Genomic DNA, 72,089 nt, shown 5'->3' with positions numbered 1-72,089 from the left:
ATTTAGCCCTGTAGAGGTCCAAAAGACCCCCCACAGGTCTTTTCCCCAATCTAACAGCAAAGTTAAAAATTGCGTCAGTCTACCTATTGAGGTCGTTTCTCTTGCGTGTAAGTTGAGGCCCCCAATTCAATTTATCATCCAGGAGTACTCCCAGATAGGAGAACACGGACGTTTTTGGAATCACGGTAAGCCCTACCTTGAAAGTGTAAGGTCTACTAGCCTGCATCCCTACCTGCATAATATATGATCTGGTGTTATTATTTCTTAAATCCAGATCTCCTAGAAACTGTGCAAATGTGGATAAACGAGATTGCAAGCCCCTCTCAGTCTTTCCCATCAAGACGGCATCATCTGCATATAGCAGAACCAGGAGACCTCGCCGTCCTACCTAAGGGTAATCGGCCTTTGTCTCCAGAAGAATTTTGTCTAAATTATTAATATAAATGTTAAAAAGAAACAGGGTAAAAATACATCCTTGGCGGACACCCCTCCTAACGGGGAATGAACGTGATACATTCAGGCTAGCCGAGTAACGCACAACAGCCTTGGTGTCACGGTGGAGGTCATATAAAAAGGAAACTATCTCCCTGTCCACCCCTAGGGAGGAAAGGATCTGCCATGATTTTCCTCTATTCACGCAATCAAATGTGGAAGACAGATCCATGAAGGCCATGAAAATGGTACCCCAGCGGGCTACAGTATATTTACTTGTTATCAGGAATAGGTTCAAAGATTGGTCAATTGTGGAATGACCAGGGCGAAAACCATATTGAGCCTCCGACAAGATGTTATTTTCAGTAGCCAAAGTCGATAACCCACCCAACAATATCCTCCCAACCACCAAACCTAACGGGTCTATAGCAGATGGTTCTGTCCCTATCCCCTTTTTTAAACACTGGCACGATGATAGAGGTCACCCATGAAACAGGGGTACCAAGCCTAGCGACTGCATTAATTACATAAGCAAGCACTGGTGCCCAGAGTACCACATCGAACAGGGGGAATTCCATCGGGCCCGGTGCCTTATTAGATGTCATACAAATAATACCTCGCTGTTAGACCTGGCACCAACGGCGTGGGTCTCCCTTCCATTTTTTGCTGTTGCCTCTTTTGTTTTTGCTATGTTTTTGTTAGTCTAGATGCTTTGGGCACTTTGCCACTGCTAATCAGTACCAAAGTGCAAGTGCTCACTATTGTAAATTGTTGTAATGGATTTGTGACTCTATGATTGGCTGTATGATTTACTTGTCAGACCCTAGTATAGTGCACTATGTGTGCCCAGTGACTGTAAATCAAATGCTGGTGGTGGGCTTGCAGCATTCGTTGTGCCACCCACAAAAGCAGCTTGTAAAATATGGCTATGGCCTGTCATTGCAGAGCCTGTTTGCAGTCCGGGACTGCCATGTCGACTTGGCAAGTGCACACACTTGCCAGTCCCTAAACCTTCCCTTTTCTACATGTTAGTCAACCCTAAGGTAGGCCCAAGGTACCCCCATGGGCAGGGTGCAGTATATGTAAAAGGTAGGACATGCCCTGATGTGTATGGCATGTTCTGATAGTGAATTACAGCCAATTTCATTTTTCACTTTTGCAAGGCTACCTGTTCCCATAGGCCAGAATTGGCAGTTTGAATATAACATCTTATAATCCTAACTGACCCAGGGAGCAAAGTAAAAATTCAAGTTTATTATGCCTGAACTCAGAATGTTAAAATACATTTTTTAGTGAAAGTGATTTTTACATTCTGTGTTTGAAAATACCACTTTTAGAAAGTAGGTATTTCATCCAGTATGTCTCTGCTGGGTTTGTGTATACCATGTCTGGTTTGTGAGTGACAGGGGACTGGAGAGGGCCTTGACTCCAGCAGTCTGATGGGTCAAGGCTGGGCTGAATAGGACCTGCATTGAATAGAGAGTAGGGGAAGGAAATTTCCTTTCACTGTCCTGAGCCCTCATAGAATAGAGAGTAGGAGGCAGAGATTTCCTTTCACTGACCTGAGCCCTCATAGAATAGAGAGTAGGGGGAGGAGATTTCTTTTCAGCTACCTAGGCCAGGTCTGCTCTCAAACAATGCTGTCTCAACCTCCTGCCAGGAAGCTGCACCCAGGGGGAAATAACTGGTTTTGACTAGGTACAGACACTCTCTGCCTTCAGAGAATGAAGGATTTTGCAGTATAAATATTGGGGCCCTGACCCCAGAGCTTTAGACCACTTCTGGGAATAAAGACAAACCTTTGCTGAGAGAAACCGAGGAAACTGAAGGAGGAGACTGCCCCATTGCTGGTTGCTGTTGGGGTTGGCTTTCAGGGGTTACTTTTAAATGATTAGTTTTATTTCGCAGTACAAGCTCCTGCCAGGGCCAGACTAGAAACCCAAAGCAGCCCTGGTAAATGTTGTCAGACCATTCCCCATACAGTGCACACCAAGTGCAGTGAGTGAGCCTGACCATTATAAAGGGGGCTTTGGGAGGCTCTCCCCCCAAGAAAATTTAGGAAACAATGGTGCATTCTACAAAAATGTATCATTATATATTGAATTGTATCAGCTTTTAAAGAATAGTAAATGATGACCTTACTATGCACCAGGATACGACAATCTTTGTTGGGGTTCTTCAATGATTCCCTTATTATCACCCTCCAACAGTGCCTCTCTTCTCTCTCATAGCCCCTCTGTCACATGTATTCCATTTGTTTTATATTATCTCTCATACCATTGTAGGATGTCGGAGCACTTTACATCACACACACATAGGGTCAGATTTACAAGCCCCTTGAGCCACTGGTCCGTCACAAAAAGTGACGCAACGGTGGCGCATTTTAGTGCCCCATATTTCCAAGGCAGGAAAAGCCACCCTGCGTGACTTTTCCTGGTCTTGTAAATATGACCCATTTGCACACAGCACTTTGCGTGAAATGGGCGTTCCATGGGTGTTGCTGTGGGTGTTCCCACGCAACACCGATGAAACCAGACACATTTCCAGTTTTACTGGAAATCGTAAATCTGGAATTGTGTCTGAATGCTATGCCTCCACAGGGGAGGCTTAGAGAGGCGCAACGAGGAAAAATGTATTCATTTCTCCTTGTTTTTTCCCTCTTTCTATGCGTGTTGCATTTTGCAGCACGCATAGAAAGAGGAAATCACCTCTGGTGATTGTTTATGTTCAGTAAGGTGTCCCTTTCTGCACATAAACAATCAGTAAAACAATTAAGTTTTGCAAGTTCTATGTGTGCTAATGCAGCACACTTAGAAGTTGAAAAACGCCATTTCTGATTGTTTATGTGCAGGAACGGAGCCTTTCCTGCACATAAACAATCTCCCCACGATGCAGGAATCCTTGCACCCAGGTGCAAGGGTGCCTTTGCAGGCGCATGGCCGCAGTTTTTGCGCCAGCGCAGGGGGAAGCACAGAGATGCAACATATTGTTGTAAATATGTTGCATCCCTGTGTTTTGAAAGTGACACCGCGTCACTTTCCTTGTAAATCTGCCCCATAGAGACAATGATTCATAAGTGTAAATCAATATATAGAAAATGGAACATAAGGAAAATGTGACTACAAGGTGTAGGATTCACATGTCATTCATACTGGTAGGCATTTTTAAAGAGTGCTTGATCTGGAGAAGCACAAACTCAGGATTCAGAGCATAACACAGTGGTTAGTATTGACTTTAACAATAAAAATGTATTTCCACCCAAATAAACCTTTTTAGCAGCATCAGGATAATGAAAGACTTGGAAAAACATATGTTTCTAACTCGTACCATGCAGTTTGCAAGCAGCTCTTTGATGACAGGTTAAAGGTCACTGTGCTAGATTACGATTGTCACTTATGAACTGCACAGTAACAAAAGAATCTCTGTGACAAAAGCAGCAACCCACTAACCTATGCACATAGAACACAGTCTTTTCAAATGCATGGTACACGTTCTTTGCAGTAGGCATATTAACCATCTGTGCTCCATTAGATAAGTCAAGCTGCCACTGGACAAAACTCTCATCTCTCTCCAGCAGGTACATTAATCACTGACGTTATCTTGACACTTTTATTGTTGCTGGAAAACTGCTAATTCTACAAGGAACTTAGCTGTGCATTTAAAATTGCTGCTTGAGGACCCCTGGGAATGTGTTGCGGACCCCTGGGGGTCCGCGGACCACAGTTTGGGAAACACTGACATAGGGCATTCCTAGCTCTTCATAGGCAATACAATAGGGGGTGCCCTGGGGAACGGATAACAGTTGTCTCAGGAAATTATTTTCCGCTATTTGTATGTCCTTTGTGTCGACATATCCCCAGATGTTGCTGCCAAAAAGGTGCCTCTGACCTACATTTAGCCCTGTAGAGCTCCAAAAGACCCCCCACAGGTCTTTTCCCCAATCTAACAGCAAAGTTAAAAATTGCGTCAGTCTACCTATTGAGGTCGTTTCTCTTGCGTGTAAGTTGAGGCCCCCAATTCAATTTATCATCCAGGAGTACTCCCAGATAGGAGAACACGGACGTTTTTGGAATCAGGGTAAGCCCTACCTTGAAAGTGTAAGGTCTACTAGCCTGCATCCCTACCTGCATAATATATGATCTGGTGTTATTATTTCTTAAATCCAGATCTCCTAGGAACTGTGCAAATGTGGATAAACGAGATTGCAAGCCCCTCTCAGTCTTTCCCATCAAGACGGCATCATCTGCATATAGCAGAACCAGGAGACCTCGCCGTCCTACCTAAGGGTAATCGGCCTTTGTCTCCAGAAGAATTTTCTCTAAATTATTAATATAAATGTTAAAAAGAAACAGGGCAAAAATACATCCTTGGCGGACACCCCTCCTAACGGGGAATGAACGTGATACATTCAGGCTAGCCGAGTAACGCACAACAGCCTTGGTGTCACGGTGGAGGTAATATAAAAAGGAAACTATCTCCCTGTCCACCCCTAGGGAGGAAAGGATCTGCCATGATTTGCCTCTATTCACGCAATCAAATGTGGAAGACAGATCCATGAAGGCCATGAAAATGGTACCCCAGCGGGCTACAGTATATTTACTTGTTATCAGGAATAGGTTCAAAGATTGGTCAATTGTGGAATGACCAGGGCGAAAACCATATTGAGCCTCCGACAAGATGTTATTTTCAGTAGCCAAAGTCGATAACCCACCCAACAATATCCTCCCAACCACTTTTACCACCAAACCTAACGGGTCTATAGCAGATGGTTCTGTCCCTATCCCCTTTTTTAAACACTGGCACGATGATAGAGGTCACCCATGAAACAGGGGTACCAAGCCTAGCGACTGCATTAATTACATAAGCAAGCACTGGTGCCCAGAGTACCACATCGAACAGGGGGAATTCCATCGGGCCCGGTGCCTTATTAGATGTCATACAAATAATACCTCGCTGTTAGACCTGGCACCAACGGCGTGGGTCTCCCTTGCATTTTTTGCTGTTGCCTCTTTTGTTTTTGCTATGTTTTTGTTAGTCTAGATGCTTTGGGCACTTTGCCACTGCTATTCAGTACCAAAGTGCAAGTGCTCACTATTGTAAATTGTTGTAATGGATTTGTGACTCTATGATTGGCTGTATGATTTACTTGTCAGACCCTAGTATAGTGCATTATGTGTGCCCAGTGACTGTAAATCAAATGCTGGTGGTGGGCTTGCAGCCTTCGTTGTGCCACCCACAAAAGCAGCTTGTAAAATATGGCTATGGCCTGTCATTGCAGAGCCTGTTTGCAGTCCGGGACTGCCATGTCGACTTGGCAAGTGCACACACTTGCCAGTCCCTAAACCTTCCCTTTTCTACATGTTAGTCAACCCTAAGGTAGGCCCAAGGTACCCCCATGGGCAGGGTGCAGTATATGTAAAAGGTAGGACATGCCCTGATGTGTATGGCATGTTCTGATAGTGAATTACAGCCAATTTCATTTTTCACTTTTGCAAGGCTACCTGTTCCCATAGGCCAGAATTGGCAGTTTGATTATAACATCTTATAATCCTAACTGACCCAGGGAGCAAAGTAAAAATTCAAGTTTATTATGCCTGAACTCAGAATGTTAAAATACATTTTTTAGTGAAAGTGATTTTTACATTCTGTGTTTGAAAATACCACTTTTAGAAAGTAGGTATTTCATCCAGTATGTCTCTGCTGGGTTTGTGTATACCATGTCTGGTTTGTGAGTGACAGGGGACTGGAGAGGGCCTTGACTCCAGCAGTCTGATGGGTCAAGGTTGGGCTGAATAGGACCTGCATTGAATAGAGAGTAGGGGGAGGAAATTTCCTTTCACTGCCCTGAGCCCTCATAGAATAGAGAGTAGGAGGCAGAGATTTCCTTTCACTGACCTGAGCCCTCATAGAATAGAGAGTAGGGGGAGGAGATTTCCTTTCAGCTACCTAGGCCAGGTCTGCTCTCAAACAATGCTGTCTCCACCTCCTGCCAGGAAGCTGCACCCAGGGGGAAATAACTGGTTTTGACTAGGTACAGACACTCTCTGCCTTCAGAGAATGAAGGATTTTGCAGTATAAATATTGGGGCCCTGACCCCAGAGCTTTAGACCACTTCTGGGAATAAAGACAAACCTTTGCTGAGAGAAACCGAGGAAACTGAAGGAGGAGACTGCCCCATTGCTGGTTGCTGTTGGGGTTGGCTTTCAGGGGTTACTTTTTGCCAAAGAAAGGAGAAAAGGAACTTTGGGGCAGATTTATGAGGCCCTTGCGCCACGTGTATGCCGCTGTTGCGGCACGCAAGGCGGCGTAAACGTGCCGCATCCCTACGACCGATTTACAACGTGACGCATCTAGGCAGATGCGTCACGTTGTAAAGCCCTGCGCCGCTTGTGGGCGTTCCGGCGCAGGGTGGGCGTTTCGGGGCAGGTGCGCCTCGCAAAAGTGGCTGAGTGAAATCTACAAGATTTCACTCAGTCACTTTCAGGCCAATGCTGCGTCAAAACCCTGCGCCTGCTTGAAGCAGGCGTAGGTCTTGACGCAGCATTGCAAAGATGGGGCACCCCCGAGCGTTGCTGGAGCTGCGTCGTGCTTGCAACGCAACTCCAACAATGCGCCACCTTAACGGCACAGATGCGTCACGCATCTGTGCCGTTTTTGCCCCATGGTGCGCCGCATTGTAAATGCGGCGCACCATGGGTGGCGGAGCAGCGGCGCAAGATAACTGGCGCATCCCTGGGGATGCGCCAGTTATCATAAATCTGCCCCTTTGTGTGTACTTTTACTATCTTGAGGAAGATCTCCAAGGGCTTGAAGCTGAGCATGCTCCTGTTCTGAAGTTCCAGGGACACAAAGACTTCACCACCAGCTCCCTCTGAATTCCCTGGCTGGGAGTTCTACATGCATTGAGGTGCCTGCTGTCGTTTTGGCCCTCTGAGAGCCTGCGTGTCGCTGTGATCTGGAAGCACAACTCAACAAGGAGAAAGGTGTTGCTGCCGCAGCAGTTGCTGTCGCATCGCTGAAGAAGCACGCCGCTGCTTGCCGTTGCATCGCAGACTAAGCATGTCACATCACCGGAGAAGGGTGCCGTCGCCGCAGAGGTCGCCGTTGCATCACCGGAGAACCGTGTCGCAGGCTGATGTGGCTCCAATGTTCATCGATTTTGCCGCACGGCCGTAGTGCGGGCACGCATCGCATCCATGTTGTTGCATCGCATCCAAGACACCATTTTGTTGTATCGCACCAGACCGTCGCATTGCTTCGAGGCGCCATCTTGACGCATCGCACCGGATCACGGTAAGAAACCGACGCCTCGTCTTCTCTCCGGTGAGGAACAATCGCATCACCTCCCCTGCGCTGCAGTAAGGAACCGATGCATCGCCTCCCCCGAAGCAAGGAACTGATGCATCACCTTTCCTGCAACCCTTTTGTTTGTTGTGTGTGATGCATACAAGGTTCTTTGAGAGCAAAGTGTTGCATTTACCATCTACATTTAACTAAGCTATTCCTACCATTCGAAAGTCACATTTTTTAATACTGTATTGTGGATTTTTGTCGTTTGGTCTTGTGTTAAGTCTAGATAAAGATTACTTATTTTTCTAAACTGGTGTGGTATCCATTTGTAGTGTTTTCACTGTATTACTGTATTTGTTCACAAATGCTTTACACACTGCCTCTGAGATAAGCCTGTCTGCTTGTGCCAAGCGACCAAGGGGGTGAGCAGAGGTTATTCAGGATTGTATCCCCCTTTCCCTGACTAGAAGCAAGGGTCCCTATTTTGACAAAGGTGTACACCATTGCCAACTAGAGACCCCCATTTCTAACACTCGCCTCACCTTATCCACCATTACTGTTAAAGTTTTGGGTGTGCCGCAAAAATCGGGTAAAGGCGGCAGGGCCGGAGGTCCCTTGAACATACCCTCAAAATGGCATTTTCAGAATTGTAGCAAAATCTGACTTAACAATTAAATACAGTTTTATGTTACAATTCCTTAGACACCAAACTCGAAATGCATATCTGCTCCTAAAATTTACTGTAATTAAGACAAATTTTGTTGTTTTTCACTAGGGCAACTTATAAAACATAAAAATAATATCTAACGTATACACTGCGCCCCGCCCTGTAGGTTGTTTAAGGCCTAATCTTGGGGTGACGTATATGAATTAAAAATGAAGGTTTTGGCTTGGCAAAATATTCTATTGACCAGGTCAAAATGGCAGCTTAACATTATACACACAGGCTGCAATGGCAAGTCATGAGGCATGTTTAAAGGGCTACTTAAGTGGGTAACACAATCAGAACTGCAGGTCCTGGATACAGGTAGCACCACTTTACTAGGCACTTACAAAGTGCAATATGCCAATCGGGTATCAGACAATTTTACCATGTTTAGAAGCGAGAGCACAAGCATGTTAACACTGGTAAAGTGTGCAAAGTCCTAAAAGCCAACAAAAAAGGGTGAGAAAACAGGAGCATAAAGGCAAAAAGTTTGTTGATGACCCTGCAAAAGTCCAACACCAGTTATTAGCTTACTACTGGTTAGAGATCGGACTAAGAATTTAAGATTTGTACTAATTTCACACAGTTTTCCTTTAGGATTCCATAGCAAGTGAAATTATTATTATTAGCATTATTATTATTATTATCATCATTATTATTATTCATAATAGTACCCAGCTGAACTTGTATCCAGTTTGAGAAATATAACAGTTTTAATATACCCATACATTTAATGAAAGTTTCTGGGGACTTAGGGCCAGATGTACAACCCTTTCATTTAGCGCCTCACAATTTGCGGCTCATTGTGTGTCGCTAATTGTGAGGCGCTAAATGAAATGTACAACAGTGTTATTATACTGTTTTGTGATTCCCAATGGGGTCGCAAATTGCGAGGCCCATTAATATTAATGAGCGTCTCACAATTTGCGAGCCCATTGGAAATGCCTGCCCTCCCAGGGATGGTGGCCCACTGGGGTCAGCAGACCACCATGTCTGGGACTGCATTTTATTAAAGCAGTTTATTTTTTTTACATGTAGCCTGTTTTTCTTAAAGGAAAACAGGATGCATTTAAAAAAGAAAAATACAACTTTTCAGTTTTATTTTTTTAAGGGCAGGCAGTGGTCTCTGGGACCACTGCCTGCTCTTAAAAAGTATTTTCCCATATACTTACAAAGGGGGAGGATCACATCCCAGTCATGGTAGTTGAAGTTTTTGTGATGATAGTGTGAGGAGAAGCCACTGTCTTGGGTGGGGGCACCGGGGCCTTGTGCACCCTCTCGACTGAGGAATTTCTTGACAGTCTTTTGGGCCGTAGTAAGTTCAGTATGAGGTCCTCCAATAAGAGGTCTGTGCTGTGGCCCTCCCCGACTCCGGTACCCCCACAACCTCGATATTATTCCTTCTCACCCTTCCTTCTTAGTTTTCAAGCTTTGTCGCCATGGATGTCCCCTGTTGAGTTAAGGTTACGACTTGTGCTTCCAGATGTTTTGTCATGAACTGTGGCTGGGCTATTTGTGTCTCAGCTGTTGTGACTTTTTCACTCAGCTTTTGAAGATCTGCCCTGATCAAGTTGACCTTAATAGTCACGGTATCTATTTTGGGCTCTACAGTGCATTTCCCATCTTTTATCGCTGCCATGATCGCTCTTAGGGAGGGCGCCGCCGCTGCTTCTCCCTCCACTACAAAGGAGGGTTTCGGGACCAGGTAGTTGTCCATTTTGTTGGTCTGGGGCACTCCCATCATTTTAGGCTTCACCATTTTTACACAGTCTGCCCACTTGGGCACATCAGGTTTGACTCTCCTAGCTAGTTTGGAGGAGAATGGGAAATAGGGGTGTAGTCTGCTTTTCCTGCCCCTCAGGAGATTTCAACCTCATGGGTCTCCCACTTTTGCCCAGGAGCTGCCCCTGTGTGCCTGGGCTTGCTCGATCACTCTGTGGGAGGTTCTACTGCCTTCCTCCCACCCCTCAATTACAATCCAGGCTGCAGGCTGGTCCCTACCTCCAGTCAGGCCCAATGCTCAGCCACTCTTCAGGCCTGACTCCACCTCTCCCTCTCTGGGGCTCCTCCAGAGATTTCACAAAGTGTGGTTCTGCAATAGGATGTATATCCGACCTAATTTTCTCCTTTGCTTTGGGATGGCGTTGTCTGCCATCTGCCACGCAGATCAGTTCAGTGACTCTTTGGGTTTTAGTGTTGTCAGGCCCACACCTGGCTGGGCCAGCTCAGTCACTTCCCGGGGGGCGGGGGTCCACTGCCTTCTTCCTGCCACTTGACAATAAATCAGACTACACTCCCAGCCAGACCCGCGCTCAGCTGCCCGTTGGGCTCGACTACACCTCTCCCTATCCTGGGCTTCTTAAGAACTTCTCTACATGTGGGTCTGCCTGCAATAGGATGCAGGCCCGAGCCCCACCCGACGCTGCTGTCTCCTCCGCTTCAGGACAGCTGGATCTGCCCTTCTCCCACGCCGATCTGTTGAGTGCCTCTTTGGCCCTCAGTGTTATGAGGTTCACGTCTGGCTCTTACTCAGGGGTTCTCACTGAGGAGGAGCAATGCCTAGATACCACCCGGGTGGTTTGGACATGTCCGTCCTGCTCCTCCGCTTCTCTGCTCGGCTTTCATGGCCCTACCATGCTCAGCATCCTTGTGCTGCCAGGCCTCGACTCAGTCCTTCTTCTGTGCTTGCGGCAAGGATCGGGTGGTGCCTCACTTTTCTTGCTTAGGGCAGTCCTTCGGGTCTGTCACCCTCTGTTACTGCCTCACCTGCCACAGTCGCTGCGGGTCTCCTAGGCCAGAGCACTTCAGATCCATCATTGGTGTTTTCTCTTTTACCAGGTTTGCATCAGGCTGGTCCGCGCCACGGTGGGCTGGCCTCCTTGTTTTCCCCTCACTCACCGCAGTCCTGGACCCTCAATTACTGGTGGGTGCCGACCTGGCATCAGTCAGCTAGTCGTTTACTGTGGCGTTGTTGGACCTCGGCTCATCGCCATTATGTCATCTTGTAGTGTTTTATCTAGGACCATGAATCGATATTCCTATTTTATGCCCTTGTCCGGTTATAATCAATACTATCCATACAACGGCATAATAAACATATCTATAATTCAGTCATAGCAAAAGCTGTCACATTAAGCAATACAAAAGGGGGTGGTGATGGACAGAGCATCTGAACCAATCAAACACTCACACCCAGTCAAAAGATCTGGGTTTGATCCATCACCATTCTTTAGCCCACTCTGTCACCCCAGTTCAGACATGGCTATATGCAAATCAGTCTGACCCTGTGCCTCATGGGAACAGTCCAGCCCGAACTGCCAAGCCATGCCTTCCCTGGACCGGAAACAAGCTTCCGAGGACCGGTTTCTGGCATTATAGCCGTCTTCAGCCCGGCTTGCTTGAATCCAGTGGCAAAGTGAGCAAGGGACTCACGTCTGAGCATACCCTGCCACACTTATGGCGGCCAAAAGCGGTACAAAAGGGGGTGGTGATGGACGGAGCATCTGAACCAATCAAACACTCACACCCAGTCAAAAGATCTGGGTTTTATCCATCACCATTCTTTAGCCCACTCTGCCACCCCAGTTCAGACATGGCTATATGCAAATCAGTCTGACCCTGTGCCTCATGGGAACAGTCCAGCCCGAACTGCCAAGCCATGCCTTCCCTGGACCGGAAACAAACTTCCGAGGACCGGTTTCTAGCATTACAGCCGTCTTCAGCCCGGCTTGCTTGAATCCAGTGGCAAAGTGAGCAAGGGACTCACGTCTGAGCATACCGTGCCACACTTATGGCGGCCAAAAGCGGTACAAAAGGGGGTGGTGATGGACGGAGCATCTGAACCAATCAAACACTCACACCCAGTCAAAAGATCTGGGTTTGATCCATCACCATTCTTTAGCCCACTCTGCCACCCCAGTTCAGACATGGCTATATGCAAATCAGTCTGACCCTGTGCCTCATGGGAACAGTCCAGCCCGAACTGCCAAGCCATGCCTTCCCTGGACCGGAAACAAGCTTCCGAGGACCGGTTTCTGGCATTACAGCCGTCTTCAGCCAGGCTTGCTTGAATCCAGTGGCAAAGTGAGCAAGGGACTCACGTGTGAGCATACCCTGCCACATCAACATGATGTTCTGATTGTCAACCAGCATTTCAGGCTAAGAACAACTGCACTGCCGACACGAAATTCTGATCAAGTCTTAGGACTTTAGAAACCTGTTGTCAATGACCCCCCTCTCTTTATCCAACTTGCACCCTGACTGCTGATAACTTTGTTGATGACTGCTTCTCATGTAAAAAATGGACTAAGAATGTAAAACCTTCCACCTGGACAAACCTGGCCCCTGTATCTGACCTGCATCAAGGTCAGCCTTGAGTTTTGTCTTTGACCCGGTCAGCGAGACCAAATAATTACAATTTGTGCTTTGTGCAGCTATTGGTACAGAAAACCTTCAGATTCTTACTCCGGTTCTTCTTACTGGATTTTTGTCATTTTATGATTTACATGTTGCCCCTTTTTTGTAAATTGGTTTGGGATTTTTCGTGTGTTGTGTTTTCACTAATCTTTGTCAGTGCTGCTTAAATACGTTACATATTGCCTCTAAGTTAAGCCTGACTGCTTTTCTGCCAAGCTACCATTGGTGAACCAGAGGTTTATTTAGTGACTTTTGTGGTTCACCGTGACAAGGAGTGCATTTATTATTTGATTGGGGCTCCCTCCACAACTTCTTAAAATATGTATAATCATTTACATAACAGATCTGATGTGTCTCCTTTAAATGCAAAAACAACAATTGATGGATGGAATGTTGCACAATGGCAAAACATTCACCCCCAGTCACAGATCTGGGTTTAACCCATCGTTATTTTGCTCACCATACCACCTCAGTTCAGACATGGCCGTATGCAAATCATTCTTGACCCTGTGCCTCTTGGGAACAGTCCAGCCCGAACTGCCAAGCCATGTCTTCCCTGGACCGGAATCAAGCATCCTAGCACCGGTTTCTGGCTATCAGCCAGGATAGCTTGAGTCCAGTGGCATGGAGAGCACAGGACTCACGTCTGAGCATACCCCTACCACTCAGGGTGACAAATGCAAAAACAACAATTGATAGAGGCACCTTCCTGCACAAAAATGATCACTTGAGGTGATTTCCTCTTCCAATGTGTGCCTTAGAACGGAGCACGCATTAAAGAGGAAAAAAACAGAAGAAAACACAACATTTCTCATCTTTGTGCCTCCCTACACCACCCCTGGCGGTGGTGTAGCATCCTGACACATTTCCAGATTTACGATTGCTCGCAAATCTGGGAATGCATCAGTGACATGGGTATTGCATGGGAACAACCACAGCAACACACGTCACGCCCCTAACATGCAGTGTGTTACATGGAATGGGGCTAGATTTATGAGCACACGTAAGGCCACACAGGGTGGCTTTACTTGTGCTTGTAAATTTCAAGCAGCAGGTTGCACCGTCAGTGCGTCTCGCAATGTGACGCGCCAATGGCGCAAGGGGCTCATAAATATGCCCCATAGTTGTGAGGGTAAGACTAATAAATCTATACGAACCTACCTATACCTACCTTCATTAAATAATGGTAGTCAATATTTTGGTCACAATATTTTGGCAGGGCCATATTTAAAATTCGACACATTACATTCGTATTTTTAACATGTTTTTCATAAGTTTGTAGGATTCTTTGCGCAATCTGAAAATGACTTTCAGAAGTAGGTCAATAACATAAAGTTTTTTCGTTTGTAAAGCGTAATTTGCATTTAGTGTTTGCATCTAGAGCATTTTCTTGAGAGTGGAACTGACTCTGTAATGATAAACTATGACTGTGCTAAAGAATGCCTTACTTCTATAATAATCGCCATGTTATACACAGTACACACACTATTGGGCTGAGAGTTTAGCTCATTGTTGCAGTTGGTAAATCTCAATTTGCTAAGGAAGAAGCATTTTGATTTCAAAGAATGCATCCACTCTCCCCCTAGCAGGCCAATTACAGTAAATCCTCCAAGTGATAACCATGCATAATTCAAATCAAGCAGAGCACAATTGTTCAAGAGAGTCATTTAAAGTGTATTTTCTGTCACAGAAGCGACTATAATATGCACTCCTCATAGCCACATTAAATGATGGGACACTAAAACTGTAGTGTCTGAAGAGTCTCCCTGTTGCTGCATTGAGTTGTTATTCAATTATTAGGGGTTTATAACGATTCTGCAGAGTATCTAATGCTGGAATTCTATGCATATGAGTTTGTTAAATACTAATCAGAATAAATGGAAGCACCATTCTCATTTTATTCACTCGTCATCTCACGCTCTACAATGGAATTAAATGATAAAGTACCATGCCTTATATGCAAATATTAGCAAAGTATATTATAGAAAATAAAATAGATAATATTAAAGAAATGTCCAACAAAACTATAAGATATTCTAAATAAATTTAGTTTTGGACTGTTAAATAGAAACAGAACTTGGAAAACACAAGGTCGTTTATTGTTGCACATTAATTTAAATGTCACATCACTCACAACTGGCTGCACTCAGCAGGAAAATAAATGTGTAAAGCCGTGGGCTAGTATTTTGCATAAACTCTCTTAATGGCACTGCAGAGCATCGTGTTCTTAACCCTAGAAACACGTACAGCAGAACCTTGCAATGGCGGGGTACATTCCAAAATGTATTGCTTTTCTTTATGGCTCCGCAGGGATCTATAAGGTTTTGTATTTTTATGCATTCATTTCCAGTGTGTTTATTTTCTGGTGTTAATTTGGCTTCAGTATATGGGATTGTGCTTTGCTCTTCTGTCTTGCAAGTTGTGGTCCGTGTGGTTTCTTTGCTAGGAATGGTAGGAAGTAGCTAGTGTTGTCCCTTTAGGGGATTAGTTTCCCTTGTAATGTCTATGTGTGATGCCCTGTTAATGTGTTGTGTCATTCCTGGCTCTCATTTGGCCTATAAGTGTTTTGTGAAATGGAGATGTGGAGAGCAAATGTGAGGTGTCTGTTGTCTCAAGGAAGGTCTCCAGTGATTACGGGGCCTGCAGTGCACTTGCTTCCCCTCCAGTGGGTTGGGAAACCGTTGAAATATGGCATATTTTCATGATATGAATACAGAAAAAACAGCAGACTCTCAAACAATGTAGGCAGCCATTTTGGTAGGTCTGCCTATTTAGGTGGTTCCCTTGGAAAGCAGGTTCTGATCCATTGAGTAACATTTGCAGGCATTTATGTAAACCATATTATGTGTTAATTAGGTTAAGGCTGCCATCTTCCTCTGTGTACTTTTCTTTAGATTGCAATACTTAATCTGGGTTCTTAGAAACAAAGGGGTATATGTTCAAGGAAGTGGCGGAGTGAGGCGTTAGCCGTCATGGCTTAACATCTCCCTCACCACTTCTGAAATGCAAGGCTGCACCATATTTACAAGGATATGATGCAGCCAAGCGTTTCCCCCTGTGCTGCCACTACACTTAGCAGTGTAGCGCCAATCCAGGCATCCTTGCACCATAGTGCAAGGGTGTCTGCATGCAAGGGAAAGATTGCAGGGGAAAGATTGCTTATGTACAGGAAGGTTCTCCTTCCTGTATTTAAACAATCTTTAAATGCCATTTTGTCACTTCGATGTGTGCTGCTGCCATGTAAATAAGGCTAAGCCCCTATTGCCACCACAACATCGTTGAAAGTGACGTGTTGGCAATAGGGTCTTGTACACATGCCCCAAAGTCTTTTCTTCTTTGTGGCATATATGCAACATAACTCCATAACCGCAAACTCAGCTTGAATATGGTAAATTACGAACATGTATGTATGGCAGAGGTTGGTGCAGGACCATTATGAGTTCCATACAAGCTTGAAGAGAGTCACTGGGACATGCTGGGGATGCGGGTCTGGTATCTTCTACTTCTGCTTCTGGGAAAGAGATAAAGATTATTCATATGTGTGACCCTCAGGGCAGTGCTTTTAATGGGCAGTTATTGTGAGATGATGAGTACATGCACTTCTTTAATTTGAGAGGGAGAGTACCTGCACTTCTCAGGACTGGTGTGAAGCATTTAATGGGAGAGTACCAGCACTTCCCAGGAGCAAACAGGTCCCCTAAAAATTGAGTACCTGCACATCTCTATTTCCATTCAAAAAACTACCTCAAGGAAAGAAGCTGTTTAGTTTACTAGATATACAGCATCCTAAAATATCATAGTGAAGTACTGTAAATCACTGCATGTGGTAAATGAAAACAAATATTTCTACAGTTTAGCATCCTAAATGGTAAGGCACAAGTTTAACCAAATCTGTTGGTGCGTTATTTTTCCCATCCTGAAAACAAATTTACAGATCTCTGAACATTTTGATGATGTAGACCATTTAATATGTTTGTTTTGCACGCAAATGAGTGTTTGCGTATTTTGATTATATTATGGGTTACAGATGTGAACAGCCCTGCGCTAGGCTACTAGCCACTATATCAGTAGCGCAATAAACAGATACGTTGCAAGGAAACATATTTATTCATCGGTGGGGAGCCATTATCATCCAGCTACATATTAATTAACAATACACCTTCACTCTTTTAGCGTTTTCTTTTATTGAAAAACTGTTTTCCTTTAAAAACCTTTTACTTTGTATACCAGTACATTTAATCCCAAATTTGTTTACAGTGATAACTTTGTAATAACATTTTAAACATAGTACAAGTCCCATGAATAGTTCTTGATACTCTGATACAGTCATAGCCTAAACTTGTTTTGTGGCTTACCAACCACCTATTCAGGGCTGTGAAAAATCACCATACAAAGTACAACATATATCACTTACAATTTACAGCATTCAAATATTTATAAAAAAAATACCACATAACAGACAAAGAAATCATTTTGCAGCTAACTACAATTCATGCTCAGAATTTTTCTGATGAGTGATTAGTGGGAAGCAGTACCAAAAGCTGTGGAATGGTCGAGGAGGATGAGTGCTGCCATTTCTCCTTGGTCGAAGATGCTTCTGATGTCATTGGTTCAAGAGGAAAAAATGCTTAAAACATACAGTATACAAACATTTATAAATCAAAAAAATCAAAGAGTCAGATAGAAAAGAGAGGGAGAAGAAAAAGAAGCCCCAAAGTCAAAGAAATCATCTATCAAAAGTTATCATTTATAACATATAATAATAGCAACTAGAACAGTTACGCTCAAGACAAAGTGCTGGTATACAAACAAAACATATCACAAACCAGACAAGTGGCAAAAAAGAAATACATATCACTATAAAGGAACAACATAAACAAAAATAATGTGCCCTTCTATATTTTTGGCCACATAGGCGTTGACGGCGTTTCGACCACTGTATAATTACACGGTCATCTTCAGGACTCTCACTTGAGCGTTACAAACAATTCTGTATGGTAAAAAGATGCATATATGGTACAATTACTAGAAGTAGACTTCTTTGAAAGAAAAGGCTTTAAAAAACGAAAAAAGCGAAAAAATTTAAAAGAAAACACCATGTGACAAGGCAACAACCAAAGACCCAGACTGAGAAACTCATAAACTCCTTCTCATTGGAGTACTAGTGCATAAATTCCTAATTTGAAAAAGAAAGGGAAAGATGCTGTGTAATTATTTATACAGCAGTTACTATCAGCAAAATTATGCGAGACCTACAAAGTGGCTTACGCTAATTTTAAAATGAGGGGGAGAAATACTGTGCAATTATTTGTACATCAGTTACTGTCAGCTGGAATTAGGTGAGACTTACAAAGCGACCTACGCAGTAACAGTATATTAATATGTTGCAGCAATGGCACACATATCTAAAGGTCCAAGTTTGTCAAACTATCGCAAAGGTCATAACGGATGCAAACCATTTCTAAAAATTATCCGGCGAGCCCAACTGTCCAAAGAAGGGCTTAGCAGTCATGTCTACCACTTAGAAAACTGCCTGCCTTAGCCATTGCAGTCATATGGTGCCCGCATTTCCCGTAGCATTAAGCACTAGGAATTACGTGGAGTTGATAAAACATTATGCGCTAGGGAATTTCTTCAAGCCGGAAAAGGTTTCTAAGTGTCTGCTTACCGACTCAGTGTGTGGTCCCGCTCATATTTCCAAGGAAGTCGGTTACAAATACGATTATGCCGCCATGTGTTTAACTGGCAGGAAGTCAGAATCAGGGATCATAGACATAGTAGAAGTACTCTAACTTGCCTGTGTGATGTTGAGAACAAAACCGATGAGCGTCATCTTAAAATAAAAAGGCAAACATAATCAAACTATTTAAAAGAAGCAGACAAAAAAGCCCTAATCTCTGCAGCGTCTATTTTCTGTAGAAAAAAGAGTACCCATCAAGGGGGCATCTCCAACATCCACAATTTTATAAAGTGGAGAAAATTGGATGGAATAAAAATTGTCCATCAGCTACTGATCACAAGGTGAACAATTCAGCATTAGTATATTACCAGAGTTGTTTCTACAAGAGTGATATAGGCGATGCTATAAATCAAGTCAGTGTCTCAACACGGCAGTGGACAAAGAATTCTTTCTGTCGCAAAACTTTATTCGTATCTTTCAACTTAGCATTACTTATCCATAGCCTTATTGAATTCGGCATTTGTGTGTGGCAACAGTGACTTCTATGAGGAAGTAGAAGTGAAATACAACCATTTTTTTTTTTCGCAGCTTCTTCAGGGGGGAGTGGGAATGTGCTGAATCCTGCTCAGAGCATGGATCTAAGTCTGGTCAGTGTGAAAGAGTCCATGAAGGTACGGTCAGTAAAGCGCTGGTCTTCCGTTACGGAGAAAACATGTCCCTCCGGGAAAAGATCCCCAATAGTGTCTAAGTGGAATTTGGATAGTGTGCGCTGCACCACCTTTTCGTTGGTGATAGGAAGCCAGTAAGAATTGGGCAGAGGAAGGGCGGGAGAGTAGAGTGTGTCAATGTGTAGCAATCTGCGTAATTTATCCCAAGCCCAGTACGTGGTGGACACAGTTTGTATGTCTAGCGGGTCCCGGGGAAAGCCTTTGGGGAGGAGTGCCCTAAGAGGTACTGGCAGCACAAGGTCCGCCTCTGGCTTTAAATGTATAAGTCTGGCATCGGGATGGAACCATTAATAGGCATATGAGGCCTGTGCGACTAAATAATACAGGTAAAAATCGGGCACGCCGAATCCACCACGCTCATAAGGGAGCGTCAAGGCGTGGCATGATACCCGAGGGTTCCTGCCGCCCCATACCAACTTCAACAACAGTGTTCGAAGTTGCGTGAAAAAAATCTTGGTAAGGGGTATCGGGATATTGTTGAATAAGTACAAAAACCGTGGAAGCACGATCATCCTTATTGTGGTGATCCGGCCCACCATAGATAGAGGGAGGCGAAGCCATCACTCCATGTGATCTTCTAAGAAATCAAGAGCGCGCCCATAGTTCAAGCGGACAATTGACACAGTGTCGAGGTGAACATGAATACCTAAATATTTAACAGAGTCCGTATTCCATTCCAAAGGAAAGGCGCAAGTCCATTCGGAGGTGGAGGGAGTGAGCGGGAAAATGACCGATTTGTGCCAATTTATGCGGTGGCCCGAATATTCTCCAAAACGGGCGATCTCCAACAACAGTGGCTCCAGATTTGTCTGTGGCATACGGACATACAGGATCGTGTCGTCTGCATAAAGCGAGACGAGGAGAGGACCAGTTCAAAACTGAAGCCCTCTGTGCAAATCGTTCTCCTGAAAATGCCGCGCCAAAGGGTCCATCGCTAGGATGAACAGCAGCGGTGATAATGGGCATCCTTGATGGGTGCCTCGCGAGAGAGAAAAACTGTCCGTGATGGTGCCATTCAGATGTATTCGTGCGGTAGGTGCAGTATATAATAACTCAACCGTAGCCACAAACATCTCAGGCATCCCCATTCGCCTCATGATCGACATAAAAAAGGGCCACTCCAGAGTGTCAAACGCTTTTTCTGCGTCAAGAAACACAGCTGCAGCAGGGAGAGATGGATCCATCCTGTGTATCACAGAGAACAACGTCCTCAAATTAAAAGAGGTGGATCTATGAGGGACAAATCCGGACTGCGCCGGGGAAATAATGGACTCCATCAGGAGCGATAAGCGTATCGCAAGAACCTTGGCAAGAATCTTATAGTCCAGATTCAGTAGGGACAGTGGCCTGTAGGAGCCACAAGAAGAAGGGTCGCGCCCTGGTTTTGGGAGAAGCACAATTACCGCCTCTCTAAGCGTGGGAGGCAGCATGCCGGCCTCTATGGCCTCCGTATTGACCTCGACCAGTTTTGGCACCAGTTCCTCCTTATACTCCTTGTAAAAGTCAGCGGAAAAACCATCTAGTCCCGGCGCCGAAGAGCCCCTCAAGGAATCAATGGCTTCCACTATAGAGTCAGGGGTAATTGGAGAAGCAAGAAATTCCTGCATATACTTCTCAAGATACACCATGGCAATCGCGTTTAAGTAGGAGCCGGAGTTGCGTTGTTCGCCTGTAAGTGTCGACGTCTAAAGAGTTTGGTAGTACGACAAATAGGTGCTGCATACAGCAGGAGTGGAGTGATGTCGGGAGCCTTGAGGGGCAGATTTATGTTAACTGGCGCATCCCCAGGGATGCGCCAGTTAATGTGCGCCACAGTGCGCACAGCTCCGCCACCCATGGTGCGCCGCATTTACAATGCGGCGCACCATGGGGCAAAAACGGCACAGATGCGTGACGCATCTGTGCCGTTAAGGTGGCGCATTGCTGGAGTTGCGTCGCAAGCGCGACGCAGCTCCAGCAAGGCTCGGGGGTGCCCCATCTTAACAATGCTGCGTCAAGACCTACGCCTGCTTCAAGCAGGCGCAGGCTTTTGACGCAGGCATTGCCTGAAAGTGACTGAGTGAAATCTTATAGATTTCACTCAGCCACTTTTGCGAGGCGCACCTGCCCCGGAACGCCCCCCCTGCGCCGGAACGCCCACAAGCGGCGCAGGGCTTTACAACGTGACGCATCTGCCTAGATGCGTCACATTGTAAATCGTTCGTAGGGATGCGCCACGTTTACGCCGCCTTGCGTGACGCAACAGCGGCGTAAACGTGGTGCAAGGGCCTCATAAATCTGCCCCTCAGTGTCTACTATGTCTATGATGTAATCCGCCTGTCGAGGGGGGCGGAGCAGTTGCGCAAGAAGCTTCCCTGGTCTGTCTCCCTCCCCGTACTGACGCGCCATGTGATATTTACCCATGAATTTCAGCTCTCTGTCAGCGGTATCCCTGAATTCCAACAGCAACTCCAGCCGCTTGGCCTCTGTCGACCCGGACGGGCCCCTAGATACCTCCCCATCAATCCTAGCAATGTCTTTTTCAAGACGGGTTAGAGTGGCCCGAATCTCTCTTAGGGAACCCACATGTTTATCAATACACAGCCCGTGAATGGTGGCTTTGAATCCCTCCCACAGCGTGGCCCAGGTGCTCACAGAACCGGTATTTATGTCAAAGTACTCCTCAATAGCGCTGCGGATCTCTTCTTTAAAAACCGGGTCTAGCAGGGCCCTTCCTGGAAATCGCCACTGTCTCTCATATACACCCTGTCTGGGAATGAGCAAGTTCAGTACAATGGGGGAGTGGTCCGAAAAAGTTCGCGGTAGAGTGGAAAGGGTATCCACCCATCCCGCGACTCCAGGGGAAAGCAGCCAATAATCTATTCTAGTGCTAGTTCCGTGGAACCCAGAATGGTGTGTAAACTCTGGCGCATTGGGGTGTATCCTGGCCTCTATGTCTTTCAGGGAGAAGTGAGAGCAAATATCCGCGAGCACATGTCTGGATCGGGCTTTGGAGTCCGGGGAGGTGGAAGTACTATCCCTGTCTGGGTTCAGCACCACATTAAAATCGCCCCCCATCACTAACAGTTCTATGTCAGAATTAAGCAGCATCAGTTGAAGCTCCTGAAAAAAGGCGGGGGAATCAACATTAGGCCCGTAAACTCCCACCATGGCGATCTTGTACCCCATCAACACCCCAGTTAGTAACACGTATCTACCTTCCCTGTCAGTGACACTTCCAGTTAGCACAAATGGAACATGTTTATGTATAAAAATTGCAACGCCCCTAGCATAACTGCTAAAATTTGAAAAATTCTGTGTGTACCCCAACTCCTAGCCACCGAGCCGTCAGCCAACGGCGCCAAGTGCGTCTCCTGAAGAAAAAGGACATCCACCCTGTGTCGTGCGGCATAGTTCAATATTTGTTTGCGTTTCCGTGTGGTATTCAAGCCCCGAACATTCCAAGACATCAATGTAAGTCTGGACGGGCCAGACTGCCTACCTATCCTGGCCATCGCACAAAACCAATAACACTTTCCAGTAGCAATGGTCCCAGCATCTCGCTCCCAACCTCCCCGCAATCACTCAAACAAAAAAATGTCCCATAAAGCATTACATTCCCCGCCCCCCGCCCACCACCCAGCCTCCCAACAGCCCAGGAGAGGCAATAACCATATCATGAAGCAATAACATTTCCAACAAAAGAAGACCCCAATAAAGTAAGACAATAAGGCATGAGCCATAGGGGTGAGCAATGCCAGCCCATGCGGGTAACCCTATTAGGCGGCCCGATTGGTATCGGCCAGTTAACTATCCACTGGTAAACAACATCAATTGTGAAACAACATCAGCAAAGTCAAGCCATTAAGCATGCGAAGGTTGTCAGCCCTGACCGGTTTCTGCAAAAAGGTCCACACAGTTCTGCTTGTCAACTCGAGGAGGGGAGTGTGGTGCATTATTGGAGGCCGAAGGCGAGCCCTGTTTTTTGTAGTCTTGGCAAAAGTCCTGTGCCTCTGCGGGGGATTCAAAAATGCGGTATCTGCCATTCACATCCACTTTCAGTCTTGCGGGATACAGCATTCCATATTTTAAACCAAGATTACGCAGAGTCGCCTTGACGCCGTTGTACTTGCGTCTTGCGTCTTGCACCATCATCGTAAAGTCTGAGAAGAAGGACAGAGTGCCACCCTGCCATCTCACTTCTCCAGCCTCACGCGCGGAGCACGGCATCACGGTCGCGGAAGTTCATGATCCTGGCAATTATGGGGCGCGGGGCTTGTCCGGGACGAGGTCTAGGCCCCAGTGACCTGTGGGCATGCTCCACTACAAAGCCATCCGTGAATGTTTCTCTACCGAACAATTCAATGAGCAAGTGTTCAACAAAAGTGTCAAAACGCCCTGTCGCGATAGTCTCCGCCACGCCAATTATGCGTAGATTGTTGCGTCGGCTGCGCGCTTCCAAATCCTCATTTTTTATGGCCACATCTTTAAGAATTTTCTCAACATGTTCCAGCCTCTTAAGCGTTTTGGCCGCGCCGTCTTCAATGTCCGAAACCCTGGATTCCACCACATCCAGGCGTCTGTCATGGGCCTGCACCCTGGAGCCCATATCCGCAAGTTTTACTCGAGGGTGTCGAAGCGCGTGTCGAGGGCCTTGAAGCACACGCATTTCACCCATCATGGTGGCAACCATAGTAGCGGCATCTCCCCCCTCCGGCGTGCATGCCGCCCCGGCAGTGGTACTGGGCGGAGGGTCCGCCACCAATAGAGAAGTTTTATCAAAACTCAGTTTCCTCTGGCTTGGATCTCTTTTCCCCATGGCAGAGCCCAAGGAAAGCGCAGTACTATGAAAAGCGCGAGGCGAGTATATATCTCGTGTGTGGCAGGCAACCAGGTGGAGTACAGCCAGGATTCAAGCCCAGACATTTGTGTGTGAGCGTAGGACCAGATTGTTATAGCGCGCAGTTTTATACCAGGCCACGCAGTTCAATAATAGGGTAAGGAGCGTTTCCGACCACGCGTCCATCTGCAGAGTACCACTTGCTGCGTTCACCCGTCAGGGACCAGGTATGAAGGGGGCAGCCGTCCGAGAAGCAGGTCACCAGTAGGGAGCACACCCCTTCAACAAGAAATGGCAGTGTGTAACGTAGGCATCACCATAGCCTGAACAGTCACCAACATTGCAGGAGCACAGGGGGGAAATACACAGTCCCCCCGTGTTTCGCTAGGGCGGGCCGCCAACAATCCCAGAGAGGCCCCCCGGGAGCCCCACCACCAACACCCACAGCCCCCTCCCACCGCCAAGCGAGCACCCCCGTCTGCCGCGCCAGCCCCACCGCGAGCCTCCAAAACAAGGCCCCGGCTCCAGAGCGCGCCCAGGCCCGAAAAGCCCTGACTTCGCCCCAGAGCCAGGAACCCCCACCCGAAAGCCCACAGAGCACCAACAGCGAACGCGAGAGCCCGCAGGCGGAGCAACGAGGGCCCGCAGGGTCAGCGGCGCAGCCCAGAGTGGCACTCACCCGAAATCCGGCGCAGAAAAGGAAAGATGGCGCCAAGGCCCGCCGGCCTCAGCTCCCCTCCGCCGAAGCGTCCACACCAGACCGTCCCCGCTTCGCAGGAGCCACCCAGAACGGCAGGGCGGCTCTACTTGCCGGATGTAATGCCGATGTGGGGCCGAGGAGCGGTGTTCACAGCATTTCAGCCGCCCACGGGAGCCCGCATGGAGGAGCTTCACAGCGAAGCAGCCATTTCGGTCGCCGCAGTGGCCACGCCCCCAAGTGAAATACAACCTTAATAGGTAATACTTAAAAATAGAATCAGTGTCTTAACTCGATGCTGAACAGGAAACAAAGTAACAAAACTGTGTCAATGTCTATTTAGTCAAACCAGTATCCTGAAGGAAAATGTATCCTAAACAAGAAACAACACATGTATTTCAAAGATGGAGAGAGGAGAAAAAAAGGCATTTTCATTTGAAGAGGTCTAGTAACAGCATATAAATGTAATGCCTATACAAATGTATGCCTTGGTGAAACACATTAATTGATATTGCCACAATATTGTCAGTGTTCAAATGTATTTTTGCGATTTGCACCGTTTGCGATCGCAAAATGCTTTGATGCATGTGCCTAAATATGTTTTGATATTAAAAACCTGATAAAATGTTCACAATAATAAACAACAAGAAAGAACACATATATGAACGGGAGACCCTTTTTTGCACAGTTCTGAATGAGCTGTTGCGTAAACTGATCCAACGCTGTACATCAAGTTTGCATAATGGCAAGTATTCAAATTTAAAACCTCCCAAATAGCCATGTGGTTGGATTTAGAAGTGCTCTGCATTGACACGTTTCGGTGGTAAATCACTTTATTTAAAAGCCACCTTCCTCAGGACAAAAAAATATAAGGGGCTTGTATCTCCTTCCTTGGAGTGCTAACAATATATGAAATCTATAGACGGAGGAAAACATTAAAAAAAGGGATTTTAATTTCTTTATTTTCTATTTCACTATCCTGTCTTCCAATCAAGAGATATTCTGCTCATCTAAACAAGAGGCTAAGACCCGCACTCTAAATTCATGATATTTTTCCCTACTTTTTAAACAATCCCATTGCACATGATCTCTTTCAATGGTTACTAAAAGCCCCGAAAAGATTTTTTAATTAGAAACACGATGACATTCCCCTTGCAGTCAAACTCAACACACATACAGATTAATCAGATTTTTATTCAAAAAAAGGTTACACTCACCACTCTTAGCGAAGTGTTTCCATCAATTTGGAAATAGTTGGTGGAGTATATCCACTAAATAAAAAGTGGTTATCTGTGGCATAGGAGTTTCTCAATGCTACCACAGTAAAACCAAATCTCGAGAGAGTGTTGTGTCTAAAATAAAGGGAGGAGAGTTGTTTTAAATAGGTTTCTGTTATTTCATTATCTCTAAATCTAGGCTGCTTCTCATTTAAATAGATTTCAGAAATCTTACCTCCCAAATATTGCCTTTCTGTATGGGTGAACGTATTGTTCTATCTTACTACACAAAACTGGCTCTCCTGTTTTGCTTTTATTGTAACCCTGCTGCCACCTGGAGGGGGGAATCTCCACTTACATTGGAAAAAGGCAGTGTCCTGTCTACTCTAAAAGGCTTCATACACCCTGTAGTTAGTCTGGAACCAGGACCAGGAAAGCAGGGCACTGGTTCTTCAAAAATGTGCTGAATTGCTGCCCACTGCCCTCTTACGAGTGTGAGAAGAAATGGACCTGCATCATATGGACCCAAAACCCAAAGTGACTCCAAGGGTAGTTGGCTGGCCTCCTGATCTAAAGCCTCAGGGACATAACAAGCTTTCAACAACCTTGCACCTGCTTCTGGACTCTGCTGTCTGGAAGTTTACCCTGCAAAGTGGTGCCGCCCTACTCCTGAACTCTTGGAAGTGGGCGTAAGGGGCTTTGCCAGCCTCTGTGGACCAGCAGAACCGTTGCAGCTCCTCCTTGACTCAGGGACCACCACTTCTGTGGGGCATGTCATATTAACAATAATGTGAGGGACCCACACCACCCCCTGCAGGCTGGTGACGACCACCTCCCCAGGGCAATTTATTGTATTTAAGTAGAGGCCGGCATAGCACCCCCACATCCCTGGGGACTGCCACCTCCTTGGGTCTGAAATATATGAATGTAGGGGATCCGTCGTGGACCCCTAGTGTCGGGGACCCCCACCTTCCCAGGGCGAAGATTTACATGAAGGGGGGCATGTGGCCCTCCTCCTGGAGCCATAGATGGTCCTTGGGACCACCTCCTCCCAGGGCTGGCTCCTGCTATTTCTCGGAGTGCCCACCCTCAGGACATACCTGTTTGCTGTGGCTTGGCAGGAGCTTAAACCATTTCCACAAAGACAAAGCAAACACACTACTTTTCAGAAAGTGCAAGCGGAGAAAAACTCTTGCTTGCTGGAAGCAGATCATTTGTCTGTTTCCCTGCCCACTGTCAAGCGAGCAGAGAAAGAGACAAATTGCTCTCAGATACAGGGAGCTGCATGTTTAGCATCTCCCTGAATCTGAGATAAGGCTTGCTTTCACAGGAGATGGGAAGCCAGCAGGGACATATGGAGCTTCGAGGCTATGACCATGGTCCCAATACAAACTGGTTACCCAGGGAAAACCCAGGACTAATAGACAGCCCCAAGAGCATGGGGGCACAGAGCTGAAATCGACCCAGTGAACGATGAGGAGCAGCCCCCAATTGTAAATGGCCAGGCCTGTGGGGGATGAGGTCCCCGGACAAAAATTGACCCGAGGGGGCACTTGGCTCCCTTTCCCTAACAAATTATTTTTTAAAAGGCCAGCCCCGAGGGAAGTAACCAGAGGCCCTGCCCCATTTCTCTACCACTCTGCAAATGAGGTTCCTGGTGCACAACTTGATCGGGGATGATCTCCACTTCGCTGGTGAGGGTGCTTGGAGGCCACAGACCCTCTTATTACCTCCAGTAAGTCTCACAGAGTGGGATTGCTGAAAGGTGATCCAAAGCCCCACCTCCTTTCTCCATCACTATGCAAATGTACCTCCCGGTGCTCTACTGGTTGACCCTTTAGATACTGAGGGTCCTTAGAGGCCAACAACCCCTCCTGTTACCTCCAGTAAGTTCCACACTGCGTAATAGCTGCGAGCTTTTCGGAGGCCTGCCCCCTTTCTCCACCATTCTGTAAGTGCTTCTCCTAGCACAGTTTTGGATGGGAGATTAAGTCCTCTTGGCTGCTGAAGGTCCTGGGGGCCAACAACCCCTCCTGTTAACTCCAGTAAGTCCCACACAATGGAATTGCAGAGAGATCGTTGGTGGTCCTGTCTCCTTTCTCCACAACTCTGAAAATGTGCCTTCTGATGAACAACTTGTTCGGGGATGAAGTCCCATTAAATGCTGATGGCCCTTGGGGGCTAAGAAGCCCTCCTGTTACCAGCAGTAAGTCCCAAAATGCAGGTTTGCTGAGAGCTGGTCAGAGGCCCCCTCCCCTTTCTCCACAACTCTGCAAAGGCTACTAGTAGTCAAAATACCATAGAAATTCACTTAAAAAACCAAAGATTACAGGGAATTTATAGCTAGGAAATAGAATGTAAAAAACCTTAGAAGTTCCATTAAAAAACAAAGGTTACAGGGACTTTATAGTTAGGAGATAGATTTTAAAAACCATAGAAATTCACTGACAAAGCAAATGGTGTAGGGACTTTACAGTTAGAAAAAATGCACTATAAAAACCATAACAATTCACTGAAAAAACAAAGGTTTCTAGGACTTTCATGTTAGGCTCGGATACCACTTGTACAAAACCATTGAAATTCATCAGTTATAGTTACCTAAGCTAACTATAACATACACTCCCACATTGCACTGCTTATGACCTTAAGCATATTACATCACTCATGACATGGTCAGTGACATCACTGATTACATCATCCACTGAACCACTCACAAACCCACTCGTATGCCCACTCATAAACCCACACAACCACTCATATGCGTTCACAGACCCATGCCAGCACTCACACACCCACTCACTCTTCCATAGAGCAACACACACACTAATTCTCTCTCTCACTCATGGATCACTGACATTATATCGACCACAAAAATATCGAGATACAAAAATATCGAGGAGAAAATATCGAGGGACAAAATATCGACTGCCTATCTTCAGACAGGTAAGTACTAAAATATCGACTCCAAAATATCGAGTTACAAAAATATAGACTGTCAAAATATAATTTTTTTTAAATGTCTTTAAATTAAGTTAAAGCTAATATAATAATAAATATATTTAATATACACTTAGTAAAAATTATTAAATAAATGTAATATTAATAAATAATTAATATAAATAAAAAAAAATATATCAAAAAAATAATACATATATATATATATATATATATATATAAAAACATAATATTAAATAAACATATATAATATTTTTACCGTAGCATAGCAAAATGGTTAAAATGTATTGTTACAACTCTAGTGAGTTCAACTGTAGCAAAAGCGTTGGATAGTGTAGGGGTAAAATTTACTATTCCCACTCCAGTGGGTGCAACAGTAGGGAAAGCGCTGGATAGCGTAGGGGTTAAAATTACTATTCCCACTCCAGTGGGTGCAACAGTAGGGAAAGCGTTGGATAGCGTAGGGGTAAAAATTACTATTCCAACTCCAATGAGTGCAACAGTAGGGAAAGCGTTGGATAGCGTAGGGGTAAGAATTACTATTCCCACTCCAGTGTGAGCAACAGTAGGGAAAGCGTTGGATAGCGTAGGGATAAAAATTACTATTCCCACTCCAGTGTGTGCAACAGTAGGGAAAGCGTTGGATAGCGTAGGGGTTAAAATTACTATTCCCACTCCAGTGGGTGCAACAGTAGGGAAAGCGCTGGATAGCATAGGGGTTAAAATTACTATTCCCACTCCAGTGGGTGCAACAGTAGGGAAAGCGCTGGATAGCGTAGGGGTTTTTATTACTATTCCCACTCCAGTGGGTGCAACAGTAGGGAAAGCGTTGGATAGCATAGGGGTTAAAATTACTATTCCCACTCCAGTGGGTGCAACAGTAGGGAAAGCGCTGGATAGCGTAGGGGTTAAAATTACTATTCCCACTCCAGTGGGTGCAACAGTAGGGAAAGCGCTGGATAGCGTAGGGGTAAAATTACTATTCCCACTCCAGTGGGTACAACAGTAGGGAAAGCGCTGGATAGCGTAGGGGTAATGATTACTATTCCCACTCCAGTGGGTGCAACAGTAGGGAAAGCGCTGGATAGCGTAGGGGTTAAAATTACTATTCCCACTCCAGTGGGTGCAACAGTAGGGAAAGCGCTGGATAGCGTAGGGGTAAAGATTACTATTCCCACTCCAGTGGGTGCAAAAGTAGGGAAAACGCTGGATAGTGTACGGTTTAAAATTACTATCCCCACTCTAGTGGGTGCAACAGTAGACAAAGCGCTGGATAGCGTAGGGGTAAAAATTACTATTCCCAGTCCAGTGGGTGCAACAGTAGGGAAAGCGCTGGATAGCGTAGGGGTTAAAATTACTATCCCCACTCCAGTGGGAGCAACAGTAGAGAAAGCGTTGGATAGCGTAGGGGTAAAAATTACTATTCCCACTCCAGTGGGTGCAACAGTAGGGAAAGCGCTGGATAGCGTAGGGGTTAAAATTACTATTCCCACTCCAGTAAGCGCAACAGTAGCAAAAGGAAAAAAATCATAAATAAATATAATTAATAGAAATATGATTACCAATTAAATTTAATTTCCAATACCAATTACTTTTATTTACCAAATAAATTTTATATAATGGACAATTATTAATTAATTAACAATTTTAATTAATTAACATAATTAATTAATTATTATTAAATTACTTACCACCCTATCCCCCTATAAACTCACAACCCACTACAGAAATTAATTTACTAAATATTAATTATTAATCAATTAAATATTCATAATTAATTACCAATTATATTTTAATTAATTACCAATTGATAATTAATTAACAATTATTATTAATTTACATAATTAATTCAAATTAAATTACTTCCCACCCGATTCCCCTATAAACCCACAACCCGCTACAAAAAATAATTTAGTAGAAAATAATGATTTATCAATTATTCAATGATAATTATTTACCAATTAAATTTTAATTATTTACCAATTAATAATTAATTAACAATTATAATTATTTTACATATTTAATTAATTATATTTAAATTACTTCCCACCCTATTCCCCTATAAACCCACTACCCGCTACAGAAAATATTGTATGAAAAATTAATTATTTATCAATTAATCAATTATTATTAATTACCAATTATATTTTAATTAATTAACAATTAATAATTAATTAACAATTACTATTATATTACAGATTTAATTAATTATATTTAAATTACTTCCCACCCTGTTCCCCTTTAAACCCACAACCCGCTACAGATTTATATTACACAATTATTACAAATTATTAAAAACGTACCTTATTTTCAATATTTTTGTTGTCTATATTCTATCTAGTCGATATTATGTCTAGTCTATATTTTTGATTCGATATTTTGGCTATTAATATTGATAGTAATCGATATTTTTGTAGTCTATATTATGTCTGGTCGATATTTTGTCTAGTCTATATTTTTGCCTCAATATTATGTCCAGTCGATATTTTTGCATCGATATTATGTCTGTTTACCCTCACTCATACAGCCACTCACACAACCATTCACTCACCCATACAGCCATTCATACAATCAGCCACTCACCCACACATCCTCTCAACACAGCCACTCACTCACCCATACAAGCACTCACAGCCTCACTCACACATCAACACAGCCACTTGCATACCCATTCACAGATTCATACAAGCACTCCCATATCTGCTCACTCAACTATACAGTCATTCACACAGGTACTTACTCTCCAATAGAGCCATTTACACACCAACTCACTTTACCAAGCACTCACTCTAACAGCCACTCACTCACCCATACAGCGATGTACACACCCAGTCACTCACTCATTGAGCCATTGAGACAGAAAATTGCTCACCTATACAGTCACTCACATAGCCACTCACTCATGTATACAGCCACTGACACACCCACTCACTCAGCGATATAGTTGCTCACACATGCACTCACTTACCCATACAGCTACTCAGATATCTACATATACACTCATACCGCCATTCACATATCCACTCAAACATCTATACAGACACTCACTCACCCAAAAAAACACTCATTCACATTATTCAGATACCCACTCACACACCCATATAACCACTGATACAGCCACTCACACACCTACAGACCTAGTCAGAAGTCCACTCACTCATCCATACAGTCACTCATGCATCCACTCACACACTCATACAGCCAATCACACACCCACTGATACAGACAGTCACATACTTACTCAGATAACACGTTAGAGATGGTATCACTCATTAGAGTATAACTGGTATACTAATCTAACTTTTGTAGTATGTTAATATATATGTTTAGCACCCATGCACTCTTAAAAATACTTTCACTCACTTGATGATGTCAACAGTGATATCCTTTGACATTTTATCAGTGATGTCATGAGTGATATCACTGACCATTTCATGAGAGATGTAATATGGGTGGTCATTAGCAGTGCATTGTGGGGGAGTAAGTTATAGCTAGTTCAGGTAACTATAATTGCTGAATTTTAATGGTTTTGTATGAGTGAAATCTTAGTTTAACTGTAACATCCCTGTAACCTTTGTTTTTTTCAGTGTTATTAGGAAATTAATTATGATTTGTTCTATTGAATATATAAAGCAATAATGTGTACGATCTTGTGAGACGCTTGTCTGAGTTGCACACATAATCTCCTGCATGGACTCCGAATGGGCATAACTCCCTGTTCGGCTCTCGTGATTTATCCGCGGGATAGTACATTTGGAATTAAGTTAATTACTGTTGTTTCGTGTAATTCTTAACAAATTAAGACATGGGAGATGTTGATGAATTAGAAAAAGTTGATTAGGAATTGTTCCAAGCAATAATATTTTTACAATCTCAAGAGCTGCTGGCGGGTATCTCACAAGAAGTCTGGGAGAGGAACCACACCCTAAGGAAGGATTGTGATTGGTTCATATGGATGTCTTTATTTAGAAAAAGAAGATTCCATACTTTTTGCTTCAGTTCACTTTTGGACTTTGATGAGAGTAGACATCTTTGGCTTGCTCTGCTATCCTGTTTTCCTTTCAGCAGAAAGATGTCTTCTTTTGATCTAGATGAACAGCCAGGGGATTCTGCACCACCGCATTCACCACAGCCAGCCAAGGAATCCTTTGTGTGGCAATTCTTCGAATAAAGGTATGTGACATGTAAACTTTGCAGCAAAAAGTTCAGGTGGGGGCGCATAAATAAACAATGTTGTATGAGTACAACAGGGATGAGGAAAAACCTTAGATCCATGCATCTACAAAGGCTTGCACGGACAGAGTTGGATCATGCTGGGAAGCTAGACAACTTTATAGGGCCTTCAACATCATTTGCTCAAGGAGATAATGCGCCTGCGTAATTTCTATGTATACAAGCAGACAATAACCCTGTCTTTCCAAATAAAGGACTATTTTGCTGCTTGTGTGCCTAGGAGAAGCTTGCCCCCCTAGGCATTAGCCTTTTTTTAATGCATTTTCTTGTATGATTTGCTCCATTTTTTTAAGGTGATGCTGTTGGTGTTTGTTTAAAACCTCAAGTTGCAGGTTTTTGTCCTACCCTATGAAAAATAATATACAAAAAAAGTTTAAAAACATTAAAAACACATAAATATATTTATAGGTGTTCAAACTGTTTTCAGATCCACCCTATAGTTTCATGATCTATGTTGTTTGCACTAGGTCTCACTTTTTTGCCCTCTCACAGGAACAGGCAGGCAATCCCTCACATGCAGTCCAAGGTAGCAGTGCTTCCTGGTGTGCTCTTGCGAGCTTCTTGCAAGATCGTGCTTTTTTTAATGGACCTAGGGCCAGATGTAGCTAATCCCAGATTATTGATTCTTAAATACCGAATCGGTATTTAAGAACAGGCAAATGGGATGTAGATAATTTTTCTTAAAAAATTACCGAATTGTTAAGTTCCGGTAATTACCGAATCAGTATTTACCGATTCGGTAATTGCCATTCATTCCTATGGGCCTGGAGGCCCATAATAGGAATGAATGTCAATTACCGAATCGGTAAATACCAAATCGGTAATTGGGGGAAACAGTGAAGGGTGGCAGGGTGTCACTTTGACACCCTGTTGCACCCCTCAATTGTGTATGGGTGCACATGTACATGGCACTGTTGGAAAAGCAAAGAAAATGCTTTTTCAAAGGTTTTCATTATTTACCACCAACTTCTAGTTGGTGGTAAATAACAAATCCTAAAACGGGAAAAGCACTAATTTGAGTGCTTCCTACATTTCAGATTCGGTAATTTACCAATTCGGTATTTTTGGGAATCGGTAATTTACCGAGTCGGTAAATTACCGAATCTGAAATGTCGCCACCTACATATGAAAAGCCTAATTCCGGTCGGTAACGGCCGAAATTCGGTAATTTCGGCCGTTACGCGCGGAATTAGGCTTCCTACATCTGGCCCTTAGTATTTACACTGAATATATCCTGATATAACAATGCAAGTCCTCTACGAGCACACAGAACGTAATAAATTATTAAAAATAGTCTCAAAGTCACAACTGTTCTAGTCCATTTTTTATCCTTAGACTTCAGTTCAGGAACGTGATTCAATCCAAATTTGATGTTCAACAACACAGTAGTTTGATACAGCTTCATCCACAATACAGCTTGATTCTTGAACAGTGCAGTTTGATACAGTCGACAATAATGTGTATCTTGCAATTTTTGGGACCACAGATGTGTGTAGCTATCAAGTCTGTGTGCTAATAGGTTTACGCTCCACACCTTTTACGACATTGCTAATATTTGATCGAGTTAGCATATGTTTTTTTATCATTTTTTAGTAAATTACCACCCAGATATTTACACGGGCTACTATATTATGACACTGGTCGAAAACGACCATTTGCTCACTTAGATTTGGCCTTATAATGTTATCTTTACTAGTTTCTTTTCTACTTGGTGTTTTTTAACTACAGATTACACACTGCCCTTGCGACTATTAAATTGGACCTGGCGCTACAAGTGGATTGACTCTGTGGGTCTATTTCCTGGTAGTTTCCAATAATTACTTTTTTACCTTGATGAGTTTAGAAATATGATGGGTTTTCGGTATTATAGTAATTAATTACACTGTTTCATTTTAGGAGCATCATGTCCTGTTGACACATGCTTATTTGGATACTTTAGAAGAAATATTATGGATAATGACACTATTGTTTCGGACATAAGTTTTTATTTATCTCCAGTGACATCCGGTAACAAAGAATTTAGTTTATTGTTTTTGACCTCGCACATTTAAGGTTTTTTTGGGGTCTTCGTGCCTTTTCGTGTTTTGGCGGTTCACTTTTTTCTTTTTGTTTTTGCTCATTGTCTTTTAACATTTATTGAATAAAGACATCTCTGGCTAATATTGCTTTTCAAATCTTCCTTTGTGAATTTCCTTCATTTTAAATTGACATTAATATTCATAGTTGGACACTATGGTAGGTGATGGTTCTGTCTCTTTTTCACAATTGCACTTTCCGGAATGTTTCTTTTCTCGGCTAACCACCCCACGCATAGCACATTGGTGGGTGACGGCTCTGTCTTGAGACGTGAGACAACTCCTGTGACATGGTGCATTTGAAATTAAAGCTCTGAAGAAGTCAAAGTGTGAGATAGCACACAACAAAACACGTGCTGGCTGTATGAAGTTACATTATTGATGAATCGATGGTTATCAAGCTGCACTAGTTATGAATCAAGCTGTATTGTGGATGAAGGTGTATCAAACTACTGTGTTGTTGAACATCTAATTTGGAATAAATCACATCCCTGAACGGAAGCAAAGGATTAAAAATGGACTAGAACACTTGTGAATTTGAGAATATTATTAATATTTATTACGTTCTGCGTGCTCGGAGAGGACTTGCATTGTTGGATTTGTTCTCTTCTTTGAAGGCATTGTTTGGCTTTGAATTGGCAGCTGACCCTTCCTCACCTTGTAGCACACAAATTACTTAGCTTGAATTACTTCCCTGGTACTGTTTGCTGAGCGCCCGTTGTCTGTTTCTATGCCTGGTTGTCAATTGCTTTCTATATCCTGATGTAGCTTGTATCATTTATATACACTAGAATAGTAACAATGTGTTTCGTTTAATGAACTGCAATCCATTATATAATTGTGGAAAATAAAACACTTAGATTTATGAAAAAAACACTTGTTTAATCTGTATCAAATGAACATTTGTAGATAGCACACATTGATACTCATTTATTTACTCATTTATTTATATTAACTACATTTATTATTATTAGTAAAAATTGAACCACTACTTTTTTAATGACCCTATGACAGTCTTGCAGATCATAACCATTTTTTAGACGAAGAATTTACACTTTCCTTTATTACAGTGCTTATGCCTTATAGTCCCCATTGGTACGGTGCACGGGAGAAAGTAGACCCTCAAATGAGTCTTTTTAACAGCATGACATCAGTGCACAGTAGGGTGTAAGCAGACACTTCTATCTCAGTCGCACCTTACCACATCCTAATAACTGTATATAGTAGACTATGGGGAGAAACTGGCCTCTCCCTTGAGATCTTGCATGAAGGTAACAAGTGTGTAGAGTAGAGTGTAAAGAGACACTGAATCTCCACTCACACCTTTCCCCAGGATCAGCAGTATGCATAGTAAGGTGGGAAAGGTATACACCTCACAAGTAAGACCATACTATTCCATCGTATGTATAACAAGTACTGACTTCTCAACTAAGACCTCTCTATATGAAATTACCAATTTTAATAGGGTATGGGAATGGATTTCACTGTCCAGCCACAGCTCTCCCAGGATATCAGCCACAAACAGTAGTGTGTAGGAACACAATCTCCTCTCCACTAACAGCTACCTCCAGAACAACATAAAGGTGCGGGCAAGGAGAAGCTTCTACCAACAGGGACACACAGTTTTTTCTGGGAAAGGAGTGACCTGTCCTCTAACACATGTTACCAGGGTGAGAGGTGTCTGTTGTCAGATTTTGGAAAAATGTATCTCTCTGCTCATACAGCTTCCCATGCTAACATGTATGCATAGTAGGCTGTTGGCAGGAACTGCCCTGTTTCCTGACAGATCTCTCTTGCATGATAAGTCTGCATAATACATTGTCGAAAGAGACTGGCCCCTCTCCTGTGACCTGCGTCTTGGATGATGGGTGCACAAACTAGGGTATGAAAAGGGGCTTACCTATCTGGTCATAGCTCTCGCCAAGATGACAGATGTACAAGTAAGGTGTAGAGATGAAATGGCCTCTATTCTGAGAAGTCTGTCTTCCAAAACAACTAAAGAGACCTTGGTACGGAAATACACTGCACTGCCACCTAAGACATCTTCCCAGAGTAACATATGTGCAAAGATGAATGCGGATAAAGAATATTCTCTCTGTGCTTACCTCTCTTCATAGTGATGAATATTCATGGCAGAGTATAAAATGGAGTACCCTCACTGTTGAGAACTGCCAGTTTTAGTCAATATTGCAATGCTGTAATGAAATTAAAATGTGTAAAAACTGTTAAAAAACAATTACAACAAAACAATTTAACAACGATACAAAACTACAACAAATATATTAACAAATTATATGAACAACTATAGCACAAACAAAACAAAAACAACTTTAGAAAAATATAACTTTTTTTCTGATGCTCAAAAGCCGGCTGTAATGTCTCACTTCCCCCTTTTTGCTTTATCTGCTTATTGGATTTTGATTTATGTAGCACTCCTTATCCAGTCTTTTAGCCACCTTAGTCTGCCAAAGAGTCTTCAGGTATATCATAGCAGGCTAGGTGGTAAGAAAGTCTCAGCAATGCAGTATATCTGTAAATTACAGTTCACAAACCCAAGCTCATGCAGAGTTAGCTTATGCTGCTGAACTGCTCAACTGTTCAGGCACTTCCAACCTGAATACACTGTGCTCGAAGAGAGAGTTTTTGCTGAACAGCACAATATTCCTGCTTGTGTTAACAAGGCTCTTTTTTGCTTCTTATGTTAGCAGAAAGTAATTTCCTGGAAGGCAAGTTTTCATTTTCCTCCTAAAAAATACAAAATAACAAAAAATAAAAGTTACACACTAATCAATAATTCATAACAGTCATACATCAATACATTGTCTATGCTTTACTACATTTGTTACCCACACTTACATTTGCATCAGTAACCTGTTGTTCCTTTCTCCAGAAACATCCCACACTGTCAAAGAGCTTATTTTCAAATTTTCACAATTAAATTATAACATTACATGAACTCTGTTTTGATACCAATTTATGTAAAGTAACACATTCATCTTGACACACCTTTGCTAAAACTCACCACAGTGTTTCACTGTAGAAATAGCAATATCACCACTCAAACATCTCATAGGGCTAAAATATATGCACAACGAGGTTCATAAGAACAACAGAGCTTGTGATAGTATATTCTATGTTTTTAACTTAGGAAACCGTATTTCCTTTACTTAAAATTATATACAGTTGCAACAATTAATTTTTTAACAAACCATGCTCACATCTCTCAACATTATAGTGTGTACCTCTAATTAGCTATATTAACCCTAACAAACAAAAAGACACCAGCGCACATCTAGTTCAGTCTTTATAATCCTTGGGCATTTAGCACCAATGTTTCGATCCAAATTTTTTTGCACAAACACTCCTTTTCAATCCAATGGAGCCTCGTAGTGTAGACAAGTTTAAGACTTTATGTAGTTAAAATCAATTGCTTCACAGCCGACGCGCGTTTCGCCCACTGTGGGTTTCCTCAAGGCAGATTTTTAATATGCTCAGCACCGCATATGTCAACACCTTTGTATTCAACGATCCTTACGATATTTTTTAGTCTTACAAAGACCAGCAAAATGTCACAGTCACTATCTTTCTAGTTCTGCACCGGAGCCATGATAAGCTCCATCGAGAAGCACCAGAGTTCTTCCCTACACGTCCTTTCGCCAACCTATTAGGTGATTGCCATGTAGATGCTGTCATTTATATGTACTCCTAAAATGACTATATTGGAGATCAATATGAATGCAATATATGTAAGAGCGATACTTAGGAAACACAAATGTGGTACCTGCATGGGGTCTTTTTGAGGTCTTAACAGCAGCGTCTAGTTTGGATACAAGGCGGGCAGTACAATGAAGCAGTGTTCCTAAGTCACATTGGTGTTGGGAAACAGGTTGCCTAGTTAACCCCTTAAGTGCTGCCGTCGGCCAACGGTCGTCACGGGCACTACCTCCCCAGTGCTGCGTGCGACCGCTGGACGTCCAGTTCAGCACCGGATAATGGACAGCGCAGCACTGGGGAGGTTTGTTTACTAGCTCCCAAGTGGTTAAAGGCGCAAGCTAAACCTCATTGGCATCCTGTTCTTGTAATTGTGTGAGCATATGATTTAATAAAAGAAGATACCTATATCCCTCTGTGCCCGGTTCATTGGATCAGCATCTCCAACTGTAGTGCAGCTGGTCTGGTGCAGTAAAGTCACTTGGAAGATTTATATATATATATATATATATATATATATATATATATATATATATATATATATATATATATATATATATATATATATATATATATATATATATATATATATATATATATATATATATATATATATATATATATATATATATATATATCCAACAAACCCTCCTCGAAGAAAAACCCTCCTCGAAGAAAAGGCAGAGGCCAGCAATGGGAGACACCATGGAGGAAATTTATTAAGGAACCATCACAGCGAATGCATTTCGGCATCTAGCCTTCGTCAGCGCCCTCGATAGTTTCAGCAACAGTCACAATGGCATTTGCCTCAATTTCAGTGTCCTGCTTCTCTCGGATTGGATCAGTATCCGCCCCGCCCCCTGTAGTAGTACTGCACACCTGTGGCACTCCTCGAAGCCTCGAGGAACTGCAAATCCCAGCATCCAATGTCCGGAGCCTGGTAAGTAGTGCAGGGGGAAATGTCAAATGCAATGTTCGAATTTTCAGGATTGTGTGAAGCGCTGCCAAGGAATGTCCCGTATGATCTGTAGCTTGCAAATTCCTCCTCGGGTCCCCCGGACCGCATACCGTCACAGGCTGGTGTAGTATCAACGGGGGCAAGAGACAATGCTTCCCGCCCAGCGTGGAGTTAAGTAACTCCCTCACCGCTTCCTCCATCTTCCAGTCGTGACAGGGGCCATGGTTATCCAATAACTTGGTGAAAGAAAAAAAGCCGAAGCAGTTATATATATATTCTCCATTGCTGGTTCCTTTTTGCCACTCATGCAGCGCTCGGAATGGATGCGGCGCCCTGCAGCTGAACCACGCTGCTAATCTATTTGCCACTGTTCCCTCTCAAAGGGACAAAATGGGTCGCACTCCACGGGCCAATTTTGCAATTTTTATTTTTTCATATTCCACAAACTCAGGCAGATGTTAAGACCTACGCGTTTCGGTATTACAAATACCTTGTTCACGATCATCATATATATATATCCCAAAACATGTATTTCCTAGATACAGAAAAACAGCTGAACAGCATTACATAATAGTGGCCTTAAGTTACAGCTAAACTCATAAGCAATTTTTTTAGTGTGATTGGTGAAAATCCACTACATTGCTTTCACTTAATTTGCATTTAGATCTCCACGATGAATTTATGTTTTATGTTTAATGTGTGTGTAAAAACAATGAAAACGATAAAAAAAGGTGATTGGGGTGGGCATGAAGGAGTTAAAAGAGTAGGTAAATCTGGATTGTTGATGTCCAGATATTCCCTGATTGGCCTCTTTAAAAGGGACTAGTCATTCCCGATAGGCTGGCCACAACGTGGACAACATGTTACGGTAGTCATCAAAGGTTGCAGGGACATAGTCCTCGAGTCCTGAAAATGAATTAAATATAACAAATGATGGGTCAGGTTGAGCACACCTTGACTCCCCAGGACCATGTGTCGGGGGCGCAAAGCGACGGCGTATGTATTTTTTATACTATATGTACTTTTTGGGACAGTTATCGTAAAAAAAGCTGTTTACTTCAAAGTGCAGCCCACTGTGGTCACTGTTTCGAATTACAATGTTTAGGCTTTGTTTAAAGTGTTTAATAGATTGATAATCAATCAAGTCATTTGAACTTTGTGGTTGGCGACGTTTACTGGATATTTATGGATTTAATGCATTATCCATAGAATTTGCCACACAATTTGCAGATTTCTGCAAAAATGCTGTTTTTATCCTCAATGGATAAAAATATTGCTAACAAAAAATTGTCTCACATAATTTGCATGTTTTGCCATATAATGTAGATACTGTTGCCCCTAATTTGATCCATCATGCCACATAATCTTACTAGTGCTGAGAATGTATAAGCTCTGCTGGGTGGTTTGAGCTATCATTTTGATGGTTTTATCGGTATTTTGTACTGTAGGCTACTGCAAAATATTTTGCATATTTCACTGTTCCCTGTGAAATACAGGTTTTATATCTCATTTTGTGTAAAAAAAAGCACTAAAACATATTAGCTGGTTATCTTTATAGACTCAGAATCTGTGGGTGCTTGTGCGGGTCTGTCCGTTTTACATCCAATTAGTGCCACCATGATACAAAGTGGGCAAAGGATTATTAACATTGACAAAATGGCACACTTCAAGCACAATTTACATTTTGCTCTATACAGTAAACAGTCTTTCAAGAGTTTTCTACTCTTTATGTGAATTTCTGTACCTCTCGCCTGGTGCAAACCCTCAGTAAATCTGGCTTAGGGGCATACTTACAATCCCTCACCATTTCTTTTGACACTTTGGTAGTGTAGCGCCATTTTCCATATTTCCAAGGTGGCGCTAAACCACTAAGCATCTACAAAGGGAAAGGGGCATGAAATGGTTGTTGCTGTGGGCGTTCCACCCTAACATCCATTGTGTTTTTGATGCTACCGCAGATTTACAAGGCTGAGGCAGCACCAAAAACGAATGCCATTGAATACCATGTGTTAGAATGGAGTTACGAGGAGAAATGTTTTATTTCTCCTTGTTTTTTGCTCTTTCCATGTGTGCTGCATTCTGCAGCACACATAGAAAGGGCAAATTACCATTGTTGATTTTTTATGTGCAGGAAGGTGTCCCTTCCTGCACATAAGCAAACGTCCCTGCAGTGCAGGCACCCTTGCAAATGGTTGCAGGTAGCCTGTGCTGGCGCTAGGCAGCTTTTTTTTGTGCCAGCACCAGGGAAAATAGGAGTGCACCGTATTCTAGTAAACATGGTGCATCCCTTCATTTTGAAAATGTCAGAGTGTAGCGCTGACAAATTTGGCACAGCTCCACGCGCCAACATTTTATTGTAAGTATGCCACTTAATGTAATACTGCCCATAAACTCCTATGTGTTTCCCTTCTATCCTGTTTTCAGTCCAAGCGCTAACTCGGCTAATTTCCAAGTTTATGTAAGTGCTAAATATATTGGGATTTCAGCAAAAATAAAGGCTGAACAGCATCATGATAAAACCCCAAGTTTCATGACTTTGATTTTCTAAATGCCAGGTTCTAGTGCTTACATTTTAAAATAATAAGTGCTGGGACCCAAAGTTTGTTCAGAAGCCCTGGTTCTATCAAAGATCAGGGTGCCAAATACTAAGCTTGTGTAGACTTGCTTCCACCTCATGCCTCTTTCATCCACCACCAAAGACCCCCTTTCTGTTTATCTCACACTTGCAGGTCCCTTTTCTTCCTTGCTATCTTCCTTCAACACAGTTTTCCCTTCTTTCTCTTCCTCCTTCTTTTCACCTTTTGTGTGCTTATCTCTCTTGCTCTGTCTCAAAGTCTGTTGAGGACAAGTAAATGCTGGTCCCCAAAAAATGTGTCAATGGGTCCCACCTGCAACTTCAAAATAAGCACGGCTAGGTTTCCCTTAAACTATGCAATAAAATAAAGTTCTTTTGGAAAAGCAAAAGAGCTCAATATGCCACTAAATGCCTGTTCCCTCCGGTTTGTTTGCAAGCATTTCTTGATCTGATCTTTACAGTACACGCCTAAACAGTTCTGTGCAACAAGAAAGATATTGACGTGCACCAGCGCTTTCCAAACAATGGGTCACTCTTGATTGAACTTCAATTGAACGTTCAAGTTTCAATCTTAATACAAATTGCCTCCTTTCTTTTTAATTTGGACCCAATCTCTTATTTCCCTCCGGTCTCCTGACAGTAATTTATTGATCGCAAAATCAATTGATTGAAGGAGTGAAAATGCAAGAAATATCTTTAGCTTGCAGTTGCTTTCAATTCTCAAATTTCCATTTAACGTTCCTCTTCTGTGTAAGTTACTTTTTGCGTGATTGTTTCTTTCTTTAACAAATGAAAGAAATGACAGCACTAAACTCGCAGACCGCATTTAATTATGGGTTTGAATTGCCTGCATTTCCAAACTGTTCAGTCCCTTTTCAATGATGTATTATTTTATTAAAGCAATGGTTATTCTATTGAAAATACTACTTGAAGGGGTATATTTAAAGATTGCCTAAGAGGGAGGAACACATTCATTAGATAGCGGTATTGGTGCCACAGGGTGACTGCCCCCCCCTCCCTTAGTGCATCATGTGGTATATCCCATTTAACACAATCTTCCTATTAGAGATTTTCCCAGCTCAGGTCTGGTTATACATAGTGAATCAGGCAGATAAAATCAACAGAGACCTCGCTCATTAGGGTCATTGTGTTTTTTTCCAAACTTAGACACAAACCTCAATTTTGAGGTTTAATTTCTGAAATAGAAAGACTAAGCAGTTAAGGATCTCTCAATAATGTGGATGTTCCTTTGCAAGGATGCAGGTTCCAGAAAGTGCAGTCTATCACATGTCAGGGTCTATTGACATTATAATCAGGACAAATATTAATTTTAAGTAACAAAGCACTTTCTTAATGCATTGACCACATATTTCTATTATTTAGATATGTATGCATTGCTAAACCAAATGTCACTCATGCGACAATATCAAGAGACCATGTAATTCTTAAAGGCAGGAGCTGGGAACATTCTGGTAATGACATGACACTGACACAGAAAGGAGCCAAGACTTTCAGGATAGATTTAGAAATGGACACAATCAGGCAATGAGTTCCTGACTAACACAGGCTTCTTTACTATCTTGCTGATTGGTTTAAATGTTCCCTTTGTTCCAGAAGTAGATTGGAAGCCCCTGACATGCATCCACCCTGACTGAGTAGAGGCTGGCAATATAGGTTATAGCCCTGCAGCCAATCTGTTTGGAAATTCAGACATTGGGGGGCTCCTAAATCTCAAATATGTTGAAATAACATAACACTCAAAGGGCCAGATGTACGTCCCTCAGTGTTTGCGATTTGCAATTAGCATTTTTGTGCAACTGGCAAATTGTCGCAAACACTGATGTACAGCAGTGTCCGAGACACTGTTTGCGATTGCAAATTGGGTCTCAAAGGACGAGCCTCATTAATATTCATAAGACAGGTTCCATTTTGCGACCCTTTGGGAAGACCCTAAACTCACAGGAATGGTGACCTGCTTGGGTCAGTAGACCACCATGTCTGTGATTTTTTAATGTAACCCATTTCCCTTTAAGTAAAACAGGATGCATTTAAAAAATAAAAATGAAACGTTTCAGTTTAATTTTGTAAGAGCAGGCAGTGGTCCTAGGGACCACTGCCTGCTCTTAACAAACATTTTCACTGTTAATCCCAAAGGGGAAATGGTCCCCTGGGGACCCCTTCCTGTTTGCGAATGGCTTACCACTAATTTGAAAACAGTGGTAAATGTGATTGGTTTGCGACTGCATTTGCGGTCGCAAAACATTCTTACATCTCCCTAAGACTCGCTATTAGTAAGGGACAAATTTGGCATACCCCTTCCTAATAGCGACTCACAAAACCTATTTTGCTAGTCGGTAACAGGTTATTGATTTGCAGGATAGGATTGGTACATTCTACAACCCTTTTTAGTCGACACAAACAGGACAATTTCTCATTCGCGGCCACAAAAAATTGTCATACATCTGGCCCAAATGTGAAGCTTGAGCTGAAGGCAGAAATATAGTGCATACTTCCTTGGCCATTCCTGTCAGGAAAGTAAGGGGCATATTTCCCAAAAATGTCTGAGCATGGTGTTATGCCAAATTTCGCAAAGGCGCACTCTGACATTTTTTAAATGCAATTGTTTATGTGAAGGAAGAGACACCTTCCTGCACATAGACAATTGATAATAGTGATTTGCACTTTCTATGTGTGCAGCAGAGTGCAGCACACATAGAAAGAGCAAAAATAAATCAGAAATTATTAACTTATTTCCATTCTAAGACTAGGTATTCCCTGGCATTCGTTTTTGGTACCGCCTCAGCCTTCTAAATCTGAGGCATCGTCAAAAAGCAATAGCTATTGTGGTGAAACACACACTGCAGCACACATTGCACACCCCTTTACTATAGAGGACTACGGTGGAAAGGGGCATATTTACAAGGTGGCGTAAAGCCCTGTTAAGCAGCTTAGAGGTACCGTGTAAATATGCAAAATGGAGCTACACCACCGGAGCCTTAAAAAAAGTGACACTCTGGTGAAGAATGGGGCTTGTTAATATGCACCTAAGTATAATGTCTTTTACCTTCAACCCATGGTATTTCCATAAATTTCAGCTTAAAAATAGATGTAAAAGTGGGCACTTCCTAGCTCCAAAATACTTCATCCTATCAGGTGACACAACTGCCATAGTCTCCCTGATTGAGAAAAATTGCGAGGATTGCCCTTGATATCACTAAGCCAAGCTCTTGAAGGGCTGGGTGAAGGGTTTGCCATCTCAATTCAGTCTTAGAAAGTCCACATTGCATATGAGGCAGACTAAAACCCTCTAATGAAGGTGGTTCCATGACATCATTTTGTCTCTGAAGTCAGTGGTTCACTGAATACTTCAAAACATCAGCTTCTCATCTCTGCCTGTTGAGCAGGGATCAAACATGAGTTGCATACATGCAACTAATTCTATAGGACTTTTCCCAACCCAAACCCCTCAGCTTAATACCTGCATCAGGGAGCACATTTCCAGGACTGTGGATGGCACCCACCCACATGGAAATCTCGAAACCCCTCCTTGTTGGACCAGTGGTACCACTTGCATACTTTGAAACACATCGAAAAAACTATTTACAGGATGACTTCAAAAGTATTTGCAACTGTGTGCATTTTTACTACCACTACAGGGTTAGTTGACATCCTTTCTGAAGGGCTAGAAGGTGACCTATGTCAAAGAAATTGATTGAGACCCCATGTGAACACTCATGCGATAGGTGCAGAGCCCATAATAAAGGCCATAGCCCACCAGCTACTCTGGCTGGGAATAGATGGCCAGGACCCCCAACTTGAAAACTACAGAATCAATAAAACATCAACAAATTTAAGAGTAACCTGAAGCTAGACATGCAGGACATATTCTCTTGCCATTTGATAAACAATGTGGTGCCTGGGGCACCTCTCTATCAACCCCCTAAATCTGGCTGCAAAATTTGCTGATGCCAAGTGACTAATACGCCTGCAATACCATACAAAAAAACTTCCAACAGACTGCTGTGATAAAACCACCACCTAGTGTTGTAAAAATCACCAGTATCCAAAACTGTATATGTTCCCCATGTTCCACAGTCAGATCTAACACAGTGCTCATGATTTAAAGAGTTATGTCACCTCATAAGGGATTAAAACCATACTTAATAATGATCTAATAAATTACTTTATTTGGTATCCTGAAAGGATAGATTAAAACTAAGAGGGGACTGAAACCTCAACCCAGTGATGGTGAGAGATCAACATGTTTCTCGTTGTCTTGTGGCCCTTTAAAGAGGTTTCCGGCATTCTTCAGTCCAACATCCTTAATAGTCACTCTGCCATGCAAAGTGGAGTAAAGCGTGTATAGAATGACTATAAGTATATACAGACAGTGATCAAAAATTGTTGTGGTAATAGTCCACCGTCATTGACACCCATGATAGTCAAATGTTAGGCCTCAACTGTAAGAAGACATTGATTACCTGGGCCATAAACTTATGACCTGCAGCAGCTCCCTGATGTTTCCCCATTGCAATGAAGATGTGATCCTGGGCCGAGGATGCATGGTGATTCTTTGCTGTTCTTACGTTGCAGCGGCGAGGATGTGACAGCATACTCGCTTGCTACCATGTTGTTTCATATGCACTAATTCATACAGGAAAATTCTAAGATAACTCCTGGCATACACCACAAGCAGGTTAACAAAAAAAAGAAATAAACATATGTTATTAGCACCTAGATACAAAGCATATTGCCTGGGTAGGAGTGTTCTGCTTAATTCAGATGCTCTGTCCATCACCACCCCCTTTATGAATCGTTTTGGCCACTATAGGAGTGGAAGGGTATGCTCAGACATGAGTCCCTTGCTCACTGCACCATCAGGATTCAAGCAAGCTGGGCCGAAGACGGCTGCAATGCCAGAAACCAGTCCCCGGAAGCTTGTTTCCTTTCCAGTAAAGAATTGGCTTGGTAGTTTGGTCTGCCCTGTTCCCATGATGCACTGGCCAGGGACAGCCTAATTTGCATGTAGCCAGGTTCTGAACTGGGATGGTGCAGTGAGCTAAAAAATGGTGATGGATCAAGCCCTGATCATTTGACTGGGTAGGAGTGTTCTGCTTAATTCAGATGCTCTGTCCATCACCACTCCCTTTATGAATCGTTTTGGCCACTATAGGAGTGGATGGGTATGCTCAGACATGAGTCCCTTGCTCACTGCACCATCAGGATTCAAGCAAGCCGGGCCGAAGACAGCTGCAATGCCAGAAACCGGTCCCCGGAAGCTTGTTTCCTTTCCAGTAAAGAATTGGCTTGGTAGTTTGGTCTGCCCTGTTCCCATGATGCACTGGGCCAGGGACAGACTAATTTGCATGTAGCCAGGTTCTGAACTGGGATGGTGCAGTGAGCTAAAAAACGGTGATGGATCAAGCCCTGATCATTTGACTGGATAGGAGTGTTCTGCTTAATTCAGATGCTCTGTCCATCACCACCCCCTTTATGAATCGTTTTGGCCACTATAGGAGTGGAAGGGTATGCTCAGACATGAGTCCCTTGCTCACTGCACCATCAGGATTCAAGCAAGCCGGGCCGAAGACGGCTGCAATGCCAGAAACCGGTCCCCGGAAGCTTGTTTCCTTTTCAGTAAAGAATTGGCTTGGTAGTGTGGTTTGCCCTGTTCCCATGATGCACTGGGCCAGGGACAGACTAATTTGCATGTAGCCAGGTTCTGAACTGGGATGGTGCAGTGAGCTAAAAAACGGTGATGGATCAAGCCCTGATCATTTGACTGGGTAGGAGTGTTCTGCTTAATTCAGATGCTCTGTCCATCACCACCCCCTTTATGAATCGTTTTGGCCACTATAGGAGTGGAAGGGTATGCTCAGACATGAGTCGCTTGCTCACTGTACCATCAGGATTCAAGCAAGCCGGGCCGAAGACAGCTGCAATGCCAGAAACCGGTCCCCGGAAGCTTGTTTCCTTTCCAGTAAAGAATTGGCTTGGTAGTTTGGTCTGCCCTGTTCCCATGATGCACTGGGCCAGGGACAGACTAATTTGCATGTAGCCAGGTTCTGAACTGGGATGGTGCAGTGAGCTAAAAAACGGTGATGGATCAAGCCCTGATCATTTGACTGGGTAGGAGTGTTCTGCTTAATTCAGATGCTCTGTCCATCACCACCCCCTAATGAATCGTTTTGGCCACTATAGGAGTGGAAGGGTATGCTCAGACATGAGTCCCTTGCTCACTGCACCATCAGGATTCAAGCAAGCTGGGCCGAAGACGGCTGCAATGCCAGAAACCGGTCCCCGGAAGCTTGTTTCCTTTCCAGTAAAGAATTGGCTTGGTAGTTTGGTCTGCCCTGTTCCCATAATGCACTGGCCAGGGACAGACTAATTTGCATGTAGCCAGGTTCTGAACTGGGATGGTGCAGTGAGCTAAAAAACGGTGATGGATCAAGCCCTGATCATTTGACTGGATAGGAGTGTTCTGCTTAATTCAGATGCTCTGTCCATCACCACCCCCTTTATGAATCGTTTTGGCCACTATAGGAGTGGAAGGGTATGCTCAGACATGAGTCCCTTGCTCACTGCACCATCAGGATTCAAGCAAGCCGGGCCGAAGACGGCTGCAATGCCAGAAACCGGTCCCCGGAAGCTTGTTTCCTTTTCAGTAAAGAATTGGCTTGGTAGTGTGGTCTGCCCTGTTCCCATGATGCACTGGGCCAGGGACAGACTAATTTGCATGTAGCCAGGTTCTGAACTGGGATGGTGCAGTGAGCTAAAAAACGGTGATGGATCAAGCCCTGATCATTTGACTGGGTAGGAGTGTTCTGCTTAATTCAGATGCTCTGTCCATCACCACCCCCTTTATGAATCGTTTTGGCCACTATAGGAGTGGAAGGGTATGCTCAGACATGAGTCGCTTGCTCACTGCACCATCAGGATTCAAGCAAGCCGGGCCGAAGACAGCTGCAATGCCAGAAACCGGTCCCCGGAAGCTTGTTTCCTTTCCAGTAAAGAATTGGCTTGGTAGTTTGGTCTGCCCTGTTCCCATGATGCACTGGGCCAGGGACAGACTAATTTGCATGTAGCCAGGTTCTGAACTGGGATGGTGCAGTGAGATAAAAAACGGTGATGGATCAAGCCCTGATCATTTGACTGGGTAGGAGTGTTCTGCTTAATTCAGATGCTCTGTCCATCACCACCCCCTAATGAATCGTTTTGGCCACTATAGGAGTGGAAGGGTATGCTCAGACATGAGTCCCTTGCTCACTGCACCATCAGGATTTAAGCAAGCCGGGCCGAAGATGGCTGCAATGCCAGAAACCGGTCCCCGGAATCTTGTTTCCTTTCCAGTAAAGAATTGGCTTGGTAGTTTGGTCTGCCCTGTTCCCATGATGCACTGGGCCAGGGACAGACTAATTTGCATGTAGCTAGGTTCTGAACTGGGATGGTGCAGTGAGCTAAAAAACGGTGATGGATCAAGCCCTAATCATTTGACTGGGTAGGAGTGTTCTGCTTAATTCAGATGCTCTGCCCATCACCACCCCCTTTATGAATCGTTTTGGCCACTATAGGAGTGGAAGGGTATGCTCAGACATGAGTCCCTTGCTCACTGCACCATCAGGATTCAAGCAAGCCGGGCCGAAGACGGCTGCAATGCCAGAAACCGGTCCCCGGAAGCTTGTTTCCTTTTCAGTAAAGAATTGGCTTGATAGTTTGGTCTGCCCTGTTCCCATGATGCACTGGGCCAGGGACAGACTAATTTGCATGTAGCCAGGTTCTGAACTGGGATGGTGCAGTGAGCTAAAAAACGGTGATGGATCAAGCCCTGATCATTTGACTGGGTAGGAGTGTTCTGCTTAATTCAGATGCTCTGTCCATCACCACCCCCTTTATGAATCGTTTTGGCCACTATAGGAGTGGAAGGGTATGCTCAGACATGAGTCCCTTGCTCACTGCACCATCAGGATTCAAGCAAGCCGGGCCGAAGACAGCTGCAATGCCAGAAACCAGTCCCCGGAAGCGTGTTTCCTTTCCAGTAAAGAATTGGCTTGGTAGTTTGGTCTGCCCTGTTTCCATGATGCACTGGGCCAGGGACAGACTAATTTGCATGTAGCCAGGTTCTGAACTGGGATGGTGCAGTGAGCTAAAAAACGGTGATGGATCAAGCCCTGATCATTTGACTGGGTAAGAGTGTTCTGCTTAATTCAGATGCTCTGTCCATCACCACCCCCTTTATGAATCGTTTTGGCCACTATAGGAGTGGAAGGGTATGCTCAGACATGAGTCCCTTGCTCACTGCACCATCAGGATTCAAGCAAGCCGGGCCGAAGACGGCTGCAATGCCAGAAACCGGTCCCCGGAAGCTTGTTTCCTTTCCAGTAAAGAATTGGCTTGGTAGTTTGGTCTGCCCTGTTCCCATGATGCACTGGGCCAGGGACAGACTAATTTGCATGTAGCCACTTTCTGAACTGGGATGGTGCAGTGAGCTAAAAAATGGTGATGGATCAAGCCCTGATCATTTGACTGGGTAGGAGTGTTCTTCTTAATTCAGATGCTCTGTCCATCACCACCCCCTGTATGAATCGTTTTGGCCACTATAGGAGTGGAAGGGTATGCTCAGACATGAGTCCCTTGCTCACTGCACCATCAGGATTCAAGCAAGCCGGGCCGAAGACGGCTGCAATGCCAGAAACCGGTCCCCGGAAGCTTGTTTCCTTTCCAGTAAAGAATTGGCTTGGTAGTTTGGTCTGCCCTGTTCCCATGATGCACTGGGCCAGGGAAGGACTAATTTGCATGTAGCCAGGTGCTGAACTGGGATGGTGCAGTGAGCTAAAAAACGGTGATGGATCAAGCCCTGATCATTTGACTGGGTAGGAGTGTTCTGCTTAATTCAGATGCTCTGTCCATCAACACCCCCTTTATGAATCGTTTTGGCCACTATAGGAGTGGAAGGGTATGCTCAGACATGAGTCCCTTGCTCACTGCACCATCAGGATTCAAGCAAGCCAGGCCGAAGACGGCTGCAATGCCAGAAACCGGTCCCCGGAAGCTTGTTTCCTTTCCAGTAAAGAATTGGCTTGGTAGTTTGGTCTGCCCTGTTCCCATGATGCACTGGGCCAGGGACAGACTAATTTGCATGTAGCCAGGTTCTGAACTGGGATGGTGCAGTGAGCTAAAAAACGGTGATGGATCAAGCCCTGATCATTTGACTGGGTAGGAGTGTTCTGCTTAATTCAGATGCTCTGTCCATCACCACCCCCTTTATGAATCGTTCTTCCGTTGCAGCGGCGAGGATGTGACAGCATCCTCGCCTGCTACCATGTTGTTTCATATGCACTAATTCATACAGGAAAATTCTAAGATAACTCCTGGCATACACCACAAGCAGGTTAACAAAAAAAAGAAATAAACATATGTTATTAGCACCTAGATACAAAGCATATTGCAAATATTTGTAACTACTTTTTCTCTGTTTATGCTCATATTATTTCTTTTTATCACAATCCAAGGTGGCTGAAACTTTATTCTCTTAGGTCATTTCCTGGTCTTCAATGTAAAGAGAGTACATCACAGAGTCCAGTTGTGTCACAATTGTTTCTTCATTGCTCATTCCTGGTTTCTGTGGATCTCTGCTGGTTCTTCTTGATCAACCTGCTCTGCAGTTTCCTGTAGTGTTCTTGTGTCCTATTTAGGCTGGATAAGCCTGTTGTTTTTCTCAAGAATCCAGTTTTCCATTTTTGCTGGATTAGTTCCTGGAGCTGTTTCATACATTAACATGTGTATTTGTAAAGTGCACATACACTCAAGCGTATTGTGGTGCTGCATAACAGATGTTTATTGTTACTCAACTCAATGGTACTCATTTGTATCGACCTCAGATGGGTGAAAGGCTGAGTGGACCCACCGGGATTTGAACATGTGACCAAGAAGACAGCGTAGATCCCAAGCACCTGTGTTTGCTTTCTTTTCCTTGTAGGCACTAGAGTAACATGGAGTTGTCTGGCACCTGACAGCAGCCAACATCTTGCAAAGGTTGACTTTTGATTGTTTTTATACGTTTCATGTTCACCCAGTTATTTTAACTTACTTTTTTACTTCACAATAGCTATACTTCACAGGGAGCTTGTGAGTGTAGCTGGGGTAGCTGGACCCCAGTTTAATCTTTTATTTGCCCTCACCATTTGCTTGCTCTCTCTCTTGCCCTCACACATAGCAGCACCTGTGGCCATGCCCCCTCACGCCCCTAACCCACCCTCAGATGCCGGGATATAAAGCTGGAGCACAAGGGTGTCCGCGCAGCCTTCAATGACAGCGTCGACCCCATGCACCTGTTTTTGCTTTCTTTTTTCCTTGTAGACACTAGAGTGCCGGGGAGTTGCCTGGCTCCTGACAGCAGGCACCATCTTGGGAAGGTAGACTTTTGATTGTTTTTATGTGTTTCATGTTCACCCAGTTATTTTAACTTGCTTTTTATTTCACAGTAGCTACGCCTCACAAAGGAGCTTGTGAGCGTTGCCGGGGTAACTGCCCCTCAGTTTAATCTTGTGTTTGCCCTCACTGTTTGCTTGCTGTCTCTCTTGCCCTTGCATGTAGCAGCTCCTGTGGCCACGCCCCCTCATGCCCCTAACTCACCCTCAGATGTCGGGCTATAAAGCCGGAGCACAAAGGCAAGCCCATCTGTGCCCATCCGTGCCCATCCATGCTCGGCTGGGCTGGGTCCGGACATGCTACGATCAATGCCCAAACTTTATTACTCGAGGGAAACCATCAGGTAAGAGATGCACTGGCCCATGCTATGATCCTCAATCGGTAGATTTGGGAAGAAAGGTGGGGTAATAGCACTAATCCTTACAACCTGCCTCAAATCTTGTGTCGAACCTCTCCCTGATCATTTAGATTGTGAGGCTCTGGTCTTTAATATTGAATTAGACAGTCAGTATTTTTGTAATGGCATACTGCTCTACCAACCTCCCAAAGCTGATTTTTGGCCAATTTCTCCATTTTAGGAGATTTCAACGTTCATATGGCTAGCAAATAACTAAACCAAATAGTAAATGGTTCAACAAATAGCGCAGGACACTCCCTGGACAGCTTCTTTTCAGATAACCCCAATTTAAATTGGACTGGATCTCTTCCCCTAACATGGTCTGATCACAACGCAATTTTGTTTGCAATTTCACTAGCTGTGAAACACCCTGAAAAGCTAATCATCCATGTAGCAAGATAGAAGCTAAACAACCAAGCCCTACTCACTCAATCCCTGCAGGATACACCCTTTGATATGGACCTAGCAGCAATGAACTTCCACTCTTGGCTTGACTCTGCAACATTGCAACTGGCTCCTCCCAGTAGTCGACAGAGATCCAGGCACTCACCTTCAGAACCCTGGTTCAACGACACACTGGGATCTCAGAAACAAGTATGCCATAGATTCAAAAAAGAAACGGAGACTAGATAATACTATATGCAGAATATAAAATGTCCATTCAAGTATGTAAGAACCTAATCCTGAAGGAAAAGGCGTCCTGGAAAAAGCAAAGTGGCTAATTGCTGCTCAAAAGTATTATTTGCTATGATTAAAAATCTATCTAGAGTCCCTGAAATACAAGATCTTGCAGCTAGTCATCATTTTTGTAACTCATTAGCTACATCCTTTCAGCATAAGGTAAAAGCGGTTTATGATACCTTTATGCTTCAGGACAAGCGCATGGCTCAGACACTAATCCAACAGAACTTACTACAACCCTTGCAGCCTTCTGACTTCAGTTAGGCAATGCCGATGCTCTCGTCATTTACCACTCTTACCATAGATCAGATGCTAAAAAGGATCTACTCAATTAAATCAGTATCTCTCTCTGACCCATGTCCACCGAGAATCATAAACCTGTCCCCAGAGATCATAGCCACTTCCCTCACACCCATATACAATATGATGTTTTCATCAGGGCACTTTCCTACAGAATGGAAAATGGCATCAGTACTTCCCTTGTTGAAAAAGTCTAATCTAGAGGATTATGACACCCTCAACTATTTGGAGACTTCCTTTCCCCTCAATGGTACTGGAGAAAGCCATCAACATGGATTATCCAACTTTATTGCCAATAATGCCCTTCTTGACTCATCCCAATATGGATTTCCTACGCATCACAGCACGGAGCTGGCTCTGATTACCGCCACTGAAGAACTTAGACAAACTCTGGATGATGGGGGGAGAGCTGCCCTGGTCCTGTTAGACCTATCAGCGGCTTTTGCTACGGTCAATCATGAGAGGCTAGTACGCCATCTTGCCTCACTGAGAATCAGGGCCAAAGCGCTCTCCCTGCAGAACTCCTTTCAGAGCATTCCCTAGTGGTGGCTCATAGAGGCTACGTTTCTCCCCCCTTTTCGCTTCCTTGTTGCGTAACTCAGGGATCCTCCTTGAGCCCGACTCTATTTAACATGTATGGCACCCCCTTGGCAAAATTAAGCAAACGTTATGGCTTTACACTGGTATCTTATGCCGATGACACACAGATAATTGTCTCAATGAATAGCCCTTCAAACTCAACAACAATCAGATTCCACGACTGCATGTGTCATATAGGCAACTCAATCTAAGACAAGTGTCTAAAGCTTAACTCATCCAATTCCGAAGTACGTCTCTTCCGCAATAGCTCGTCAATCTGGGCCAACAACTGATGGCTCTCTCAACTTGCCCCTTTGCCAACCCCAACGAATAAAGCAAAACATTTAGGAGTATTGTTTGACACTAAACTGTCTTTCGAAGCGCAAATCAACCATAGCACCTCTGCCTGCTTCTGCATCCTCAAAACAGTGAGGAAAATACTTCCTTTTATTCCTTTTGATTTAAACAAAACAGTGGTCACAGCACTTATCTCATCCAGGCTGGACTACTGTACTGCCCTCTTCACCAGTTCCCAAAAGCATAGTATCCACAAGCTCCAGATGGCACAAAACGCAGTAGCCCGAGTACTTCTAGGCATCACTAGATTTGATTACGCATCCAAAACCCTGTTACAACTGCACTGGCTCCCAGTTGCTAAGCGGATTCAGTTCAAAGCCTTGTGTATACAATTTAAATCTTTGAATGGATTAGGGCCGGAGCAGATGCCACGTTATGTGAAGCCATACACCCCTGCAAGATCCCTTAGATCAACTGAAAATGCCATCCTTTTCATCCCCAGGGTGTGAAAATTCAGATGCTGTGGCAGGAGCTTCACTAACATCACAACTAGACTATGAAACTCCATGCCAATATTACTAAAAAAAAGAAACCAATCTGCTAAAACTCAGAGACGGTCTAAAGACCTGACTTTTCAGAGGCTGAGTCTTAGACAACACTAAATAGTTCTATCGTTCTGAAGGCAGCGCCTAGACACCTCATGGTATATGCAGCGCTTTATAAATGCTTCGTTTCATTTCAAGAGTTCCAACACAGGCCTTTACAGTGGATGCATTAGTTCACTAAGCGACCAGACCCTTTCAAACTCTTGATTCCATTCCAGGATCCATCCCTGCCTCTGGCAATACATGGCCTTATCTTAACGCAAAAGCCATCATCAGCATCACCAAGAAGACCAGCTCTTGACATCAACTCTAGCCTCCTCTTACAAACCAAAAAATGGTTGCTAAGGTTCGCTGTAGCTCTACGGAGGGTTGTCAAGGTGACTAGACAATCTCCTCTTTGGGTGGAAGTTTTACTCCCCTCTTAGTTTTGGTCTATCTCTTGAGGACATTGAATAAAGTCATTATCCAGCCCAAAAAGAGGTAGTTTTACTTCTCACTTTTGCACTTTGCAAAATCTCATCCACACTGACACCCACAGCTCATAAAGGGCCCAAAACATATCAAACAACCACTCCAAGTGCTCCTCCTTCATTGAAGGACGTTGTAGCCCACACTATCTCGGTGAGTGGGTGAGGAAGAACTCTCTGATGAACGATGCCACCTAAGGGTGGGTGAGGGTTCTTGTCCTGAACAAAAGATTCTGTAACAATTACAGAGAGAACCTATTCCAGAACAATATATACGATTGTTTCCTCAGACTTTGTTCATCCTTTGTGTTCTGAATTGTGATTTAGGGAGTGATGCATAACTGATCATTTAAAAACTCCCATTTGATGCCCTTTGTGTATAGTTCACTTTCTTCATAGCAGGAAAAGCCACAAATAATATTTGGCTACTTGCTTAGAGCTAGAGTTCAGATCTGTGTATCTGTGCCTCAGCAAGGACCCAAGAAATGTCAGCATTTATTTCTAGTAAATATGCAAACAGCATCTGACTTCTTGCTTAGGCCTAGAATTCTGCTTCTCTGTCCCAGAAAAGTGCTAGGCTTTGATTGAAAATGTTCTCCTTTACACCTCACCTCAGCAGAAAATGAATTGGGTGAGTGGGCATGGCTAGGGAGGAGCTGGAGGCAGTGATGGTTGATCTTAACCCCTCCCATTTGTCCACCCACCAGCTCAATCCAGTGAACCTCATTGAAGTTGGTAGGGAGTTCCTCGCTGTTCTTCCTTACATTGGTGACATTTATTGTAATGTCACATGTAAGAAATTGGGTTAACGGTTGAGGGCAGTAATAACCCCACACACGTAACAACCGCATTTCTTGTCATGGTGAACCACAAAAGTCACTAAGTTGATCTGTGCTTAAAACTCTGGCAGCTACGAACAAACCAGTCAGGTTTAACTTAGAGGCAATGTGTAAAAGAGGTATGGTGCACACAAACAAAATGAATGGGGAGAGGAGGTGGCCTAACCACTACAGCAGTCACCCTCGAAGCTCGGGAACCGGTTTCAAACTTCGGCAGAGACGCTGAACATTCTGTGATTCTGGGCAAATCACTTAATCTCCCCGTGCTTAACATCTGCAAGGCAACTGGTGCTCATGTAAAGTGCTCTGATAGGTTCAGTCAAGTTTGCACTATATAAAACTCAAATGCACAACAAAATAAAGTACATCTTAATAAATAATGTGACCCTAAAACAAATTAAATCCAATCGTTAGGATGAGAGTTATGAGTTTTTAAAGTTCTTAGTGAAAAATAGCACCCAAACGCCAACTCCGGGTATCTAGTTGAGAGAGCCCAGTCATCTTCAAAAGTTAAGGCTTGCAGTGATGGCGTGCTGATCACAATCAACGGGTGTATTGGGAACGGTCTCAACTGAACTTCAGATGTAAAAAAATTCTTCAACATTTCCAGGAGAAGTAGAGCATTCAGTTGGGCAAGATAGTATCCGAAGGGAGAGGCTATAACCATTGGTGAGCTGATGGACGAGGTTGCGGAGAAGATTTCTACCTTTGAACTTAGACTGTTTTTTGGAAGCCAAAATCCTCCAAGGCGACAAGTTTTCAGGCTGTAGCTGAAGAGGACTCTACAGTACTAGCTTCAAGAGGTCCAGCTCAATTGTATATGCTGCATGCCATCCATCATTTGATCTTTAGCTGATATCCTAAAACTGATCCCAGGATGCTTGTCTCTGGTACAGGGAGGACCTGGCCTGGCAGTTTCTGGCTGGACGGTTCCCATGATTGAAATCCAGATCTGTAAATGGGGCAAATTTTTAAGTTGTTCAGCATTCCATCCATCATTTGTCTTAGCTTTTATCACCCTAAGTGGAAAGGGTATGCCCAGCCGTGGTGCTACTGGATTCAAACTAGCCTGGCTTATGAAGGGTGACACCCTGAAATGGTTTCCAGTATGCTTGTTTCCGGTCCAGGGAGGATCCGGCCTAGCAGTTCAGGCTGGACTGTTCTCATGGGGTGTAGGGCCAAGACTGATTTGCATATGGCTGGTTTCAAACTGGGGTGGGATGGAGAACAAAAAAACAATGGATTAAACCTAGATCTGTGACTGGGGGTGAATGTTTGATGTGTTCAGCATTCTGCCCCTCATCTGTTCTTTTTTTAGAGAAGAATGTAGCGGGAGGAGCGGCAAAGTCAATCCCAGCAGCAATGCACCTTCATTGGATCGACTTGTAGGGCCTGGTCTCCTATTGACTCCGAGAGCAGTTTTTGTTAGTACATTTTAATAAATGAAATCACACCAGAATGATAAAAATCCAATAAGTAGAACCAGAGAGATTAAAGTATTAAGTGGCAATAGTGCCTAAAAGCAAAAAGCGCTACTCAGGTTCATCTAGTCGTGCTAGACCACAGGAAAGTCACACGTTCAGGTGACCATGATGGAGCTACAGGGATCAAATTGGTTCCAATGAAGAGTTAGTTTCAAAGACTGTCACGATGGAGGATGCTGAGAGGAGCAGGAAGAGAGACATGGATGGTTATCAGTGTAGCGTCAAGAGCAGGTCAGGCTTGCAGGCTGTGATCGCACTATTGCAAAGGTCAAGTTGGGTCTGGGGTGTCATGGATAGTCGTTTTCAAGACTTCATATTGGCAGTCACCATAGGCTGTTGGTACTGTAGCACAGAGTGTATATCTGGTAGTGCCGGTTGTTGCTGGCAGGTGCTTTGGCTTGCAGAGCTGGCCTTTCCTGAGCTTTGTAATAATGGTCATTGCAGGCAGCAGAGTCTCATGCGAAGGGCCTGTTCAGAAATAAACTTCAGAATTCAACAATATCTTCTTTGAAGGAGCTCACAACAATGCCAGCTAAGGGTCCTATACCTGGGGGTACCTCCTGGGGATCAAGAACATACTCCTACAGATTCCAGGACACCTCAGGCAGGTCCAGTTGAAGATCCAGCTGGGCATTTGCAGGGATTCCTCTGGAGCTTATTATGTCCTTATAGCTCACACAGAATCTGAGTCAACTGACCCTTGGAGTCACTCAGGCTAGGCTGGTAGGAAGGTAAGAAGGTCCAGTCTTCCTTCGCAGAGAGCAAGGCGGACCCCAGGCAGCAGGGCCCTCCTCTGGCAGCAGCGCAGTCCTTCTTCAGTAATGTTCACAGCTCCAGGAGTGGTCTGGTGAGTGGTTAAATACTTATACCTGGTACCTCCCTGTCCTACCTCCACATCTGGCTCTGGAAATGTTTTCCCCTTCTCCTGTAAAGACTCAAAACTGTCTTTGGAGACAAAGGACAGGGCAGGCCTGGTGTCAGATTCCTTAGTTTGTGCAGGAGGCAAAGCTGTTTGATAAGTTAGAGGAGCTAGATTCAGCTCCTCTCAGTAGTCCTGCCAGGATGGCTTACCCTGTCCACCCTAAGCCCCCTCTCTGGAAACAATACACAAACCCCAAAAGCAGAGCCATTCACTATCATGTGACACAGGAAACTGGCAGCAGCCAGCAAATATTTAGGGCAAGTAAATTCCAACTTTCCGAATTGTTACATAAATATGATTTTTCCATTGAAGAGGATTTTAAATTACAATTCATTTTAATCCAAATACGATTTTTCTGCCTGCTTTGAATCACAAGTTCGATTCAGAAAAGGGGGTGGTGATGAACAGAGTGTCTGAATTAAGCAGACCACTCTTACCCAGTCCAAAGATCAGGGCTTGATCCATCACCGTTATTTAGCTCACTGCCCCATCCCAGCTCAGAACCTGGCTATATGCAAATTAGTCTGTCCCTGGCCCAGTGCATCATGGGAACAGGGCAGACCAAACTACCAAGCCAATTCTTCACCAGAAAGGATACAAGCTACCGGGGACCGGTTTCTGGCATTTCAGCCTCGTCGGCCCGGCTTGCTTGAATCCTGATGGAGCAGTGAGCAAGGGACTCATGTCTGAGTATACCCTGCCACACCTATAGTGGCCAAAAACGATTCAGAAAAGGGGGTGGTGATGAACAGAGTGTCTGAATTAAGCAGACCACTCTTACCCAGTCCAAAGATCAGGGCTTGATCCATCACCGTTATTTAGCTCACTGCCCCATCCCAGCTCAGAACCTGGCTATATGCAAATTAGTCTGTCCCTGGCCCAGTGCATCATGGGAACAGGGCAGACCAAACTACCAAGCCAATTCTTCACCAGAAAGGATACAAGCTACCGGGGACCGGTTTCTGGCATTTCAGCCTCGTCGGCCCGGCTTGCTTGAATCCTGATGGAGCAGTGAGCAAGGGACTCATGTCTGAGTATACCCTGCCACACCTATAGTGGCCAAAAACGATTCAGAAAAGGCGGTGGTGATGAACAGAGTGTCTGAATTAAGCAGACCACTCTTACCCAGTCCAAAGATCAGGGCTTGATCCATCACCGTTATTTAGCTCACTGCCCCATCCCAGCTCAGAAACTGGCTATATGCAAATTAGTCTGTCCCTGGCCCAGTGCATCATGGGAACAGGGCAGACCAAACTACCAAGCCAATTCTTCACCAGAAAGGATACAAGCTACCGGGGACCGGTTTCTGGCATTTTAGCCTCGTTGGCCCGGCTTGCTTGAATCCTGATGGAGCAGTGAGCAAGGGACTCATGTCTGAGTATACCCTGCCACACCTATAGTGGCCAAAAACGATTCAGAAAAGGGGGTGGTGATGAACAGAGTGTCTGAATTAAGCAGACCACAAGTTAGCACTTATTAAATGTAATAAGGCAGCCCAATATTATCCAATGGGAAAAATAGACCTTAAAGTGATGAAACATTAATTAAATAGGAGTAGGTGATAAATGATGCTCCACCGGTGGACTTTGCGGACATTTGGTCCACTCCACCTTACGCTTGTAAAGGCAAGTTGGCAAGCATGAAAGAGAATCGGCCTCCCCTAGCATCATTTTCAGTGCTATGAGGGCACCCAGCAATATTTTCTCAATTCGGACAGTTGTGACTTTCGCAGTAAGAAAGATGCCGCTAGATTGGAAAATCTACTCGAACAGAAGCAAAGAAGCAGCACCCTCTGGTGGGCCTCGTGTTGCTGTTCTCACTGATTTTGCATTGCAGAACAAACTTCTGGAGCTAAACATCAGCATAAGCAACACAACGTGCTGTTTCCACCTGCTTGTGAAACTCTGTGGAATATCGCAGAGTTAACATGTTCAACAGCAGAATTCCGCAAGCAGAACTCCGCAAGTTCCACCCACCACTAGAATTAAGGAGTTTTTCACCACCAGGACAGGGAACACTTAAGCTCCCATGTCCTACGTTTTAAATACAATGCACATTGCCATAAGGGCATTTAGGGCATACCTTGGGGTTTCTTAAATGTATTCAAAAGGAAGATTTAGGTCTGGCAAAATATGTACTTTGCTAGGGCAATTTGACAGCTTAAAGCTGAACTACAGACTGCAATGGCAGGCCAGATACATGTTTTAAAGGGCTACGTTAGTGGCTGGTACAATAAGAGTTGCAGGCCCACTAGTATTGTATAATATAAGGGAACTGGTGTAATGCAGTACCACCTTACTATGGACTTAAGAGTAAAGTAAATGTGCCAATCCTGTGAAGGCCAAGTTAACCATGTTTGAGGGTATAAGGACAAGCAATGGTTAGAAATGGTTAGGTGCAAAGAGTCACAATGCTAATTAAAACAAATACAATAAACAGGAGGGGTGAGAGGCAAAATGTTTGGGGGAAGACCACACCAAGGATATCAGGTCAAACAGCTCCCTATCCAAAGTTAGCACCTATTAAATGTAATAAAGCAACCTTGTGTTAGTCAGTGTGAAAGATAAGCCTTACAGGTGGGAAAAATAACTTTATGATGTTGGTACTACCAGGACATGGTATACTTTTAAAATCCAATGCACACTTCCCTATTGGCCTTTAGAGCCTACCACATGAGAGCCTTGATTAAATTACAAAGGCAGGTTTAGGCCTGGCAAAAGGTTAATTTTACAAGGTCTAAATGGCTATTTAAAACTGCATTATAGGTTGCAATGGCAGGCATGAGACATTGTTAAAATATTACCTTATTGTGTGGCATAATGGGTGCTGCAAGCCCACTAGTAGCAATTAATTTAGAGGCCAGGTTACGTGCAGAACCATGTCCTAAGAACCTACAAGTAATTTAAAAGTGCCAACTAGGTATAGGCCAATTTACCATGTTTGAAGGAGAGAGCACAAGCACTTTAGCACTGGTTAGCAGTGGTAAAGTGCACAGAGTCCTAACGCCAACAAAAAAGATTTCATCAAAACAGGTGGAGTGAAGGCAAAATGTTTGGGGGAATAGCACTTCAAGGACGCCAAATCTAACAACATGCAGATAAATGAGGCAGCCTGGGCCACATCATGTTGGGATTTTGCTGGTACCCAGAAGGGATAAGGCACCAGCAATCTCACTCACACAAACCCAGAATGGTCCCTATCACCACCAAGAGAGAACAAAGAACCACCATCACCACCATAAGGGGGACAAAGAAACAAGTTCTGAGTCCTTTGAGAGGGTCCAAGGCCCATATGTGCAAAATTTCACATTTGCGATTGCTAAATAGCAAATCGTATATGGGAATCACAATTTGGAATGTACACAAATTGCGATATCCTAATAGCGATTACTTTGGATTCACAATCTCTATAGGAAATTGCATTTTAGGAAATCGCTAAATTGTGATTTGCCAATAGGAATTTGCACAATGCACAAATATGGGCCTAAGAGTCTAAATGTTAGATAGCATTATGAATGCCTGACACTCTCAATTGTCTCACTGAAAACAGTATACTATTGAGCATTGTAGTGGTAAGTGAGAATTGCTTGACAGCTCTATTTAACTCTGCTATATGCTGGAGTGTTTTTGCTTTTCTGATTTCTCTTTAATTTTTTAATTAAATGAAAGAAGCCAATATGTTTCTGTGTCTATCGCTCGATGTGTTATTCAATTCTTTTATTTGTTTCTATTAAAACGAAGTCACACTATACATTTTTGCGTCTATTTCTCAGTGTGTTTTGAAGTTCATTTCCAGCAACAGCTTTACAGACACATTCCGGACATTTGCCTAAACCAAGAAGCTAATTGCGCGAGAGCATTGTAAACTATAAAAGAGTGCCATGAGGAGATGCTGGTCTGGTATAAAATGGATAGATAAAGATAGGTGTGAACCCTATAATAATGCTGCAGCTCAGAACTAAGGAATGCATGTATTTATATGGCTGATTAAGGACCTGTCCCAACCACACCCTGGACTGGGGAGGACATTGGCATAGGCACAGGATGCATATAAATTAAGGGCCTTGTTACCCTGAGACTCGGAATGCCTCCAACCTCAGGTCACAGGCTTTCCAAGTCCCACTATGGGTTTCACTTTTGACCGGCGCATTATAATGCAGACGGTCGAAAGTGAAACTGGACGGTCATTCTGGCTGGATTCTGATGGGCACATGGAGCTCGTTGACAAGTTGGAGGCCTGACTGTAATCCCAATGGACCGCGTTTCCACCATCAGGAATCCGATGATGGTTTCTGACATGCTTTCCATGTGAGGCTTTCAGACAAGGAAATCCTATGGGGAAGTGGCTTTGGGGACACCTAGCAGGGCCCCCTTCTCCCTGCGGCCTCCAGTAGGGGGCCGAGGGTTCATACCTGCACCGTGCAGCAGGCACCTTGAGGTGCCTGCGTGAAAAGGAGAGAGGAGAGTGCCAAATTTACTGAAATATGGCTCTCTCCTCCCCTTTCCCTTGCTCTGGCACTGAAATAAGCTGTAGTGCGCCATGGAGACACCGTTGTTTCATGGTGCAAGGGTGTCTCCGTGAGTCTAGCATAGGTTTTGTACTGGTAGGATACTCTTCCAATACAAAATACTATGCTTAGACTCACTTAAACCATGTTGCCGCTTTGTATATGTGCTGTACTGTTCAGCACACATACAAAGTCTGAAAAGGAAATTAAAGCATTTCTCCTTCCTTGCGCCTACTTCAGAAGGGCGCTGTCTTCTGATGCTAAACTCTGTCCACTTCATTTAGTAAATTGGGTTTAGCATAGGAAAACTTGGGTGACTGGCATGAGAACCCCCTTTGCGCTAAATAATGCAATGTAACACTATGCACTGATTTGCAGTACTTTTATTATTTCCAGCGCTACACATGTTTAAAGATTTTGCACTGATTTGTATCAATTTTGTGATTGAAACACAGCGTGAAATCTTAGTAAATCTCATCCAACGTCTTGTGTCCTGTTTAGTTTTTTGCAGGCGTGGTCAGGAAAGGTCAGGCAGGGATGTGGGCGTTGATATGCACTGAACAATACTTATAGCAGATACAACTTCAGTTTAACCCCTTCCATACTGATGACGAACCCCAGCCGTCACGCTCCACGGTGCTCGTGTGCAGATGACGGCTGGGGTTCGTCACGGCCCTGCCCTGTTCGTTTGTTTACCGCACAGCGGCGGAATCGGCCCAGCATGGAAGGGGTTAAGAGACCTAGTCAGGCAAGTAGTTGCGAAGTAGGGGCTAGACCCGCGAGTAAGGCCTCTCACTCCTGACCAAAAGACCAGCACTAGCCTTATCTCTAAATCCCTTCCGGGCTGATTATTCATACAACATTTGAATGCTACGCGTGACAAATAAATAATTTAAAGAGCAAAAATATGGTAGCTAGAAATTATTGCCTTCCATTGCAAGTTTTCTTTTGGGGGGGTGAATATGTTTTCAAACATGGGAGTTAAATAATAAGGATGTGTTATTATGTCCCAGCCGGCATTATTTAAACTTGTGATGCTCAGGTTCCACACTGATGTCTGCACCAGATGCTTAATCCCTCTGAGATGCAGCATAACCTTCTGTATCAAAACTGAACCGTCCCAACCATAAGGTACATCTGAGAAACAGAAGAAAGGGCTTTTTTAGGCTTGCACCTCGTTACCACCAGTTTAGAATCAATGGTAATAGCATTTTCTAAATGCCCATTCCGCAATTAGGAAATGCTATGTATATGCGGTTGGGATATTGCAAATAGGAAATCCCAATTTGCGATTTCCTGATTTGCAAATTGCAATTTCTATGCAGTAGAAATCACATTTTGCCACGCTGTATATGCTTTGTACATTAGGAAAGGCTGTTTTGCATTTCTTAATGGCCCGAATTAGTGATTTGGACCATTAAGAAATGCTGATTTCTTTTGTACATATGGACCTAAATATGTTATTGAAGTAAATACACTTCACAAGGCAATCCTGTAATTATGTTATGTTATGTGTATTTTTAAAGCATGTTTTCACCCAGGAGGGTATCCTGGCACTGAAGCAAGAACTTTATGGGTTTGGCCACCGCTAGCCTAGTTCGAAGTCGTAGAGCCAAGGCTTCAGGTTCTGGCAGCATTCAAGAATTGAAGAGGCGCTCTGCTGTGCAAGGGTAGGCCGTTGCAGACTTAAGTACTGATGTTGGTGGCACAACCACCAGCTCTAGCACTCCAAAGTCATTGTATATGTGTAAGGAGGAGTCTGTCTGAGTGGAGGCCTTCTAATTGGTTTGTGGATTCAAATGCGGTATTGCAGGTAAACTGGTCTTGTATTGTGGGAGTGGGGGTAAGTCTCAGTTCCAGCTCTGCTGGCCACCAGGTGAGTTTCAAAGAGAGGAGTACCTGCCAAAGACCACGGCTTCTGTCTTCTTTGTGTTCAGTTTCATCCAGCCACCTACTTTGGTCATGCCGATAGTGAACATGGTCTGGGTGAGTGGCATTATGTCAGAGAGGGAGAGTATACGCTGTGTGTTGTTGGCATAAAATAAGACGTTGGTTCCATGTTTATGAATGATGCTGGTGAGTGGTATTATATAAGTGATAAAGAGGGTTGGGCTGAGTGATGAGCCTTGCGGTACTCCACAGATGAGGTTACGGGCATGTGAACAGTAGGGGTGGAGGTTGACTGACTGGTTTGGCCAGTCAGAAAGGAGCATACACAGCAGAGTATGGGTCCTTAGATATTGACTTTGTGCAGTCTTGTGGGGTGGGAGACAGTGTTGATGGCCGCAGAGAGGTGCAAGACAATGAGAGCTACAGTGTTGTCTCTACTTATGCTCACACGGATGTTGTTTGCTGCAGCAATGAAGGGTGCTTCCATGCTGAAGTTCAGTGTGAAACCGGATTGAGTGGCGTCTAAGTCTAGTTTTACATATGTCACAATGAGTGAGACTCACCAGGTGGTCCAAAATAGGAAAAAGAAGGGGGATGAAGTGGGTCAGAAGTTGGAATATATTCAGGGCACAAGTCCTGAAAAAAGAAGTGGGGGGACGCTGTCACCGGAAGTGACGTCACGACAGGAAGTGAGGTCACGAAAGGTGCCGAGCTCCTCGTCCCAGAGAGGCCAAAGAGTTAAGTCCAGCTGTTTGGCAGGGGGGATGGCATCCCCCGGGTAAAATAAGTAGGGGGACGCCGTCCACCCGCGTGGTACCCCGACTCGAGCCCTGAATATGCTTCCTCACAGAGGGTATTTTGTAAATGAAGACGCAAAACCTTTGGTAGAAGGGTATATAATGAAGTTTGTAAACAAAAGATATTTCACTGTTAACTTTATAACACCATGTAACAAAGCAATGTTGTGCATAGATTTCTGCAGGATTCAGAAAGTTAATACCCATTTTTCTTCCTCAGCTTTTCAACACAAAAGGCGTCCCTACTGCAGGCTATTGCTCCACCCTATCATCCTAGAAGAGATTGAGCTCTGTCTGAGTGCTATCCTTCTCTTGAGCATGCATTGCACATCCATATTATGGCAATGGGAAACGAGTGCCACACACTCTAAGGACATTAAATGACTGAAACAGGGACTTCCATTACATTCAGTTTTTTCTGTAATGGGCAGTTAAGTTCATAAAGTATCTGCAGATTCTAAATAATTCATGTTAAGGGTCTGTATTTTTAATTACAAAAATCAAATTATTGCATATTCAAGGGACTTTTTCCCAGCTAACATCTTTTCTGCATGAAAGGACACATTTTATCACCAGCATTGTCATTTCCAAGAGAAAGAAATAGTTTTTACTGCTGCTCTTGAACTTCTGTTGTATGAGCAAGCTTTCTTTTACTATCCCCATACTTCTATTAAATGTTAAAAACATTCTCGCCTATTATTCACATATAACTGATATGATGTGCTGGAAGTCTGCGATTTAACCTTCACACATTGCTAAATCTGCCTAACATACAGCATCGTTTAAATCCATTGTGGAATCATAATAAATAAAAAGTGGTTTGATATTTTTTATAATGTAAGGCTATACTACTGCATAGAAAAATTCTTCGATATATAAAACACGGAGAATACAAAAATCAAGGATGCTGGCATTGGAGATTTTTGTTTTACTTGTATTTTGTCTGTTTTAGTGTCATTGTTAAGAATGGATACACATTTTTAAATGTTCAATGCTCAAACAGTAAAGCCCATATGTCATTGTGAGTAATCCTTAGGGCCCAATTATGAAACTGGTGGTCTGACCGCTGGATGTATGACGGTACAACGCGTACCGTTACAACGCGTCCCTTTACGACGCAGTTTTAACAACGCAAGTCGTTACAATGACTTGCGTTCGGGGGGGCACTGATAGTGAATAGTTTAATTTACTATTCCAACACCAGTCCCCGTGAATAGTAGGGAAGGTGTTGGATAGTAAATTAAACTATCCTCTATCCTAGAGCGCCCTCCAGCGAAAGTTTTTGTAACAACTTTCGTTGTTAAAACTGCGTCGTAACGGTACCGCGTTGTAGCGGTTCCGTTGTAAAGGATGTTTCCCCTGACCGCTGGACCGGCAGACCGCCGGACTGCCATTGTGGTGGTAGCGAGAATGCTGGCAAGCCTGCATCTTCTCAACCACCGTATTCTGAGTTAACCACCAGGCAGGAGGTGTGCCGGTGGCAGTCTTCCGGTGGCAGCATGCTCAGGCTCAGAGTGAGCCTGAAAGCAAGGCTGCAACATTGCAGCATATGCACTGTTGTGCGAGCACTGTTACCATGCCTTGGCATCCATTGCACACAGTACACCCACACGACAGTGCAGGCATAGGGGGGCACAACATGTGCCCCAGCCACAATGTCCAATGGGCAAAGACCATGGGGGCCCTGTTTTGGGCCACCTCCTTTCCTTTTTACCAACCTTTTCATGGAATGATCCCTGCCATGAAAAGGCTGTTGGAAAGCACTGCCACCACTGTGCCTGCTTACCCGACCTCCTCCTCAGTGGGATTCTAGATCCTGGTGCGTATGGCAGTCTTGTAGCAGTCCGACAGCCTGTCTCATAATCTGGTGGTTGGACCGCAGAGTAGGTAGTGGTCTGAATGCAATCACGGGCACAGTGGCTTCTGGACCGCCATACTTGTGATCAGGCCACCAATATTTAGACTTTGTTATCTAAGATAGCTTCTTAAATTATATATTTCAAGTGTTCATGTTCTAACAGGTGCATTTTTATCTAGAAATGAGACTAAGCTTTGAAAAACGTTTTATGGAAACATAAATCCTTGAAAATATTAGAAAAGCAGTTTCACATTGAAGGTCCAGAATAACGTAGCATGTTTTAAAAATACATACACATTTCAAGCAATTTATGAAAAAGAGGAAATTGGAAGATGTGTCTACAAGTGAAGTAATTTAAAAAAGAGAAAATAAAGAGTTGGGTTATGCGAGACCTTTTTCTATTTCTAGAGTGACCCCAACAAAATGTATGGGGCACACACTTGGCTGAAATCAATAAAAGTAAAACAGATAAGAAAAATGGTCACAAAGCAGTTAAAGTTGGTGATAGCAGAGGTTGGAAAGGAAAAAAGGAAAAAATAAAAGAATCCTGCATAGGGAACAATGTCCCCTATAGTGAAAATGTAAACGAGAATATTGGGATGGTAGAGGAAGAAAAAAATCGAAAATATCAGTTTGTTGTTGGGCATTTGGGGAATGAATTTGAGAGATCCCTTGCCACATGGAGATGAAAAGAGATAAAGAATGATGGATAAGGAGGCTAAAAGGAGAGAGAGAGAGAGAAAGAAGTGAAGGATTCAGTGAGTTCATCAAAGGGAAGGAAGAAAACATCTTGAGAACAATGCATTAGGTGACGGGTGTATAACAATGAAAATTAATTTATATGAGATTTAAGAAGGATGGACTTGAGAAATGGAATCTCAATATGAAAGACATACACTGAATTGAATTGCAATATTTAGCATTTCAAAGAATTAGGTGACATGAAAGGAATTTTCAAACTGTCAATCTTGTTTTACATAAAGATCACAATTTACACTACATATACTATGTGGCCACATATTACACAGAGGCAAAAGTCAACATCCTTATACCAGATAATTGAGATTCAGTGTTGTCCACACCTGAAAAGGAACTGCCATAATATAAACATTATTCTTAGCACTCGAATAAAATAACTTTTGTCATTTTCTACCCATTAGACACCCTTTAGGCAGAGCTTTGATTAAAAATACCATGTAAAATATCTTAAATTCACTGTTAAAACAAGGGTTTCAAACTGTGAAAATATTTTGTCCTCTTATTTTTCAGATCTCCAAGCTCTAGGGGTTGGATCATTTACATTCACTTAAAGCCCACTTTTCTCACCCACAGAGTTTAACATTACTTTTTTATATAAATCTAAACTGGCTTGTAGAGCTCAATCTTCTGCTCTTTGGAAGGGACTGTTCCTCATTTGCATATTGTATATTCCACTATAAATTACAGAGTGCATGCTTCCTAAGTAACGTGTGCCATTGGACGCATGAATCCAAGAAGGTGCTTGCCCTTGAATTTAATATAAAGGGAACCACTATTGTTTTATTCAAGTATTCATATGGTCTAGATGCAGCTTATGGTAGGGACCGTTGTGGTGTTCTAATAAAGAGGCGTGGCCTGTTCAGGTAAGAGCAGTGGGGCGGGGGGCAGGGCGAAGGGAAGGGGGAAATTGACAGACAACGGTTTAGGTCAAGTGTATTTTAAAGAACAAAACTACTTACCTTGCTCTCGCCGCATTGCTGAGTCAGCGATGGGGCGAGAGCAAGGTAAGTAGTTTTAGGTCTTTTTTAATTTTAATTTACATATACTGTTGTCTGTTGACTTCCCCCCGCCCCACAAATGTCTCTTACTTGAACCGGCTGCGCCTGCCAATAACCCTCTTTGGCAATATCAAAAACATGTACTCTCGCAATTGACCCCCCTACCCTCTTCAATGGGTAACTAATCCGAATCAATATACATGTGGGCATGCCCTGTGTCAGTAACAGCTATATTAGCATTTGTGCATCCTTGTCCTGACGTTGAACTGAGATCTGATGAACCCCCATAAGAATGGGTGCAGTCGCCCATGCATCCATGAGGCCCCAGGATGCCTCTCACATGGTTGTATGGGGAACGAATGACTGCAAAAATGTTTGAGGACAATAATATAATTGACAAAAAATTGACAACCAAAATGCAATCTTTATGTGCATATAATGCAAAGCATGAGAATATTGAGCTAAAAAATATCATGAACCAACATATCGACACAGCATTGGTAAATAGATGCATTTAAATGTAATTAGCTTTCTTTTAATAAAAAAGTTAAATTATTATGTTGCATTGATTATTTAAAAACAAATTTTAGGAAACAGTGCATTTCAACGTTGTTTATGCCAAAACCATTGTCCATAATGCAATGGCTTTCTTAAAGGAAACTCTACTGATGGGTTTCGAACATACTTCAATCTGTATTTTAGTTTTCATACACTACTTCTACCCACGCCAAAAACCTTGGGTCCGGGTACTATATGGGCTACTCCGAATAGGCACAGGGCCTCATTTAAGAGGCATTAGCTTCACTTTTGCACCGCTGTAGCAACACTTTTTTGATGCGCCGGTGGCGTAATATGCCACAGCATATTTACAAGGCCACGCAAAGCTCCTTTAAGTGGCTTTTCATGGCCCTGTTAAAATGTGTCCCTTTCACTCAGAACACTGCGTGAAAGGGGCGTTCGATGGATGTTGCTGTTAGTGATCCCACGCAACACCCATGGAATCTGTAGCATTCACAGATTTACAAGGAATCGTAAACCTGAGAATGCGTCAGATTTTAGGGAAGTGCAATGAGTAGAAATATCCTTATTTCTACAGTTTTTTCCCCCCTCTTTCCCTCTTTCATTCTGCAGCACACATAGAAGGAGGAAATCGCCAACATTGGTTGATTTTTTGCAGCAAGGTGTCCCTTCCTGCACAAATGAATCATCCCCAACACAGGCACTCTTGCAACATAGCTTAAGGGTTCCTGCGTTGGTGCTAGGCTGCTTTATTAGCTCCGGCAGAGGGGTCAGTACAGGAATGCACCATATTCTTGTAAATACGGCGCATTCCTGCACCTTTAGAATGACACAGCTTGGCGCTGCAAAATTGCTTGCGGCACCGCACTGCGCCATTATATTACAAATGAGGCCCACAGTGAGTGAACTAGGCTAAAAAGATGTTTGGCACAAATTGACATTTTACCCAGGACTTAGAACGAGCTCGGTTCAATACAAATATGCATGCAGTAGATATAAACTCCCTATTAACCATATAAAAAATCATAAAGTGGTGGTCAAAAGGGATAAAAGACACATATTGGAGCAGGTAAGCACGACACCGTCTGATAATCATAATGAAGTACATTGATGTAAAGATGCCTTTTGAGAATTTTAATGAATACCTAGCTCCACCTGCGAAAAATGCTCCTATTTCAGCAGAAACTAAAACCATGTATTTTAGGTAGGCGAAGCTACAATTTCAAACTGTCAAAATTCCAAACTTTCCTACATAAATTACATTTAAACA

Source organism: Lissotriton helveticus, chromosome 11 (genome assembly GCF_964261635.1).
Source record: "Lissotriton helveticus chromosome 11, aLisHel1.1, whole genome shotgun sequence".
Classification (NCBI taxonomy): Eukaryota; Metazoa; Chordata; class Amphibia; order Caudata; family Salamandridae; genus Lissotriton; species Lissotriton helveticus.
The sequence above is the reverse complement of the archived record's forward strand: the minus strand, read 5'-3'. Positions refer to the sequence as shown.